This window comes from Arachis ipaensis, chromosome B4, assembly GCF_059453495.1.
Source record: "Arachis ipaensis isolate K30076 ecotype BB chromosome B4, ASM5945349v1, whole genome shotgun sequence".
NCBI lineage: Eukaryota > Viridiplantae > Streptophyta > Magnoliopsida > Fabales > Fabaceae > Arachis > Arachis ipaensis.
The window spans coordinates 73472981-73545069 of record NC_142439.1 but is presented as its reverse complement, the minus strand read 5'-3'; the positions used below and the strand labels follow the sequence as shown (position 1 = coordinate 73545069).

Sequence of the window (72089 nt, the reverse complement as noted above, 5' to 3'; positions counted from 1 at the left end):
AAGGAAGACATTCACGGCAAGGATTGAGATCATAGGCTTTCCATCCTAGTCACTAATAACAATAATTAACAAGAATTTATCTCATTACGTCATCCCCGACGATGGAAGAAGGTAACATATCATCTTCACACTCGAAGAAAGGCTAACAAGACTAGCTAGTCTGAATCTAAATGTCCTAATCAACTAACCAAGTGAAATAGCAAGAGATTAGAGTTAATGAAAACAATACTAGTTGACAACTCTAGATCACCAACATAAGTTGGGTATTCATGACTCAAGATTACCTAATTACTCTTTCCAAGCCAAGAATGCTCAAAATCTACTCTAAAGTCCAGCCAAGCATTTTGTCAAACACTTGGAAGGCATAAAAGGAAAGCAGAGTAAAAGTGCAAGAAACATAAATCTACCAACTACCAATTGCAAGCAAAGTAAGATCACAACTCAAATCAACAATAAAAGAATATCAACATCAAATTTCATTAAGAGAGATCCAAATCCAACATGAGTGCATGAACATAAAAGAGGCATAAAGTAAAATTAACAAGAACCAAGAAGAATTGAAGTACTAGAACAAGGAATTGTAGAGGAAACAAGATGAAATCAAGTAATCAAATCTAGATCTAAGAGAAATTAACCTAATCCTAACCTAATTCTAGAGAGAAGTGGGAGCTTCTCTCTCTAGAAAACTAACTAAAGGCTCATCATGACTAACTAAGTGCTCCCCCTTTGCTCAATCTTCAATTCTGCATTAAATACCCTCAGAAACGAGTTGGATTTGGGCCTGGGCAGCTCAGAAATTGCCCCCAGTGTTTTGCCTTTAAGTGAGTCACGTGCGAGCATCGACGCGTACGTGTGGGTTACGCGTGCACGTCGCTTGGAAATTTCCTATCCATGCGTACGCGTCATGTACGCGTACGCGTTGCCATGCAACTTCACTTCTACACGTGTGCGTCTGCTGCGCGTGTGTGTCCATTGATGCACTCCAAATCCTTGTTTTCTCATGCATTCTCCACTTTGTATGCTTTTCTCTTCATTTCTTCCATCCAATACTTGTCTTATGAACCTGAAATCACTCAACAAACACATCAAGGCATCGAATGGAATTAACGTGAATTAAAATCACCAATTTAGGTTCCTAAAAAGCATGTTTTTACACTTAAGCGCAAATTAAGGGAGAATTACAAAACCATGCTATTTTATTGAATAAATGTAAGAAAAGGTGATAAAATCTCCTAAAATAAGCACAAGATAAACCACAAAATTGGGGTTATCAAAGACCACAAAGGAGGCGGAGGAGAGAAGAACCACAGGAGGAAGAAGAACAAGAAGAAGAGCAACAATTCCAACCACAAACCAACATGGATATAGGCCGGATACAAGAAGCAATTTAAAGGCTATCCAAACAGTACATGAGAGTTCAAGAGAAGGAAGAAGAATTCCATTCACAATACATGAGAGCTCAAGAGAGACGAGAGGAGCTTCAGTTAAGAATGATGAGCCAACAGAGAGATTTTCAGTCAATATCTCTAGTTATGCAAAGAGAACAAGCTTCACAATTTCAAGGACCTTTCAACCAACTGGCCTAACTTTAAGTGGATAATATGAGAGCTTTCAAGGAATTCACGACTCTTCAGGATGTAAGATATGAAGTTCAAGCTGATTACAACATAAATTCTCATATCAAGCTCAACTACATTGCAGAACATCTACATAATCTGAACCCAGCATTTCCAATTTATGATCAATACTTCAAGAAAAAAAGTGACATAGAAGTAGACAAAGCAATATGCCTTGAAGATAAAGTGGAAGAGACAATGAAGAAAGCTGGATTCTTGACAAAGCTAAAGGGAAAAGGCAAGGGAGAAACTAGTAAGCAAGCAAGCGAGAAGAAGAAGAAAGGCAACCAGGATAAAAAATGAAACGTGGACTTGCTCCTTGGTTATTCTATTCAATAAAGAAAGAACATGTCTGTTTTAGTTGATAGTAACTTTTAGTTTAAGTCATCATGAACCCTGTTGTGTTTAATCTTTGCAATAAGTGTGCTAGCCTAGGTATGTGTGTTTTCACTTTCACTAGTTTAAATGCTTGTCTTGTCCCTTGAGTCTTTTCAATTTGAATAAAAGAAATGTTTGAACAAGAAGTGGAATAGTTTCTTTTTGGCAAGAAGTGAAATAACAGTAAGTGGTGGTATATATGTTTGATTGTCTTGTCCCCTGTATCTTTCAAATTCATTTTCTATTTTGAGAGCTATGAATAACTAAACCCCTTTTATTGGGTTAGGGAGCTCTATAGTAATTCAATGGATCAGTAGTAGTTTTCATCTTCTTCTTTCTTTTCTCTTGATTTTTGTTAGAAAGCTTTCGGTCTTAATTTAATTGGATAGTTGTCTTGAGAGAGAAGCTATCCATAATTAGAATTCTTCGGATCTTTGAGAGAGGAATGAAGAATTCATGCTAGAATTGATTTCTCACATTGGATTAGATTGGGTGTTGGATGGATTTAGTGATATGGAATCCTACCAATACTTTGATCTATGAATTTGTGTGGTATAGTCAGTAACCGAACTTCAGCTCTTCCTATGAGCAATTAAATCAAGACATTGGGCAATTGTTCATGCTTAGAGAGATTGGTGAGCCAAGACATTGGGATCCAATCATCTAAGATTGCCAAGCAATGTCAATGAATGAATTGATTGAGGAAGAGATGAAAACAATTTGATCCGGAGAGTTCAATATCTCTCAAAATCCAATGAATCCCCTACTCTGATCTACCCATTCTCTTTACATTCAGCTTCTTTAATTTCATGCTTAACCCTATTCCCATATAATCTCTTGCAATTTAAGCTTCTGTCATTTAATTTCCCGCAATTTAATTTCTGTCATTTAATTTCTTGCAATTTAAGTTTTCCGTCAATTTTACTTTCTGCAATCTCAATTCAATTCTGATTTCGCTCAACTAGAACAATTCTCCAATTAACATTGATCAACCAACCAATCCCTGTGGGATTCGACCTCACTCTACAGTGAGTTTTTACTTAATGACAATCCGGTACACTTGATGGTAGAAAATTGTTGAGAGACAGTTTTCGAGTGAATCACGTGCCACACCTTCGATACCAAGTGGCATGCCCAATGTGTCCCATTCTGAATCAGTGAGCTGGCGTGCCACGCCTGTAACAACCCTGATTTTCGAGTACGGGAGATCTTTTCTAAAGGCACGGATTTCTCCAGAAGATCAGTAAAGAGAACACCTCTTCTATTTCAACAAGTATCTCGATACTCATTATCATTATGTCATCCTTAAGCTAGAACCTTTTCTGAGGCAAGCTCGATAACGCGGTCACGAAGAACCTAGTTTTTGAACTGTATCGGTTGGCAGTTTTGATTTTGATTTTCGTAAATAGTCTCTGTTTGATGAACCAAACTTGATTCATGAGAGGAGAGAGATAATAGTATAATATTATCAATATATTAGTATTATAAAATGCTTGAATGATATTATAAGGTTACCTGGTCTGTTTTAGTTAAAAACAGGAAAATCGGTTTAATCGGGTTTACGGTTTACTAGTGCAGCTTAGCACCAGCACTCTCTGATGACTTTAGCAATGCTAAGGCTTCATCATACATGTTTTATTCTCATAATAAATATGTTACTAGTGTCATTTATGCTAGTAGCTCAGAAAATAATTTTTAGAGATGTTTTTACAAGTGTTCCGATACATCTAGTTTTAGTAGTTATACACCTGAGATATTTTAATATTATTTCAACCCACCTCCAAGCCAACCAATCACAACTCACCCTACACCCCCAAGACCTCCAAGGCTGTCTCATTTCATCATTTTGGCCGAAAATAACAAGAGAGAAAAGAGAGAAACTTTCATGAACACTTAATCTTCAAAGCTTGATTTCTTCAGAACTAAAACTCAAATCAAAACTCTGATTTCACCAAAATGATCCTCTCTTCTTCCTCTACATAACCATGTGACTTATCAAGGCTGGAAATAAGGTTAGATGGCTTTCTCCCTCCCTCTTCAATTCGGTTTTCAAGGAAAACCATGCAAAACATGTGTTTTCTTGATGTTCTTCCTTAGGAATCATGCTTAACTTGACTTGAGGGCCAAGAAACGTTAATTTCCAGCAAGTCTAAGGTGAGATATCTTCCTAACATGCTGGGGGAGATTTGGTCAGTTGAGAGTTTGAGGATTTAAAGTTGTTCTTGATGTGTTTTAGGAGGAAAAAGTGCTAAAGGACCACCTGAAAGTCTAACTGAATTAGGAGCAGCAAAACCAGGTAGGGTGTAATGAAATTAATCTTGATTATTTGTGTTTGAGTTGTGTGAATGTTGTATGATTTGGCTGTGCTAAAAATTGGTTGCATATATGATTGATTCTTAGTGAAAATTTGGTGAAATTTTGATAAACTTTGATGAGATTCAAGCTTTAAAGTTCATGTTCTTGGGTAGGTGGAAAAACAAAACCCTAAGCTTAAATTGAGGTTAAATTTGTGTTGAAATCATGTAGAAAATATGGGGTTTTAGTGGCTGCTAATTTATTATGAATTATAGTAAAAATCGGTTGCTGAAAAGACTGAAAAACGAGTAAAAACAGAGAAAGAATCTGAAGAATTTATGAAGAATATGAAGAACACCTTTTAGATTTTGAAAAGGGCAAGGAAGTAAATATTTTGGTGTTTGAGGGGTTATTTTGTAATTTCTGAAAGTTAGGGTGGTTAAAGTAGAAATATTAAAAGTTACGGGTGGTAAAAAGTGAATTTTAAAGGTTAAAAGTTAAAGTGGGGTAATTTTCGAAAATTAATGATAAAATAATAAATAATAATAAAATATTAAATAATAATATTTAATTAAAAATAATATTTTCATAAAAATAATAAAATAATGCGAAAAAGGCAGTTTTCTGTAAAAGCTTTAGAAAGACAACTTTAAGTGCAGAATCTCATAATTACCTTCATAAAACACTTAGGGAGTGGTAATAACATATTAGTGAGGCAAAGATAAAGGAAATATAAGAAGTTAAAGAAGAGATAAAAATCAAAGAAAAGTCTGTAAAGTTTTAATGACAAAAAAATAGACAGAGATTAGTAAACGAACTAGGAGTAACATAGTTAGTTCTTGAGTTGCACCCAGGGTTAGGTATAATATGAAAAGTTAAACTATTTCAGTATAGACTTAATGAACCTATACTTGGGACAGGCTAACTATTCATATCGAAATTTATATAAGCTTTAAATACATATGTTATGAAGAAAAATCAGAGCAGAGTAGAGAAACACAGAGAATAGGGCAACCAGAGTAAAGTAAAGAGATAAAGAGAAAAAGAGTAATATAGATACAGAGAAAAGAGTAATCAGAAAAAAGTAAAGAGATACAGAGAACAGAGTAATCAGAGCAGAGTAAAAAGACAAAGTGAAAAGATTAATATGATAAAGAGAATAGAGAACAAGCAGAGGGCCTATTGAAAGGTCATTTGTTGCGTTAAGGCAACTCCAGAGATATTTGTATATTCATCTGCTGCTTTTCTGTTGGCCCTAGATGTCCTGTAGGCCCAAGTTCACCTACAGTGAGTTGTTATTCCTGTAGACCAAAGTTCACCTACAGTGAATATCAATTGTGTATCTCAGGGTGTTGCTCCTGTAGGTCGAAGTTCACCTACAGAGAGTTGTGATTCCTGTAAGCCAAAGTTCACTTACAGAGGTGTCATTTCTGTAGGCCAAAGTTCACCTACAGAAAGTTGTTGTGCTATAATTAGACTTTTTCTGTAAGCCGAAGTTCACATACAGAGGTGCCATTTCTATAGGCCGAAGTTCACCTATAGAAAGTTGTTATGTTCTGATTGAACTATTCCTGTAAGCCGAAGTTCACTTATGGGAGTGCTATTTCTGTAGGCCGAAGTTCGCCTACAGAGAATAAGCCATATCTAGGACTAGTTCCTGGGTAATGTCGGGTTGCAGGGTGTAAACCGACACGTGAGCTCATGGCCTGCATAGGACAGACATGCATCATACTTGGTTGTGCATTTCCTCTGTTATAATTGTTGAATGAATGTATGCTTTCTTTGTTTGTATTCTATTCACTGTGTCTGTGTTTTGTTTTCTTGTATTCTTTTGTTTGTGTTTTGCTTTCTGTTTTCTCTATTTTCTTTATTTATCTGTATCTTCTGTTCACTACATCTCGGTATTCTGCTATATATCTGCTAAGCGACATAAATTAATGAACTTAACTAATAACTCCGGTCCTACTAAGAACTCCCCAGTTCTTACCCCTTCTCTCTCCCTTCCCCCTTCAGATGGAAGCAGGAATACCCTTCCGTAATCTACTGATGACCGTTTCGCAAAGAGGATTCCGCTCTAGGTAGTCTTCTGAGTCTAGGGTGAATCTCTTTATCTATTTATATGTATATACTATGAGACCAGCCAATGTCTGCACCCCGTTCGTATGCGCACTTTAGCCTAAATCCGGTGTACGAGACTCCTGTTGTGTGGCTACCTGATAAGGCACCAGAGAGATGTCATATGGCAACGTCTGATTGTGCAGAGGAATAGTAGATGATGTTCCATCTTTTGGTGACGTTCCACCTGACTTGAGTTTTGAAGACCTAGAACGCACTTTCCCTTGCTTTAGTAGTTTAGAGGGACTAGGCGAGTATAGAGTCTAGGCTAGCCTAGGTGCCAGCTTAGGGACCTCTTGAACAGGTCATGACCTGGGATGTTGTATGTCTGTATATGTATATAGTTATGATCTAGCTATATCTAGGGGTGTTCTAACTAAAATTCTATACTCTAATAAAGGCTGGATCACTGAATGTTGTTAGCTGTTTGTGATGTATTTATGTGTGATTGTTTATAACTGTTTTATCTGTTTTTATTTGTGAATTAATTATAAATGATTATATTTATTAAGCCAAATGTTTTCAGAAAAAAAAAGTACCTCACTAACTAACTACGCTTTTAACAACGAATCAGGCTCATATAATAAATAATAGATAATAATTAGGATGACAAATTGGTAGCACTCGGTTTCTGGTATGTCCTAGGCGTACTGAAAATTGGATCGTTACAATTTGGTATCAGAGCAGTTCATTCCCAGTAGAGCCTGGGGAGTGGACTGACTATGCTTCATTGCATACTCTACTTGTGTGTCTCATGCTGTTAGGGTATCTTCAAGATACATTTGGCATGAATGTCTATGAGTGCTCATTTTGGGAATGTTCGTGCCTAACTTGAGATATTAAGACTGATCACCTTAATGTTGATTGTTTGGTGCGAATGAGACCTCAATGACTGTGAATAGGCATGGTTTAATCGAGATCTGAACGACAAATCGATGTAAGACCAGCTATCTTAATAGCTGTTATGATATACATGGCAATGACTATGTTAGATTTGGATACTGTAAGGAACGGACCTACCTCTTCGTCAGGATGGCTTGAAGAAAGTAGATAACTTGAAGATGGATTCTTCACGTGGCAGAAATTTTGAGGGCAAAATTTTCTTTTAGGAGGGTAGAATGTAACAACCCTGATTTTCGAGTACGCGAGATCTTTTCTAAAGGCACGGATTTCTCTGGAAGATCAGTAAAGAGAACACCTCTTCTATATCAACAAGTATCTCGATACTCATTGTCATTATGTCATCCTTAAGGTAGAACCTTTTCTGGGGCAAGCTCGATAACGCGGTCACGAAGAACCTTGTTTTTGAACTGTATCGGTTGGCAGTTTTGATTCTAATTTTTGTAAATAGTCTCTGTTTGACAAACCGGACTTGATTCATGAGAGGAGAGAGATAATAGTATAATATTATCATTATATTAGTATTATAAAATGCTTGAATGATATTATAAGGTTACCTGGTCTGTTTTAGTTAAAAACAGGAAAATCGGTTTAACCGGGTTTACGGTTTACTGGTGCAGCTTAGCACCAGCACTCTCTGATGACTTTAGCAATGCTAAGGCCTCATCATACATGTTTTATTCTCATAATAAATATGTTACTAGTGTCATTTATGCTAGTAGCTCAAAAAATAATTTTTAGAGATGTTTTTACAAGTGTTCCGATACATCTAGTTTTAGTAGTTATAAACCTGAGATATTTTAATATTATTTTAACCCACCTCCAAGCCAACCAATCACAACTCACCCTACACCCCCAAGACCTCCAAGGCTGTCTCATTTCATCATTTTGGCCGAAAATAACAAGAGAGAAAAGAGAGAAACTTTCATGAACACTTAATCTTCAAAGCTTGATTTCTTCAGAACTAAAACTCAAATCAAAACTCTGATTTCACCAAAATGATCCTCTCTTCTTCCTCTACATAACCATGTGACTTATCAAGGCTGGAAATAAGGTTATATGGCTTTCTCCCCCCCTCTTCAATTCGGTTTTCAAGGAAAACCATGCAAAACATGTGTTTTCTTGATGTTCTTCCTTAGGAATCATGCTTAACTTGACTTGAGGGCCAAGAAACGTTAATTTCCAGCAATTCTAAGGTGAGATATCTCTTCCTAACATGCTGAGGGAGATTTGGTCAGTTGAGAGTTTGTGGATTTAAAGTTGTTCTTGATGTGTTTTAGGAGGAAAAAATGCTAAAGGACCACCTGAAAGTCTAACTGAATTAGGAGCAGAAAAACCAGGTACGGTGTAACGAAATTAATCTTGATTATTTGTGTTTGAGTTGTGCGAATGTTGTATGATTTGGCTGTGCTAAAAAATGGTTGCATATATGATTGATTCTTAGTGAAAATTTGGTGAAATTTTGATGAAATTTGATGAAATTCAAGCTTTAAAGTTCATGTTCTTGGGCAGGTGGAAAAACGAAACCCTAAGCTTAAATTGAGATTCAATTTGTGTTGAAATCATGTAGAAAAGATGGGGTTTTAGTGGCTGCTAATTTATTATGAATTATAGTAAAAATTGGTTGCTGAAAAGACTGAAAAACGGGTAAAAACAGAGAAAGAATCTGAAAAATTTATGAAGAACATGAAGAACACCTTTTGGATCTTGAAAAGGACAAGGAAGTAAATAATTTGGTGTTTGAGGGGTTATTTTGTAATTTCTGAAAGTTAGGGTGGTTAAAGTAGAAATATTAAAAGTTACGGGTGGAAAAAAGTGAATTTTAAAGGTTAAAAGTTAAAGTGGGGTAATTTTTAAAAATTAATGATAAAATAATAAATAATAATAAAATATTAAATGATAATATTTAATTAAAAATAATATTTTAATAAAAATAATAAAATAATGCAGAAAAGGCAGTTTTCTGTAAAAGCTTTAGAAAGACAACTTTAAGTGCAGAATCTCATAATTACCTTCATAAAACACTTAGGGAGTGGTAATAACATATTAGTGAGACAAAGATAAAGGAAAGATAAGAAGTTAAAGAAGAGATAAAAATCAAAGAAAAGTCTGTAAAGTTTTAATGACAGAAAAACAGACAGAGATTAGTAAATGAACTAGGAGCAACATAGTTAGTTCTTGAGTTGCACCCAGGGTTAGGTATAATATGAAAAGTTAAACTATTTCAGTATAGACTTAATGAACCTATACTTGGGACAGCCTAACTATTCATATCGAAATTTACATAAGCTTTAAATACATATGTTATGAAGAGAAATCAGAGCAGAGTAGAGAAACACAGAGAACAGGGCAACCAGAGTAAAGTAAAGAGATAAAGAGAAAAAGAGTAATATAGATACAGAGGAAAGAGTAATCAGAAAAAAGTAAAGAGATACAGAGAATAGAGTAATTAGAGTAGAGTAAAAAGACAAAGTGAAAAGAGTAATATGATAAAGAGAATAGAGAACAAGCAGAGGGCCTGTTGAAAGGTCATTTGTTGCATTAAGAAAACTCCAGAGATATTTGTATATTCATCTGCTGCTTTTCTGTTGGCCCTAGAGGTCCTGTAGGCCCAAGTTCACCTACAGTGAGTTGTTATTCCTGTAGGCCGAAGTTCACCTACAGTGAATATCAATTGTGTATCTCAGGGTGTTGCTCCTGTAGGCCGAAGTTCACCTACAGAGAGTTGTGATTCCTGTAAGCCGATGTTCACTTACAGAGGTGTCATTTCTGTAGGCCAAAGTTCACCTACAGAAAGTTGTTGTGCTGTAATTAGACTTTTTCTGTAAGCCGAAGTTCACTTACAGAGGTGCCATTTCTATAGGCCAAAGTTCACCTATAGAAAGTTATTATGTTGTGATTGAACTATTCCTATAAGCCGAAGTTCACTTATGGGAGTGCTATTTCTGTAGGCCGAAGTTCACCTACAGAGAATAAGCCATATCTAGGACTAGTTCTTGGGTAATGTCGGGTTGCAGGGTGTAAACCGACACCTGAGCTCATGGCCTGCATAGGACAGACATGCATCATACTTGGTTGTGCATTTCCTCTGTTATGATTGTTGAATGAATGTATGCTTTCTTTGTTTGTATTCTATTCACTGTGTCTGTGTTTTGTTTTCTTGTATTCTTTTGTTTGTGTTTTACTTTCTGTTTTCTCTATTTTCTTTATTTATCTGTATCTTCTGTTCACTACTTCTTAGTATTCTGCTATATATCTGCTAAGCGACACAAATTAATGAACTTAACTAATAACCCCGGCCTTACTAAGAACTCCCCAGTTCTTACACCTTCTCTCTCCCTTCCCCCTTCAGATGGAAGCAGGAGTACCCTTCCGTAATCTACTGATGACTGTTTCGCAAAGAGAATTCCGCTCTAGGTAGTCTTCTGAGTCTAGGGTGAATCTCTATATTTGTTTATATGTATATACTATGAGACCAGCCAATGTCTGCACCCTGTTCGTATGCGCACTTTAGCCTAAATCCTGTGTACGAGACTCCTGTTGTGTGGCTACCTGATAAGGTACCAGAGAGACGTCATATGGCAACGTCTGATCGTGCAGAGGAATAGTAGATGATGTTCCATCTTTTGGTGACGTTCCACCTGACTTGAGTTTTGAAGACTTAGAATGCACTTTCCCTCGCTTTAGTAGTTTAGAGGGACTAGGCGAGTATAGAGTCTAGGCTAGCCTAGGTGCCAGCTTAGGGACCTCTTGAACAGGTCAGGACCTGGGATGTTGTATGTATGTATATGTATATAGTTATTATCTAGCTATATCTACGGGTGTTATAACTAAAAGTCTATACTCTAATAAAGGCTGGATCACTGAATGTTGTTAGCTGCTTGTGATGTATTTATGTGTGATTGTTTATAACTGTTTTATCTGTTTTTATTTGTGAATTGATTATAAATGATTATATTTATTAATCCAAATGTTTTCAGAAAAAAAAATTACCTCACTAACTAACTACGCTTTTAACAACGAATCAGGCTCATATAATAAAAAATAGATAATAATTAGGATGACAAATTGGTAGCACTCGGTTTCTGGTATGTCTTAGGCGTACTGAAAATTGGCTCGTTACAACGCCTACAAGTCTAAGTGGCACGCCCATAGCATATGATGGGGGTTGGCATGCCACGCCCAGCCTGGCGTGCCACGCCTCCTGTGTGGCCTTTAATCTTGCTCTCTGGAAAATATAACTGGCGTGCCACACCCTTGTTAAAGCTTCAAGGACTCTTCTCTGAAAAATGTAACTAGCATGCCACGCTCATACTGTTTGGTGGCGTTTGTTCCAGGTGGCACGCCCAGCTTCCCACGCCCAACTCTTTTTATTGTTTCCTTCCCATTTTTGTTGCTCTTTTCACCTAAAATTTAACACAAACCCATTTCAAAGCAATGTAACATAATATTTATCATTTGGTTCATGAAATTGCATTGATTCAATGAGATTATGCTCTTTTTATGGTCCTTTTAGATGAGAAAAAGAGGTAGATGATGCAAGTCATCAGGCACTCACAAACAAGCATGCTATGTAATATCAAACAGATAACCTAATAGCATCAAAGAAAAAGACACGCAAAGTGTGCAATGAAGCACAATCGATCCATCCCTCAGCTCACGAGGACGAACCACTCTGATACCACTAAATGTAACACCCTAATTATCCTAAGCCTTACCTCGCAGTATAAAGCAAAGGTTAATCAGAGATTACGACAGTTCCAAAGCTCATACATATAATATATAGAAGAAATAATATAATCTAGAAGCCCGATGAAGGATATAGCTCAAAAATAGAATTTGAAAAGCGCAAAAACATACAAATGGAGCAACTAACCTAATGCACAAGATATAGATATATTATAGCAAAAGATAGTAGTATAATATCATAAGGATCTAGCCACGGCTCACGGAGTTTAAGCCGACTAGCCATATATACAGATAAAATAGAACCAGATAGTAAAATCAGCTTATACAAGTTTTTCTCTCTCAATACAAACCTCTAGGCAAAACAAAAAACAAAGGTGAGAGATGTATAACAAAATAATTGAAAAAGACTCCAAGAGTATAAGATCCTTCGCTTCTGTCACCATCGAAGCAACTCACTGAGGTGGGTTGCGACCTGTATCTGAAAAACACAACAGAAATATGGTATGAGAACCAGAGGTTCTTAGTATGGTAGCAGTGCCCAGGGATGTAGGATATAGGACCTTGGAATGCTAAAGGCAATCCTAGACTTCATATCCATCACAAGATTCATCTTATGCATACTAAACAATAAAGCATAATTATATAAATCTTAACATAGAAAAACAGGGTACTCTATCTTAAGGGATTTCTATTCTAACCAAACACTGCTGTCCCACAGCCTTCACCAACCTATCCTCCATGCGATCCCATCGCCACCGCCTTTCGAACCTCCTCAATCGTAGTAAAAATGACAATTAATTACAATGCAAGTAAAACACAAGTAGAAGAATATAAGGCAAGTAATTCAAGTAAGCAAATAGGCATGTTATTTAATTAAGCATACAATTATAAGTCGGCAAAGCAAACAAACAGATAGAAGATGGACATGATGAATGCCTGCCCTATTGGCTGTGATATCACATTGTCGGTTCACCTGCCAACCCAACACATCTCAATGGAGATGTTGCCCTTCGGAATCATCATCGGGAACCCCCGAGATATAGTGCTCGGATCATTGTCCAGGGTTTTGTGCCTGTACACTCTATTGATCCGAAGGGATGCGAGTGGAATACTCTTACCTCAGACCTCACATCTCAATGTAAGCGGGATTAACCACCGTCCTTACGCCGCCGCCACTACCTCGACAGATAGGATTAACCACCGTTCGTGCCAGGCGCATAGCGTCTCATCATCTCAGTATAAAATAGTAGTCTAGTGGTTTTTCAAAAACATTTTCAGTATAACTTGGATCCATCATCTCATCCAGAGTCTTCGACTCATCTCAACCACTGTCAATTCACATTTCAGTTCCAAACTCAATAGCTCATCAATTCTCATTTCACATACCAGGCTACCTTCACACGCCATCAAACCATCCTCAGTACGCCCGAAACCTAAGCCTCCATTTTCTAATTTTTCCAAAATAACATCAACTAAAACTCGAAAGCTCTTTCCCATGTTCTCATACCCAAAATTATGTCCAAAAGCCTTAAAATGGTGAGCTAGAAGTTTACAATCTTGTTGGGAAGGTGAAATAGTTGAAAACAAACTTAAATTCGAGAAACAGGACATGTGCGTACGCGCAGGGGTGTGCGTGCACACGCCCAGGAGATTTTTAAAAGTGTGCGTAAGCATAAGGGTGTGCGTACGCACAGGTACCAAATTTTACAAGGTCTGTTCGCTCGCACAAGGTGTGCTAGCGCTCTCAACAGACTCCCCTTCCCAACTTGTGCGTGCGCACAGAGCTGTGCTAGCGCTACAAACAGAAAGCCTTTCTTACACACAGGTCTGTGTATGCGCACAGGTTTAAAATTTTGCAGGGTTGTGCGTGCGCACATACCAGAAATCATAAAATTCTGCAACTTTGCAGAATTTCAAATTTCGAAACCAATCTTTGAATGATCATAACTTCCTCTACAAAAATCCAAATTTTGCAAACTTTATATCGATTTGAAGAATTTTCAATAAGCTTTCATTTCAAACAAATTTCAACTAATTTTGAAAACTGAGACATAAGTTATGATCTGACAAATTTCACCAAAAACCAGTTTTTACCAAAGGTTCACAAATTATCAATCTCCCAATTTTCACAACTCCAACCAACCAAAGCAACACCAAACTCCCATCTACAACACAATATACCCTGTTGGGGTCACTTTTCACAAATTATACCAATTTTCCATCACACTTCATCATTCTCATTCTCAATATCAAATATATATAACACTCCAAGTACATATCCACCAATCATCATTTTATCACTATCAATTTTCATCATCAACTCAATCATGATTCATATTAATAAACAACAATATTCATTCATCCAATCCATCATATCTCAACTTCATTATTTAACCACATTAACAACATCAATTCATTATACATCATCAACCAAACAATCATCAACAACATATAAATTTCCAAACCTATCCTATGGGTCACTAGCCTAAGTCTCCATGAATATTATGTACTACATAGAGGAAACTGAAACCATACCTTGGCCGATTCTTAATATGTCCTTAACTCAAATTTGAGCACAAGCTAGGTGTCCAACAACAATCAAACCACTAATGTAACTCCAACAAGCACCACAAGCTCCAAACTCACAATAATCAAGCTATATATACATAAATCATCACAAATCAACCTAGGGCTCATCATAAATAAAATTTCACAAGAGTTCAATGCCTCTTACCTTGTCCAACAGTTTTGGTAGCTAAAATTCAAGGCTAAGTAAGAGTTAGAATGAACCTAAACACCCAAAATCACAAAATCTCACTTAACCAAAAATCCTAGGATTCAAATTTTTGGAGAGAAGAACTAACGAGGTTTCGTGGTTACCTCCCTACTTTCTTGGATGGGTTTTGTAGAGCTCTCTACGAGGAACGTGTAGCCACAAACAGTGCGGCGATCAGAGCTCTATAGCTTAAGATATGAGCTTGAGAAGAAGATGGTGAATAGTGTCAATGGAGTCTCTTCTCCCTTCTCTTCTCAGCTGTGTGGTGTTATGTTTGATGGTGAATGAGCTAAATAAAGCTCATTAAAGAGGGTTTTATATGATGGGCTTGGGCCCAACTTGGGCCCGGTCCAACCCGTTAGCGTTTTTAGCCCATTTGACCCAACTTCGGGCCAAACCTTTAAAATTAATGCCCGGTTTTCTATTTCTAATATTTTTCTAAGGTTTTTGACTGTTTTCACTTTTTCTCGCGTAGTACTGGGCAAACTTCAACCGGTTCAACTGTCGGTTCACAGTTTTTCGCAGAAAACACATTTTTTAACTCAGAAAAATCTACTGAGTCTAAAAATCACATTTAAATCCTCAAATTCTCGCTCTAAACTTTCGGATTCTATTTTGGGACAATTAATTATCTAATTAGGCGGTAAATTAAGTTCGGTTCTTACAAGAAATATAATATATACAAAAGACATCAATGAATATGGTTTCTATAGTATTACATTAGCATGTACCACAAATTTCCAAAATTTTTCAAGCAAGAATAAAACACATATTCATCAACCAAAGTTTCCACATTTTTCCCACACTTAAACATCACACACTCTCACTAACTTAAGCTATTCAAATATTTAAATAAGGGGCATTCATTATTTTTTGCTTAAAGCTAGTGATGTGGTAGTATAAAGAATAAAAGGGGATTAAAAGGCTCAAAATGACAAACAAAGGTAACTAAAATGGTAGGATATTTGGGTTAAGTGAGCTATAATAAAGTGATAGCCTCATACATTAAACATGGATATATAGAATTAAACAAACCAAAGATTGTATCATAGAGAAGAAAACACACAAGAATGAGATAAGTGATTAAATGATGTAACCACACAATATAAGGCTCAAAAACTCACAAGTTGTATGTTCTTTAACTCAAAAACTATATTCCACAATGTATGAATCATGCAAGTTTCAATGAAAATTTTGAACTCAATTCAATTTGAATTTCAATGACCTATATAAAAAGCAAGTTTCTTGGAAATTTTATTAAATTGACTAGAATTTATTCTATATATGTATATATAATGTGATTGGATGAAAAACTAAAACGCATATGTAACAGCCAAATCACATCATCCCAAATCACATCATAGCTAAAAATTAAAACGCATATGTAACAGCCAAAATTAAAAGAAAATATAAAAATATGCATCACTGCAATATAATACTAGGTTCTGTACAAACAAAATTAAAATGTGCAATAACTAAGAAAGTGCAATAAACTAGGCAAAATTAAGCATAAAAGCATGTTTTTACTTTCAAACTAAGTAAAAAGGTTTTCAAAAAGATAAAATATATACACAACAACTAAAAAGCATAAAAAGAAACTAAACTAAAAGTGTTCGGAAATGAAATTTTTCACCCGAAATGTGCTACTGAAGTCAGACAATCTCCCCACACTTAAGATGTAGCACCGTCCTTGGTGCTCAAGATCATGCGGAGTGGAAAGAGTCGTCACTGTGTCACCTTCAGTGTCAGCTGGTGGGTCTCGTGCTTCCTCCAACTCATGATGCTGGGCCTCCTCCTCCTCATAATGCTCGGATGGAGTGCTCGACTCAGGGGTAATGTCAGTTTCGCCGAAGAGGATGATCCTCATCAAGTGAACAGAAGCAGAAAACTGAATCATAAAACAACATATATATGAAGTGAATAACTAATATAAATTTGAATGGAAGCATGCATGAGATTCAAGTTAAAAGTAAACAGAAGCAACTTCTAATCAATTAATGATAGCTAACTTGCTTGTTTATCAAAGGTAAAGAGAAGAAATGAGCATTGTTGCTATGCACGAAGAAAAAGAAAATTGTTAAAAAGTTAAAAGGAAAATTAGTTGAAAAGGAAAAAGAAAGTTAAAAGTTAAGTGAAGAGAAAGAAAAAATTAGTTGAAAAAGAAAAGGAAAGTAAAAAGTTATGTGAGTAAAAGGAGAAAAAAATAGTTGAAAAATTAATGTTAGATGAAAAGGAAAAAGGAAAGTCAAAGTTATGTGAGAAAAAAGAAAATAGTTAGTTGAAAAAGAAAAGAAAAGTTAAAAGTTAGGTGAGGAAAAAGAAAATAGTTAGTTGAAAAAGAAAACAAAGGTCAAAAGTTATGTGAAGAAAAAGAAAAGGTTAGTTGAAAAAGAAAACAAAGATTAAAGGTTACGTGCATAGTAAGATCGTCCCTTAATTCTGAAAATTCCAAGAACTTTAAAAACAAACAAGTTCATGTTCAACTTCGCAAAATAAAATATGCCTTATGATTAAGTGAGTAATGCAATTAGACGTGTAGAGCACGTAATCAAAGAATAGTGGGCACATTCACTTAGCACAAGGTAGGACATTTTGGTGTTAACAAAAGTGAAACCTTAACTCAAATACCAAATTATAATGAGGCATAAAAGTCACAAGTTGAAAGAAGAATTGAAAATCGCATGATCTATGTGACTTAATGAAGGTTAAGCAAAAAGATAAAATGAATCAATTTGGCCACATAGATTAAAAACTTTCAATCTTGTGAATTTATGCAAAAGAGGCTCAAATTTTCAAAAGAATTTCAACTTTATGGTCAATTTGAAAATTCACTTGAACTATTCAATGCATAGAAGTAAATTAGCATTACAAACAAGCAAAGAATGTTATAAGCATGACCAAACTTGTAAAGGAGTTCTTGAGGAATTTTTCCAAAACCTTTTTAGCAAACAAGATTCTATTGACACAGAAATTCGTCAAATAGAATCTTGTTGATAAAACAATGTCATTTAATGAAACAAGGTTAGGGAAAATCCGGCAGCATTTCAGCAGTAAATTGGCCTATTTTCCAAATTCAAACAATCAGTTCAAATTTCCTATGAATGCAAAATAGAATTTCACAAAAAAAAACTTGATGGATGAGATTTATTATTGATCTAGAATTTCACAAAATAGAATATCTTCGTTGCAAGTATAGTCCAAATCAATAACAAACTCCCACAAACAAAGTTTAATTTTCAAATACAAATAACTGGGAGTAGTTAAACCTCTAGTCGTTCTCCCTAGGAACTAGTGACAACAAGTGCATAAAATTGGTTGTGAAAAGCAAGGAATTTTCAATAATGAAGTAAGCAATTAAGAAATAAAAGAACAATCAAAATTTCAATTAATAAACTAATAAAGGAATAAAAGAACTATGTATGTAATATGAACAAGTAAAGCTTAAAAAGATGGAAATGTGGTTCAAAACATAAATTGAACCTTGACTTTGGATGAGTTATGGAATTTCTTCCTTGTCATAACCACAACTATGATAATTATGATTGATTAATCTCACCTAGTCAACCCTTAACATCGAAAAGTAAGTCAAGTGAGAATAATTGTTATTAATCTACAAATCCTAGTTAAGTTACTGATTACCTTAGTAAAAAGCTAGCGTTAGTGGAAACAATAATAACTAATACCTAAGAATTATCACTAAATGTCAGACATTATGACTCTAGTATTCCATATACTCATTCCCCCAAGTCAAGGAATGAAAATCTACCTCATAATCAAAATTGGCATTTCATCAACCACATGGTGGGCATAATCATAAAACATGGCGAAATTGGAAAACTACTTGAAACTATGAACAATCAAAGAACAAAATCAACAATGGCAACTCAACAAACATATAAAAAACCACTAAACATCAAATTCATCAATTAAAACTCAAAATTGCAAAATCATATATGTATTGACAAAGTGACTTAAAATATAAGAAAGTGTAGAACAATTAGTGCAATAAAAAAGAAAATTAAGGAATACTTACAATGGAAATAGCTAGAATCCAAGATGAAAATTGGAAATTGAAAGCTTGAAATATAAACCCTAATTAAACCTAAGGAAAATTGAGAGAAAAAACTAACCTAAAACTACCCTAAAAACTATCTAAGTGTATTATATGAAGTATTGTCTGAATGGGTGTGTTGTTAGCCTCCTTATATGCTCCAAAGAAATCAGAAATGGGCCAAAAATTCTCCCAAATCGCGAGCCACGTGACTTTTTTATGAAGTCACGTGCAGGGACTTGTGCGTATGCACAGGTAGTTGTGCGTACGCATACATGGCTGTGTGCTTCTCCTTTGTTTTCTTCATGTTTTCTCCCAATTGCATGCTTCTCTTCCACTCTTATCAAGCCATTCCAACCTATTACACCTGAAATCACTCATCAAAAGTATCAAGGCATCGAATGGAATGAAAGGGGAATAAAATTGATTAAAATAAGCACAAAATAGCATGTTTTTATAATTAGACATAATTTAGAAAGAAGACACAAAAGCATGCCATTTAGGTGAATAAATGTGGGATTATATGATGAAATCCACTCAATTCATTCCAAAATTTATCGTCAAATGTGGACTCATCAATTCCCCCACACTTAAACAATAGCATGTCCTCATGCTAATCACAATCAAAGGAGAAGGGTAAAAAGGGCAAGCAACTTATTCAATGCAACTACCTATGTGCATGCAACTATGCAAAATGTTATCTATCTATATCTATACTATGGTTCCTATTGAGTTTGGCAAAAACAAACAATAGAATTCCAATTAATCCAAAGTAGGCCTTAGGGCCAAGGCAAAGAATCAATGCAATGTGAACAATGTCCAAAGATTCGATTTGAAATTTTCAAAAGCTAAATGGAAACTTGCAAGAAGATACAAGATGAGAAAAGGAATCATAGAATTAAGCAACCGAATCTCTCACCGGAAGTGTTTACGCTCTAATCGCTCAGTGTGTAGGGCTTAATCACTCAATGCTCCTTTAATCATGTTTTTCTGGGATTTGCTAGTCATCTAACAATCAACAAATACTTGATGCATGAATACAAATATCATGAGGTCTTTGGAAGGTTGTAATGGGGCTAGGGTAAGGGTAGGATTAATATGGTTAAGTGGACTAGTAGATTGGATCTTTGATTAGCTCAAGTATCCCGCCTAATCCTATATCAACCTATTTACATAAAAGAGAACAACCTAACTTCCCATTCATTTCTTTTCTCACATTCACTCATGCATCTTCTTTCAAATTCACACACATATGCATTCTTTATTTAGCATTATTATTATTATCATTCATTCCCTTTTTTTTCTTTTTCTTTTCCTTTTACTTCTTTTTTTTTTCAAAAGTATATATACCAAAATTTCTCTTTTCTTTTATCATCAAAAGGGAATGCATATGTTTTAAATAATGCATGCATGAGTGTTTGCCCATTTTTCCAAGTTTTCTCAATGAATACCCAATGTAAACTTGCTACTAATGTTTCTCCACAAATTTTCCCCACACTTGATTAACACACACTCCTCAACCCAAGCTAATCAAAGATACAATTCATGGATATTAATGGTTTTTCACTTAGGGCAAAAGATGTGCTTAAAATTAGAAGAAAAGGAGAATTAAGAGGCTCAAAAGTGGGTTACAAAGGTAAATGTAAGGGTTAGCCATATGGGTTAGTGAGTTCAATTTCAAAAATAGCCTCAATCATAATAGATGTATTTAGAACATCAAATTTAGGACATAAAGATTCAAGCAAATCTAAGATCACAATCATAAAAAAGTATAACACACAAGAACAAAATTTGTGGTTGAAAATGTGAAACCACACAATTAAAGCTCAAATCTCACTTGGTGTTTTGTTCTAAATCTTTTCTATGTTCCATAAAAGATATGCTTCAAGCAAGTTAAAAAACAAGTTTTCAAATCCAACCAATGGAGTGCCCAAAAAGAGATTTGTTGCAAATTCCTTGTTATTTTTACCAAACTTATTTCCTATACTAGGCAACATGCAAATATTTACTACCATAAAACTATAGCAAGCTAAGATATATATGTATATATGTAAGCAAACTAAAGCAAAATGCAATGTAATGGAATTCTAACAAATATTCACAAGAAACAAAATTACCAAAACTAGAAAGTATTTGCAAAGTGTTTAGAAAGAGAAATTTACTCCCCAAAGTTGTGGATCCTCCCCCACACTTAAACGTTGCACGGTCCTCTGTGCACGCACATAATCCATGGCAGAACTGGTCAGTCAATCTGGTTGACGGTGAAGCTCACGCAATTCAATCTCTGATGATCCTACTCAAAATGCTACAAACAAGGTCGAATCTTCCAAATTGGAGAATGATGCTCAGTATTCGAGCCTTAATGCCATAGGGACCTCAATTACCCATGACTAACAAGATTTCATGTCACATGTCCCAATTAGCCCAAATAACTTGTTGGAACCTGTGATGTACTCTCAAGCTGTAGTTCAATATTATCTGGGTCAGGACTCGTAAGGAACTCATGTAGAATAAGGGGTCATACTTTCGTTCCACCTCAAATTCATAAAGATGAAGAATGACAATACATCATAGAATGGAATCAAACATGTATTAAAGTAGAAAAGTAATAACATTAATCCATGGGAATGAGCAGCACTCTTATCCTTAACCTAGGAGGTTTAGTTGCTCATACTTTACAGAGAAAACAGAAGTAGTGTGTCTGTGCTTCTCCCCTCCTAGGAGGCATAATCCTCAAGAGAAAGGAAGTCCCTTATTTATAGTAAATACTAGACCTAAAAGATGTTAATTTAAATTTAAAAGTTACAAAAATATGACTACGTAAGCTAAGGGGTGCTAAAATCCACTTTGGGGCCCACTAGGAGTGACTTGGGCTGAAGACTGGCATTTAACTTGGATTCTGGTACTGAACTTTGCTAGTCCTACTCCCTGGCTAGTGTTGAATGCCAGTTTGGGCGTTCAACTTGGGAGGTTGGTCCTGTTTGGGTGTTGAATGCCCGAAAGGGAGTAAGTTGGGCATTCAATGCCCATTTTAGGCAGTCCTTTCCAAAGAAAAGTATAGACTATTGTACTGGAAAACTCTGGAAGTTAGCTTTCCAACGCCATTAGGAGCGCGTCAGTTGGACATGTATAGCTCCAGATATGCTCGTTGGAATGCACAGAGGTCAGGATTTGACAGTATCTGCTATCCTTTCTTTGCCTCTGAATCAAACTTTGCCAGAACTTGTCAAATTCACCCAAAAATCACCTAAAATCATAACAAAAACACAAAAACTCAAAGTAGCATCCAAAATGTGATTTTTGCACTAAAATATACTAAAACATAATAAAACTTGATAAAATGTGCTAAAAAACACTATGGAAATGGTACTAAAAAGGGTATAAAATATCCGCTCATCATAACACCAAACTTAAAGTATTGCTTGTACTCAAGCAACCAAACACAAGATATGACAAATGGAAGAGAAAAATACAATTGGCCTCAGAGTTGTCAATGAAGCTCAGTTTCAAATACTGAATGAGACTATTAGCTCTTTACCTCTGAACAGTTTTGGCATCTCACTTTCCTTTGAAGCTCAGAAATATTGACACCCCTTCGGATGATATTATTGATTCTCTTCTTTTAGCTTTTCTTGATTCTTGAACATAGCTTTTTTCTTTTGGTGCTTTGCACCTTTCTGAGCCTAGCTGTGACTCTAAGCATTTTGTTTTCAAGTATTTCCACCGGATACACAAATGTCACATGCACTTAACTGAGGGAACCCTTTGGATTCGAATTTAGCTTTGCTTAAATTCCCAGATAGTGGTGCCAAGAGTTCTTAAGCGTACTCTTTAGCCTTGGGATCACGACTTTAACTGCTCAGTCTCAAGCATTTTACTTGACACCTTCATACCACAAGCATATAGTTAGGGATAGCAACTCATTTGACCTTTTTAGGCCAATTATTGACCCTCCCTAACCATTCATGCTCAAAGCCTTGGATCCTTGCTATTGTCTTTTTTCTCTTTTGATCTTTCTTTTTCTTTTCGTTTTATTTTTTTCTTTTTCTTTTTGGTGCTTTTTCTTGCTTCAAGAATTAATATTTTTTATTTTTCAGATAACCAATAATACTTCTATAAATTCACTGTTCTTCAAAAGTCAATATGCTCAACTTCAATATCAATTATGCACAGTTAATTCATACATTCAGAAGATAAATACAAGGCTACCACATCTCAAAATAATTGGAATGACTCATGATATACTTGAGACTTATGTATCTCACTATTTGTTTTTCAAATAAATTTTTCTTTTTCAGCTTGGTAGGGGATATATAGGATATCTTAAACCCAAAAAAAAATTGAAAATTTGAATTTTTTTTCTTTTTTTAAACTAAAAAGCAAAGGAAATCCTAGTGGCGATCATGCAAAAGATAGAATAGAAAACATAAAACAAAATGAAATACTAAAAAATAGAAAGAAAGGGGGGATGAAACTCAACCACCTTAGTACTGATGGTTGCTTAGACTGTGCTCTTCTGTGAAGATGATTCACCTCCCTTTGGTGCCATTGATGATAATATACTGCTATAGCTCGCTCTACAACACCAAACTTAAAAGGTTTGCTTGTTCTCAAGGAAAGAAAACTTGGCCCTCTATAGGCGTTAAACGCCAGGACTGCTCCCCTTATAGGCATTGAACGCCCATGCTCTCTTCCCCCTTCTGCCATTGAACGCCAGTAAGGGGCACCCTCCAGGGTGTTCTGTTTCTCCCCAATGTGTTCCTGTTTTTGTTCTAAGTGCTACACATGATCATAAATGTTAGAAAAAGAGGAAAACTATGAAAAATAATAGAAAATAAGATAATATGAAATCAAACTAAAATAACAGAAAGAAAATAGAAAAGAAGAAAATGCTATAGGATACTTATAGTTAGGTTGCCTCCCAACAAGCGCTTCTTTACTGTCATTAGCTTGACACTTGATTATTGACTTTCTTCCTCTTCTTCCAGTTTATTAAAAGAAATGACTCCATGGGAAAAGAGGAGAAGATTAGTGCCCTTAGATTTGAATTCCTCCTAACAAGCTTTCTGTTATTGTTATTAGCTTGCTTCTCCTTGCTTGTTAGGGTAGGGGTTGTATTATTTCTTGCAGACCTTTTCTTCTTCATGGATATCATCTTTAGTTCCTTGGTCATAATCTCCTTTGCAGGGATTTCCTTGATTGTCTTCACCACCATGAATTCAGGACTTGGTTATTGTGTGATAGGTGGAGTGTACCTATCATCAAGAACTTCTTGAATTGTTAGTTCAAAAAACTCACCTTCTATGTTTTTTTATGCTTTTTTTTCAGTGGGCAAGCTCTTCACAAATGCAGCAGAGAGAGGTTTTTGCTCTGAAACCTCAGCAAAAGGAATATTGATTTGTAACTTCTTAGAGTCTTCCAAGGATTGTGAGTAGTGCTCGTCCTTAGTCTCCTTTTGAGGCTTCTGAGGGTGTGGTGCTTCAGGCTTTCTTCCCATAAGAGGGGCATGTAACAGTGTGCTTCCAGCCTCTTTTTGAGCCTCTTCTTCATTTAGTTCCTCAACAGTGTGTACGACTTTAGGCTCAGCCTCCTTGGTCCTGATGAGGGCCTTACACTCTTCTTCTGGATTCAACTCCATGTCACTAGAAAGAGTGTTAGGAGGTCTCTGAAGTTTCTGATGGTATGGCAGTTTGGCTCTGTACTTTGAGGCCTTGTGTAATGCAGGATGAGTGTCCACAGTAACTGGAAAGGGGTTGTCAAGGCGCCTAAGGGGAACGTCTTTTGAATTGATGTCCATTGCCCCCCTCTCTGAGCGTTCAACATCTACTCTACTCCCCATTGGACATTCAAGTTCCATCCTGCTTGAGTGATTCCTCCACCCTTGAGCTTCCTTCCTAACTAGAGTCCTCTCGAATGAGTATAAGTACTAGTTATTGGCAACCATCTCAATGAGCTTGTCTGCCTCTTCATGTGTTTCTATCAAATACAGAGAATCACCTGTAGAGTGATCTACTGACCTCCTGGCCATCTCAGAGATGGTTTCATAAAAGAGGACTATCTTGCCCCAACTTGAAAACATATGGGGGTGGCAGTCCCTGAACATCAACTTGTACCTCTCCCAAGCATCATAGAGGGACTTGCTCTCCTTCTGCCTGAAAGTTTGAACGTCTATTATTAGCTTAGTCAATCTCTGCGAGGGAGAGAACCTATTCAGAAATTTGTTAACTATCTTATCCCAGGTGTTCACACTTCCTCTGGGTTCAAAAAGCCATTATAGCTTTTCTTGATCAGTCAGAGCAAATGGGAAGAGTATTTGCCTGAAGACTTCAGGCTCCATTGCATTGGTCTGTACAGTGTCACAAAACTGTAGGAAGTTAGAGATAAATTTATTGGGATTTTCCTGTGGGCATCCATGAAACTGGAAATGTTGCTGTATCAGCATGATTAGGTTTCTGTTGACCTTAAAGTCATCTGGATCAATATAAGGTACACTAATACTCCTTCCATAGAAACCAGGAGTGCGAGTTGTATAAGACCCCAAATTTCTTTTGGGTTGTGCATTCCCAATTGGGTCTATAGTGAATTCTTTCTATTCCTGCACACACAGATAAGAAACAAAGAAAAATAGGAGTCTCTATGACATAGTATAGGGAGCTCCCAATGAGATATCCTAAAAGAAACAAGAATTAGAAATTTTGTTTTTGAATTAAAAATTTGTAAATAATTAAATAAAATAAAATAAAAAATAGAAAACTAATTTGAGAATAAATAAAATAAAAAATAATTTAAAAATTTTGAAAAATTTAAAAGAATTAGAAAGAAAGAGGTTTAAAATTTTTTTAAATTCAATAAGAAAGAGAAAACACTAAAGGAACACCAAATTTTAAAATTTGAATTTTAAATGAAAATAAGATAAGATAACAAATTTTGAAAATCAAAAAAGAAAACAATAAATAAATAAGATCAAGATCAAGATAAGATATGAAAATTAAGATATTTTAAAAAATTTTGAAAATTAAAAATAGAAAGTCAATCAGAAATTCTGAAATTCAAATTTTGAAAGAAAGAAACACCAAACTTAAAATTAAAACAAGATAAAATAAACAAGTAACTAACTAGATTTGAAATTAAAGATAAAAGATTTGAAAAAATTTTTGAACTTAAAAGAAAAAGTCAAACAAAGATTTTGAATTTTAAATTTGAAAGAAAGAGAAACTAACAAAATACTAAACTTTTAAATTTTGAATTTTAAAATAAAGATAAGATAACAAATTTTGAAAATTAAAGAAAAAGATAAGAAGTTAAATTAAATGAAAAGATTACCAATGGGACACCAAACTTAAAATTTTTGAAATTGAAGACACTAATTTCGAAAAATTGAAAAGGAAAAATACTAAAAGACACCAAACTTAAAAATTTTGAAATCAAACAAAGAAAAATACCAAGAAAAGTACGAACACCAAGAAAGAAAAGCAAGAACAATTTTCGAAAATTCAAGAAAAGAAATGAAAACCAAAGGGACATTGACAATGGCCGATTTGCATAGGTTAGGAATTTGATTATCAAAATGGAATTAGCGTTGTAAGTATAGTCCTAACTCAACAAATTGACCATCAATCAAATGTTATCACAAATTAAACCAAATATAAACTGAGAGTATTTAACTCTCAGGTCGTCTTTCCTAGGAGTTGCAATGAAATGTCATATTATTGGCTTTGAGAGAAATGGGGATTGTGAATGCAAGAGAGAGCAAGGAATGTAAATAGCAAGAAAGTAACTTGACATGCAAGAAACTAAATGGAAGCAAGTAAAAGCAATGAAAATGGAAATTAAATGCTAAAAAGGACTCTTGGCAATAAGTGGGTAATCTAGGTTTCTTATCCTAGTTGTGGACCACAAACATGGCAATTGTGTGGAATTCATCCCAATTAGTCAAGCCTACTTGAGGATTAGTCAAAAGGGCATAATTGAATCCAATCCCTAAGTCCTAAGTCAACACTAGTGGGTCACTTAGAGTCAAGAAAAACCAAACCAATTAACAATCCTCACACAATGCGGAATAGACATCCACAACTCAATTCCACCCAAACATCCAATTTCTCAACCAAGAGTATGAAAACTAAACATGCAAGAAATTAAACATCAAAGAAATTAAATGATCATGTAAGAAATTAAAGTCAAAGCAATAAAACTCCAAATTGCAAGAAACCTCTTGGTAAGTAATTGAGAGCTAAGGTTACTAATGCACCACTATTTCGTGGTACATCTTGTGCTTAATTGAGTGGATTTTATCCACTATTCTCACATTTATTCATGTAATTGCATGTTTTACATTTTCCTTCCTGATTTTGTGCTATGATTGAAAACATGTTTCTTCGGTCTTAATTTAGCTAATTTTAATCATCTCTTATTACCATTCGATGCCATGATATGTGTGTTAAGTGTTTTCAGAGATTACAGGGCAGGAATGGCTTAGAGGATGGAAAGGAAGCATGCAAAAGTGGAAGGAATACAAGAAGCTAAAGGAACTGCAAAGTTGTCAGCCCTGACCTCTTCGCACTCAATTGATCATAACTTGGCTATAGAGGTCCAAATGAGGCGGTTCCAGTTGCGTTGGAAAGCTAACATCCAGGGCTTCACAACGATATATAATTTGCCATATCTGCCTTGCTGTTAGGCGATGCGCCCGCGTGAAGCACGCGTACGCGTGGATTGTGCCGCAGACAAGTGACGCGTATGCGTGGGCGACGCGTACGCGTGACAGAGCCGCGTGCTGGACGTATCAAAAATTGCTGGGGGGCGATTTCTGGGCTGTTTTTGACCTAGTTTTTGGCCCAGAAAACACATATTAGAGGCTACAGAGTGGGTGAATTTATTGATTCATTCACACACATTCCATTATTGATAATTTCTAGGTTTTAGGATTAGGATTTCTTCTTCTTCTCAATTTTGGGTTCAATGTTCCTTTAAATTATTAGTGCAAGAGTACTTTTTCATTTAATTTTATTCTTTATTTAATTGCTTCCAATTTTATTTTAATTATCATGTCTCTTTTCTATTCCTTTTTCATAACAACGAAGATGGTATTCATGTTAATAGAGTAGACTCCCAACTTGACTTGGGAGTTGATTAATAGGAGACCCTTGAGTTGGAAGACTCAAGAGTTAATTTGTGATTGGCTCTCTTGCCACTAACGCTAATCCTTCCTAAGGGAGAGGATTAGGACTTGTGAATAGAAGTTGGCTCCCAACTTAACTTTATTTTATTTAGTAAAGGATAACTAAGTAGAGACAACAGCCTATTACTATTAATCTTGGAAAATTCAACAAGGATAGAACTTCCGATTAATCTTCTCCTAGCCAAGCTTTTTAATTTAATTACATAAAACCTCTCATTTATTTTCATTGCTTTAATTTACAATTATTTACTTTTTTGTTCTTCAATCCTTAAAATTTCTCGAAAAACTCATAACCAATAATAAATACACCTCCCTGCAATTCCTTGAGAGACGACCCGGGGTTTAAATACTTCGGTTTATTTTTATTGGGTTTGCTTATGTGACAACCAAAACTTTTGTACGAAAGGATCCTTTGTTGGTTTAGAAACTATACTAGCAACGAGAATTTAATTGTGAAATTCATTACTCGCAAAAATCTGTTCGTCAGTTACCTATCCTAGCCATTGACCACAAACACATGATGATTATGAAAAGTTAATCCTACTTTGTCAACCCTACATCGAGGATAAGCCAAATAGGCATAGTTGATTTCAATCCCTAAGTCCTATGTCAACACTAATGGGTCACATAGAGTCAAGGGAGACTAAATCAACTAACTACTCTAATGTATCAAACAAGAATGGACATTAATGACTCAAGGATCACCAAAGTCATCAATTTCAAGCCAAGAGTGAGGAAAAACTATGTAAAAACTAAGCCAAATATTTTATCAAATACTTAGTATGCATGAAAATAAAATAATATTAAATTGCAATAAAATAAATTCTAAAGCTACCAAAGCAAGAAAATGACAATAACAACTAAAGGAAGCAATAAATGAACATAAAACATAAATTGCATTAATTGAAATTAAAAGGTAACAAAAATATCCATAAACATAAAAATGACAAAATAAAGCAAATAACAAGGGAGATTAAGAAGAACAAGATGAAAGAACATGAAAACATAAATGAAACTACACAAGAACAAGAACTAAAAGCCGAAATTAAAGAGAAATTAACTAAACCTAACTTAATTCTAGAGAGAGGGGGGAGCTTCTCTCTCTAGAAACTAAGAGAAAAGCATGTAAAAGCTAAACCTAATTGTCCCCCCCCTTGATTCCACTTGAATTGGGGTTGAAATAGCTTCAAAAATGAGTTGGATTGGGTTTTGGGGGCTCAAAAATTGCTGCCAGCGAGTTGCAATTAATGAGGTCATGTGCCAGGACCTGTGCATACGCAAAAGTTGTGTGAGTACGCACACCTCAACTTATTTCCACTATAAAAAATTATATATCATTTTGAAGCTCCGGACGTTAGCTTTCCAATGCCGCTAGAACCGCCTCATTTGGACCTCTATAGCTCAAGTTATGACCAATTTAGTACAGAGAGGTCAGGATTGGCAACTTTCCAAATCCTTCATTTCTTGAATTCTCCTATTTTGCATGCTTTCCTTCCACTTCTTCAACCCAAACTTGCCTTGGAAACCTGAAATCACTTAACAAACACATCAAGGAATCAAATGGGATTAAAGTGAATAAAATTTAGCAATTAAAAGGCCTAAAAAGCATGTTTTCACTTTCAAGCACAATTAAGAAGAAATCACAAAACTAAGCTATTTCAATGGATAAGTGCAAGAAAAGTTGATGAAATCTACCCAAATAGAGCAAATAAATACCATGAAATGTGGATTCATCAGACGTCAAACTTAAGATTTGGCACAAGACTCAAACAAAAGAAAAAGATTACTAAAAAGAAATTTTTGAGAAATATTTTTAAAGAGTTTTCAAAAGTTAACAAGAAAAGCAATTAAAGGAAAAACTAATAAAAAGTACCTGATCTAAGGAGCAAGACAACCGGTATTTTGTCAATCATTGAACTAGAAAGTGCATCGGGTCGTCCAAGTAATACCTCCGGGGAGTGAGGGTCGAATCCCATGAGGATTGTTGGATTGAGCGAGTTGTGGTTATCCTGCAGATCTTAGTTAGGCAAATAGAAAGTTGATTATTGTTGTTGTAGGCGCATAAACAAAACAATAACGAAAGCAATAAAGAATTGACGTAGGAACAATAGTGAAAAATCAGTTAAGGCCTCAGAGATGCTTATTCTTCCAGAGTAATACTTCTTACTAACTACTTTAATAATGAGTGATTCATTTAATAGCAAGGCTGTAAGTAATTAAGCCAGGGATAGTGGTTATTAATCTCCTCTGATCCAAACTAAACGCCAGAATAGGTCAGTCAATCTGCACGAGGATGAGCAATTGAATCTCCGATAATCCTACTCAAAATGCCACAGACATGGTGTAAGGTCCCACATCGGTTGGGGAGGGAAACGAAGCATGCTTTATAAGGGTGTGGACACCTCTCCCTAGCATGACGTGTTTTGATGAGTGAGTGTGGGGGGCTTCGGCTATCATCCCTATCATCAAAGGCAAAATCGTGAGGCCTTGTGTGCCAAAGTAGACAATATCGTGCAAGTGGGTGGTCTGGGCTGTTACACAAGGTCGGATCTTTCGGATTGAAGAATGATGCTCAGTATTCGAGCCTTAGTGCCACAGGGACCTCAATTACCCATGACTAATAAGATTTCATGTCACATATCCCAATTAGCCCAAATAACTTCTTAGAACCTGTGATGTACTCTCAAGCTGTAGTTCAATACTATCCGGATCAGGACTCGTAAAGAACTCATGTAGAATAAGGGGTCATACTTTCGTTCTACCCTAGATTCTTAAAGATGAAGAACGACAATACATCAGGGAATGGAATCAAACATGTATTAAAGTAGAAAAGTAATAACATTAATCCATGGGAATGAGCAGAGCTCCTATCTTCAACCTAGGAGGTTTAGTTGTTCGTACTTTACAGAAAAATAGAAGTAGTGTGTATGTGCTTCTCCTCTCCTGGGAGGCATAATCCTCAAGAGGAAGGAAGTCCCTTATTTATAGTAAATACTAGACCTAAAAGATGTTAATTTAAATTTAAAAGTTACAAAAATATGACTAGGTAAGCTAAGGGGTGCTAAAATCCACTTTGCGGCCCACTTGAAGTGATTTGGGCTGAAGACTGGCGTTTAACTTGGATTCTAGTGCTGAACTTCGCTGGTCCTGCTCCCTGCCTGGTGTTGAACGCCAGTTGACACTATAAGGACGAATCAATGGGGATGGCAATGCGTAACGCTCACTGGAGACCGAAAGTAAGGTTCTCCCATGAGGACGGTGATGCGTAACTAATGAACGGATTTCTGCTAGTAAAGAATTTCACAAATAAATTCTCGTTGTAAGTATAGTTTCTAAACCAACAAAGAATCCTTTCGTACAAAAGTTTTGGTTGTCACTAAAGCAAACCCAATAAAATTGATAACCGAAGTATTTAAACCTCGGGCCATTGATGAGCGGATAATTTATACGCTTTTTAGCATTGTTTTTAGGTAGTTTTTAATATGTTTTAGTCACTTTTTAGTATATTTTTATTAGTTTCTAAGAAAAATTCATATTTCTGGACTTTACTATGAGTTTGTCTGTTTTTCTGTAATTTCAGGTATTTTCTGGCTAAAATTGAGGGAGCTGAGCAAAAATCTGATTCAGGCAGAAAAAGGACTGCTGATGTTGTTGGATTCTGACCTCTCTGCACTCGGAATGAATTTTTTGGAGCTACAGGAGTCCAATTGGTGCGCTCTCAATTGCGTTGGAAAGTAGACATCCAGGGCTTTCCAGCAATATGTAGTAGTTCATACTTTGCTCAAGGATAGACGACGTAAACTGGCGTTCAACGCCAGTTCCATGTTGCATTCTGGCGTTAAACGCCAGAAACAGGTTACAAGTTGGAGTTAAACGCCAGAAACAGGTTACAACCTGGCGTTTAACTCCAGAAATAGCCTAGGCACATGTAAAGCTCAAGTCTCAGCCCCAGCATACACCAAGTGGGCCCCGGAAGTGGATTTCTGCACTATCTATCATAGTTTACTCAATTTCTGTAAACCTAGGTTACTTGTTTAGTATTTAAACAACTTTTAGAGATTTATTTTGTACCTCATGATATTTTTAGATCTGAACTTTGTACACTTTGATGGCATGAGTCTCTAAACTCCATTGTTGGGGGGTGAGGAGCTCTGCTGTGTCTCGATGAATTAATGCAATTATTTCTGTTTTCTATTCAAACACGCTTGTTTCTATCTAAGATGTTCATTCGCACTTCAATATGATGAATGTGATGATCCGTGACACTCATCACCAATCTCAATCTATGAACGCGTGCCTGACAACCACTCCCATTCTACCTTCGATTGAATGAGTATCTCTTGGATTCCTTAATCAGAATCTTCGTGGTATAAGCTAGAATCTATTGGCAGCATTCTTGAGAATCCGGAAAGTCTAAACCTTGTCTGTGGTATTCCGAGTAGGATTCAGGGATTGAATGACTGTGACGAGCTTCAAACTCACAAGGGTTGGGCGTAGTGACAGACGCAAAAGGATCAATGGATCCTATTCCAGCATGAGTGAGAATCGACAGATGATTAGCCGTGCGGTGACAGCGCACCTGGACCATTTTCACTGAGAGGACGGATGGTAGCCATTGACAACGGTGACCCACCAACACACAGCTTTCCATAGGAGGAACCTTGCGTGCGTGAAGAAGAAGACAGGGGGAAAGCAGAGATTCAGAAGACAAAGCATCTCCAAAACTCCAACATATTCTCAATTACTGCATAACAAGTATTTATTTCATGCTCTTTTATTTTTCGCAATTCAAACTGATAATCATAATTAATCTCCTGACTAAGATTTACAAGATAACCATAGATTGCTTCAAGCCAACAATCTCCGTGGGATCGACCCTTACTCACGTAAGGTATTACTTGGACGACCTAGTGCACTTGCTGGTTAGTTATGCAAAGTTGTGAAAAGTGTGAATCACAATTTTGTGCACCAAGTTTTGGTGCCGTTGCCGGAGATTGTTCGAGTTTGGACAACTGACGGTTTATTTTATTGCTTAGATTAGGAAAAATTTATCTTTTTAGTTTAGAGTCACTAAAATTGCGTCTTCTATTATTGTTTTTGGTTGAAATTTTCTTTTTAATCCTTATTTTCTCTTGTTAAAATTTTCGAAAATTTTTATAAACTAATAATTGAGTTTTTCTGTTTGAGTTTAGTTTCTTATTTTAAGTTTGGTGTCAATTGCATGTTTTTATTTTCTTTTAAATTTTCGAATTTGTGTTTATTGTTATTTCTTAATCTTCAAGTTGTTCTTGCTATTTTTCCTGTTTGATCTTTAGTTTTTCCTGTTCTGTGTATTTTCTTGTTTTTCTTGTGCTTTTTTCAAAATATCAGTTTTCAAAAATTTTTATTTATTAAATACCTTGTTAAAACACGTTAAATTTATAGCTCAGTTGGCTAGAGCGTTGTGCTTATGTTCTTGGTAATTGGCTATCTCCCTTTTAAAATCTCTTTTTCAAAAATAATTTTTCTTTGATTAAATCATGTGCCAAACTTTAAGTTTGATGTTTTCTTGTTAAGTTTTCTTTGGTTTTCGAAAATTTTATTTTGGTTTTCTAAAAATTTTAAGTTTGGTGTTCTTTCTTCATGTTCTTGTTGTTCTTGTGAGTCTTCAAAGTGTTCTTGAGTCTTCCTTGTGTTTTGATCTTAAAATTTTTAAGTTTGGTGTTCCTTGGTGTTTTTCCTCCAAAATTTTCAAAAACAAGGAGCATTAGATCTAAAAACTTTAAGTTGTGTGCCTTTTGTGTGTTTTTCTTTTTCATCATAAAATTCAAAAATTAAAAAAATATCTTCTCTAACTATTTTTGAGCAAATATGTCGAAATTTTTTCAAAAAAATTCAGATTTTTATTTTAAAGTTTCTATTTTATCTTATCTTAGTTTTAAAAATTTCAAAATTCAAATTTTTTCAAAAAAATCATATCTTTTTCAAAATTTTATCTTTTCTTATTTCAATTTTCAAATTTTAAAATTCAAAATCTAATTTTCAAATTTAAAAATCAAATCTTTTCAAAATTTAAATCTTTTTCAAATCCTTATCTTATATTGTTGACTTTTTCGAAAATTTAAAATTCAATTTTCAAATTTCAACTTTCAAATTTCAATTTTCAAATTTCAATTTTCAAAATTTCAAATTTCAAATTTCAAATTTCAAATTTCAAATTTCAAAATTTAATTTTCAAATTTAAAATTTAAATTTCAAAACTTTTTAATTTAAATTCCTTATCTTCTCTTACCTAGCTTATCTTATCTTTTCTAATCTCAAATCTTAAGATAAAATCTTTTTCATATCTTTTCTTTTTTTTTATTTATCTTATTTTATTTTCTTACAAGTATCTTTAATTTTAAGACATATCTTTTTCGAAACTTCCTAACCAATTTCTCTCTCTTCATTTTTTTTAGAAAATCATCACCCACATCTTTTTCAAATCTTTTTAATTAATTTAGTTTTCAATTTTTTTTATTTCTTTTTCTTCTAATTTTCGAAAATATAGTCAATTTTTCATTTATTTTATTTTATTTTAATTTCGGTTTTCAAAAAAAATTTATTTGTAATCCGCATCATCTCCCTTTCCCCATCATGGACCTAAGTGGAAATGAACAGTCTAGAAGGACTCTGGGGTCATATGCTAACTCCACTACAGCTGTATATGGGAGTAGCATCTGTATACTTCCCATCAAAGCAAGCAGTTTTGAGCTAAATCCTCAGCTCATTGTCATAGTGCAGCAAAACTGCCAGTATTCCAGTCTTCCACAGGAAGAACCTACTGAGTTTCTGGCACAATTCTTGCAAATTGCAGACACAGTACATGACAAGGAGGTAGATCAGAATGTATACAGACTGTTACTGTTTCTGTTTGCTGTAAAATATCAAGCTAAAAGGTGGTTAAATAACCAACCCACAGCAAGAATAAGAACATGGAAACAGTTATCAGACAAATTCCTGAATCAATATTTCCCTCCAAAAAGGATGACACTGCTAAGGCTGGACATCCAAGGCTTTAAACAAGAGTATGATGAATCTCTTTATAATGCCTGGGAGAGGTACAGAAGGATGCTAAGGAAATGCCCCTCTGAAATGTTTTCAGAGTGGGTGCAATTAGACATCTTCTACTATGGGCTTACAGGAAGAGCTCAGGTATCTCTAGACCACTCAGCAGGTGGATCTATACACATGAGAAAAACTATTGAAGAGGCTCAAGAGCTTATTGATATAGTTGCTAGAAATCAGCATCTGTACATAAGTAGTGGGTCCTCCACAAAAGAAGACGCCAAAGCAGTATCTACTGAGCTTGGTCCTCCAGAATAAGTTGCTGAACTCAGTCAACAAGTGTGTTTTCTAACAAAACAGCTAGCAAAATTCAAGGAGATGCTACAAGACACTAAAAATGCTAATAAAAATATGGAGGCACAATTAAATCAGACAAAACAGCAGTTATCAAAGCAGATAACAGAAGAGTGCCAGGCAATTCAATTAAGAAGTGGGAAAATATTAAATACCTCACTTCAGAGCAGCAGAAAGCCAAGAAAAGAACAACTGACAGAGGATGAGCAAAATATTATCCAAAATCCCTCTGAGGACAGTAAGGGCCCAGAGAGGAACAACTCTGGCGTTCAAATGCCAGGAACAGGCAAAGAGCTAGCGTCAAACGCCCAATAGAAGCTCATTTCTGGCGTTCAAACGCCAGTGAGGGATCAGACACACGTAAGTGCTGATAACAACCCCTCTAAAAAGGCTTCTCCAACCACTTCTGTAGGAAGTAAACCAGCAGCAACCAAGGTTGAGGAATACAAAGCCAAGATGCCTTATCCTCAAAAACTCCGCCAAGAGGTGCAGGATAAGCAATTTGCCCACTTTGCAGACTATCTCAGGACTCTTGAAATAAAGATTCCGTTTGCAGAGGCACTTGAGCAAATACCCTCTTATGCCAAGTTCATGAAAGATATCTTGAGTCATAAGAAGGATTGGAGAGAAACTGAAAGAGTTCTCCTCACTGAAGAATGCAGTGCAGTCATTCTGAAAAGCTTCCCAAAAAAGCTTAAAGATCCCAGGAGCTTTATGATACCATGCATATTAGAGGGTAATTGCACCAAGACAGCTTTATGTGATCTTGGGGCAAGCATCAACCTAATCCCTGCATCCACTATCAGAAAGCTTGGCTTGACTGAAGAGGTCAAACCAACCCGAATCTGTCTTCAACTTGCTGATGGCTCCATTAAATACCCATCAGGCATAATTAAGGACATGATTGTCAAGGTTGGGCCATTTGCCTTCCCTACTGACCTTGTAGTGCTGGAAATGGAGGAGCACAAGAGTGCAACTCTCATTCTAGGAAGACCATTCCTAGCAACTGGACGAATCCTCATTGACGTCCAAAAAGGGGAGATAACCCTGAGAGTCAATGAGGATGAGTTTAAGTTGAATGTTGTCAAAGCTATGCAACATCCAGACACATCAGACGACTGCCTGAGCGTTGATATTATTGACTCCCTGGTGGAAGAGGTCAATATGACTGAGAGTCTTGAATCAGAGCTAGAGGACATTTTTAAAGATGTTCAGCCTGATCTGGAGGATTCAGAGGAATTGAAAGAGCATCTGAAACTTCCTCAGGAAGAGGAAAAACCTCCTAAACCCGAGCTCAAACCATTACACCACCCCTGAAATATGCATTTCTGGGAGAATGTGACACTTTTCCGGTGATCATAAGCTCTGCTTTAAATCCCCTGGAAGAGGAAACGCTACTTCAAGTGCTAAGGACACACAAGACAGCTCTTGGGTGGTCCATAAGTGACCTTAAGGGCATCAGCCTAGCAAGATGCATGCACAAGATCCTATTGGAGGATGATGCTAAGCCAATGGTTCAACCACAGGGGCGGCTAAATCCAGCCATGAAGGAAGTGGTGCAGAAAGAGGTCACCAAGTTACTGGAGGCTGGGATTATTTATCCTATTTCTGATAGCCCCTGGGTGAGCCCTGTCCAAGTTGTCCCCAAAAAGGGAGGCATGACAGTGGTTCATAATGAAAAAAATGAACTGGTTCCTACAAGAATAGTTACAGGGTGGCGCATGTGTATTGACTATAGAAGGCTCAATACAGCCACCAGAAAGGATCATTTTCCTTTACCATTCATAGACCAGATGCTAGAAAGACTAGCAGGTTATGATTATTATTGCTTTTTAGATGGCTATTCAAGCTACAACCAAATTGCAGTAGATCCCCAAGATCAAGAGAAAACAGCATTCACATGTCCTTCTGGAGTATTTGCCTACAGAAGGATGCCATTTGGGCTGTGTAATGCACCTGCAACCTTTCAGAGATGCATGCTCTCTATTTTCTCTGATATGGTGGAAAAATTTTTGGAAGTCTTCATGGATGACTTCTCAGTATATAGAGACTCATTCAGCTCCTGTCTTGATCACCTGACACTGGTTCTGAAAAGATGCCAAGAGACTAACCTGGTTTTAAACTGGAAAAAATGTCACTTTATGGTGACTGAAAGGATTGTCCTTGGGCACAAGATTTCGAACAAGGGAATAGAGGTGGATCAAGCTAAGGTAGAGGTAATTGAAAAATTACCACCATCTGCCAATGTTAAGGCAATCAGAAGCTTTCTGGGGTATGCAGGATTCTATAGGAGGTTTATAAAGGATTTTTCAAAAATCGCAAAACCTCTGAGCAATCTGCTAGCTACTGACACACCATTTGTGTTTGACACAGAGTGTCTGCAGGCATTTGAAACCCTGAAAGCTAAGCTGATCACAGCACCAGTTATTTCTGCACCAGACTGGACATTACCTTTAGAACTAATGTGTGATGCCAGTGACCATGCCATTGGTGCAGTATTGGGGCAGAGGCATAACAAGCTTCTGCATGTCATTTATTATTCTAGCCGTGTTTTAAATAATGCCCAAAAAAATTACACAACCATAGAAAAAGAGCTGCATACAGTGGTTTATGCCATTGACAAGTTTAGATCATACTTAGTAGGATCAAAAGTGATTGTGTACACTGACCATGCTGCTATTAAATATCTACTCACAAAGCAAGATTCAAAGCCCAGGCTCATAAGATGAGTGTTGCTTCTGCAAGACTTTGATATAGAAATAAGAGACAGAAAAGGGACAGAGAATCAAGTAGCTGATCACCTATCCCGGATAGAACCAGTAGCAGGAGCATCCCTCCCTCCTACTGAGATCTCTGAAACCTTTTCGGATGAGCAATTGTTTGCTATTCAGGAAGCTCTATGGTTTGCAGACATTGCAAACTATAAGACACAAGGTTCTCCTTCTGTAACCATGGAGAGGAAGCATGAAAAACTTCTCTCAATACAGAGTCAAACAAAACCCACACATTTAAACTCTAAGTTTAGTGTTGGGAGGCCACAACCAAACTCTAAGTTTGGTGTTGAGAGGCCCCAACCCTGCTCTAATTATCTGTGAGGCTCCATGAGAGCTCACTGTCAAGCTATTGACAATAAAGAAGCGCTTATTGGGAGGCAACCCAATTTTTACTTATCTATGTTAATTTTTTATTTTCCAATTTTATTTATGTTTTCTTTAGGATGATGATCATGTGGAGTCAAAGAAATCAAAGCAAAGTCAAAAATAGCATTAAAACAGCTCACCCTAGAGGAAGAGCTTACTGGCATTTAAACGCCAGTAAGAAGCATTAGACTGGCGTTTAACGCCAGAAAGAAGCATCAAGCTGGCATTAAACGCCAGAAACAAGCACCAAGTTGGCATTCAACGCCAAGAAAGGGGAAAAGCTGGCGTTTAACGCCAGAAACAAGCAGCAGTCTGGCGTTAAACGCCAGAATTGCACACTAAGGGCATTTTGCATGCCTCAATGGAGCAGGGATGCTAGGTCCTTGACCCCTCAGGATCTGTGGACCCCACAGGATCCCCACCTACCTCACCATTCCAATTCAAACCATTCCCCTTCCATACCCACCCATTCACACACCTCCTTCTCCTCCACTTCTCCTTCTACTCCCTTCTATCTTCTTTTGCTCGAGGACGAGCAAACCTTTTAAGTTTGGTGTGGAAAAAGCGTTGCTTTTTGTTTTTCCATAAACCTCGGGCCACTAATGAGCGGATAATTTATACGCTTTTTGGCATTGTTTTTAGGTAGTTTTTAATATGTTCTAGTCACTTTTTAGTATATTTTAATTAGTTTCAAGAAAAATTCATATTTCTGGACTTTACTATGAGTTTGTGTATTTTTCTGTAATTTCAGGTATTTTCTAGCTGAAATTGAGGGAGCTGAGCAAAAATCTGATTTAGGCTGAAAAAGGACTACTGATGTTGTTGGATTCTGACCTCCCTGCACTCGGAATGGATTGTTTGGAGCTACAGGAGTCTAATTGGCGCGCTTTCAATTTCATTGAAAAATAGACATCCAGGGCTTTCCAGCAATATATAATAGTTCATACTTTCCTCAAGGATAGACGATGTAAACTGGCATTCAACGCCATTTCCATGTTGCATTCTGGCGTTAAACGCCAGAAACAGGTTACAAGTTGGAGTTAAACGCCAGAAATAGGTTACAACCTGGTGTTTAACTCCAGAAACAGCCTAGGCACGTGTAAAGCTCAAGTCTCAGCCCCAGCACACACCAAGTGGGCCCCGAAAGTGGATTTCTGCACTATCTATCATAGTTTACTCAATTTCTGTAAACCTAGGTTACTTGTTTAGTATTTAAACAACTTTTAGAGATTTATTTTGTACCTCATGATATTTTTAGATCTGAACTTTGTACTCTTTGACGGAATGAGTCTCTAAACTCCATTGTTGGGGGTGAGGAGCTCTGCTGTGTCTCGATGAATTAATGCAATTATTTCTGTTTTCTATTCAAACACGCTTGTTTCTATCTAAGATGTTCATTCGCACTTCAATATGATGAATGTGATGATCCGTGACACTCATCACCATTCTCAATCTATGAACGCGTGCCTGACAACCACTCCCATTCTACCTTCGATTGAATGAGTATCTCTTGGATTCCTTAATCAGAATCTTCGTGGTATAAGCTAGAATCCATTGGCAGCATTCTTGAGAATCCAGAAAGTCTAAACCTTGTCTGTGGTATTCCGAGTAGGATTCAGGGATTGAATGACTGTGATGAGCTTCAAACTCACGAGGGTTAGGCGTAGTGACAGACGTAAAAGGATCAATGGATGCTATTCTAGCATGAGTGAGAACCGACAGATGATTAGCCGTGTGGTGACAGCGCACCTGGACCATTTTCACTGAGAGGACAGATGGTAGCCATTGACAACGGTGACCCAGCAACACACAGCTTGCCATAGGAGGAACCTTGCGTGCGTGAAGAAGAAGACAGGGGAAAAGCAGAGATTCAGAAGACAAAGCATCTCCAAAACTCCAACATATTCTCCATTACTGCATAACAAGTATTTATTTCATGCTCTTTTATTTTTCGTAATTCAAACTTATAATCATAATTAATCTCCTGACTAAGATTTACAAGGTAACCATAGATTGCTTCAAGCCAACAATCTCCGTGGGATCGACCCTTACTCACGTAAGGTATTACTTGGAGGACCCAGTGCACTTGCTGGTTAGTTGTGCGGAGTTGTGAAAAGTGTGAATCACAATTTCGTGCACCAGTCATCTCTCAAGGAATTGCAAGGAAGTATAATTTATTATTGGTTATGGAAGATTATCTTTTTGGGATTTTTGAATAAGGAACAAGAAAAATAAATTGCAAGAAACTAAATTAATAACTAGAAAAACTCTTGGCAAAGTATGAGAACTGGAAATCCTATCCTAGTTATCCTTATCAATTGTGACTAGAATGTTTATTGCTCCCACTTAGTTAACCCTTACTAAATAAAGGAAAGCCAAGTGGACTAATCAATGGGATTCCTTAAGTCCTAGTTAACTCCTAAGGAAAGATTAGCTTTAGAGGGATCCAAACTAATTAGCAAATTCCAATTCTCAATTGACAAGGGATTTTGATAACTCAAGTGTCACCAATTACTCAACCAAAGCTAAGAATGTAAAAAGCTAAATTAAAATCATAAATATGAAATACCTCAATTTGCATTAAATAAGAAAATCAATTCTAACATGGAGTTTATAAATCAAATTGGGTAAATAAACAAACTAAAGTCATAGAATAAATAAAAGTAGAAGAGAAACTAAATTAAAGGAACATTGAACCTGGAATTGAGAAGAAGAAGAAATCCTAATCCTAAAACCTAAGAGAGAGGAGAGAGTCTCTCTCTCTAGAAACTACATCTAAAACCTAAAATTTTGTGAATAATGAATGTTGTGTTTGATTCCCCCACTCTGTAGCCTCTATTTGTATTTTCTGGGCCGAAAACTGGGTCAAAAACAGCCCAGAAATTGCCCCCAGCGATTTCTAATACGTCCAGCACGCGGCAAAGTCACGCGTATGCGTCGTGGATTGAATTTTCTCCAGGTCACGCATGCGCGTGATCTACGCGTGCGCATCACCTAACAGCGTGGCAACCATGGCAAATTATATATCGTTTTGAAGCTCCAGATGTTAACTTTCCAACGCAACTAGAACCGCCTCATTTGGATCTCTGTAGCTCAAGTTATGGTCGATTTAGTACGAAGAGGTCAGGCTGGACAGCTTTAGCAATTCCTTCAATTTCTTGTATTCCTTCCACTTTTGCATGCTTTCTTTCCATCTTCTAAGCCATTCCTGCCCTATAAACCCTGAAATCACTTTACACACATATCAAGGCATCGAATGGTAATAAGAGAGGATTAAAATTAGCAATTTAAAGGCCTAGGAAACATGTTTTCAATCATAGCACAAGATTAGGAAGGAAAATGTAAAAGCATGCAATTATTATGAATAAGTGTGCAAAGACTTGATAAAAACCACTCAATTGAGCACAAGATAAACCATAAAATAGTGGTTTATCAGTAACGCTCATGGAGGGGACGTTGGCTGAGATAAGGACGGTGGTACGAAACGCTTATCTCAGGACCAGTGTTGAGAATCGGGCAAAAAATCGACACATGAGCTCATGACCTGTATAGTACTAAGCATGCATCATACTTGTTTACGCATATTTGTTTGTGAGTGTGTTTCCTATGATTGTGGGTGTTAAACTAAAGGTTGGGCTACATCTCTGCCAGTGTTGGGGATGAAGGAACTTATCGGTCAACTATAGACTACATCTTTGTTGTGTCCATAAACCTCACTGATTCTGGTGTTGAAAAGTTGATCATATTCTCTTCACTTGTATGGCCTATCAGATAGAAGAGAGTAAGAGCAAGTAGTGTATTTAGTGGGCCCTCAAGCATAAGATTTATTTCAATTTCAACTTTATTATTATTATTGTATTGGACTAAAATTTTTCAATCAATAGACAAGTGTGAAAACAATATTGACCAGTTGATGGGTAAATTAACTTGTTTGATCATTTAGATCAACTTATGCTTTCCAATTTCTACAAATTACTTTTCTTCAATATGGCTTAACTTTGATTTCACTTCCCAAATCTTTGAATCATTGGCTTTGTCTATCAATACCTAAAGTTATTACATCAAATTCCTCCACAAGAGTAGATATTTAGAGAACTTCAAAGCATCGGAAAAATGGATTTTAGATTTGCAGAAGAGCAACGGCAAGATGATTATGCTGTTGAACTCTTAGGTTTCTAATTTATTTGCTTGGAGTTGTTTTCTTAAGTCATTTGTTAATCAATAGGATATGGAGAAAATGCAACATATGATAGAGATTAAAAAAAAATTGTTGTCAGTTTGTGTTTATAGCAAAACTGAACATTTATTTGTTATGCTTTCAACCCAATTACAATATATTTTAAAATTTTAGATACTTCCTATACAGATTTGTTATATCTTTCTGGCTTATTTGAATTATTTTCTTATGCAGAAAACTTACTCTTTTATCCACCAGAGCATGTCATATATGGTGACCGTCTACCAGACATGGGATAAGCAATTGATAAAGCAACTTCTTGGTTTCTTCATTCCAGAAATCGTGAGAATAGAGGTTGTTTTGAAGTTGTTCCTTAAGTCGGAATGTGAGTTATCTTTTCACCTTTGGCTAGTTGGCACTTTTATTATTTCTTTCACTGTTAATCTGTTATGTTGAACCATTGGGAATTGATAACTAAACTCAATTATTAACAAAATATATCTGGAAGTTATATTTCCATCATAATGATTGAACAACTTGATGGTGCTACTTTTCAGATGCCCAATGTGAACCTTGGTTTGGTTCACGTTATGTTGAAGAAGACATTGCTCAAGATTTAATGGAGTTATGGAGAAATCCTCCAGAAAATTGAGGCCTCGCTACATCTTCCATAAAAAAATAAGTTCATTCCAAGTGATTTTTCTATATGTTTTTGTTCTGAGGGTTACCTGAAACTTGTAGGTTAATCTCGGACAAGATCTTCTGTACTGGTCGGAGCTGACGTGTCTGGCTGGCGGGTGGCGGCCGGAGTTGTTGTGTTCGACTTGTTGGACTGAGGGTGCTGCTGATCCTTCGTCACTGGAGGGTGGTGGTACCTGCAAGGGACTTCGATGCTTAAGTTAGCAAGGGTATTAAGCAGGTTTTTAGTAGAATTAGAGTATGAGTTATACCTGGGTGCTCCAGTATATTTATAGAGGTGTGGAGTAACCTTTCTGGAGATAAGATAAGTTAGTTATCTTATCTTATCTTATCTTATCTTTGAGTGAGGTCATCTTATCTTCAAGGAAACCGCCCTTATCTCTATAGGCCTGGGCTGCCTTTGGATTTGGGTTGTGTTCCTCTATTTGGGCCCTTTATTGGGCTTTCTTGGCGATTTGGCCGAGCACTTTGAGAAGAGATCGGATAGTCTGACCTGAAGAGGTCGGTCGCCTTGTCGCTAAACATCCCGGGTTAGACAGCTCGACCCAGGGTATGAACAGTGCCCCTGCTCGAGCTCGGTCTTTCTGGTCGAGTTTTAGTTTTAGGACTTCGATCCTTTTCTTGGTGAAGCCGAACTCGAGCATCTATTGACTTCTTCTTTGTAGAGTCTTCTTTTTTGAATGCGGAACGTTTTTTCCTTTTCGTTTCTTCCAAAAGTGCGCTCTTTTGCATTAACACTCTTAGCCTTGGGAATGTGCGAGGGTTTAATATCCTCATTAATTGGTTTTTAATTGCCCCGTTTCTCTAGCCTCTTTATTTTGAATTTCACACTCAGGAAAACGGTTTATCTTCTCTGTTTCTTTACCGTAACTTCCCTTTTCTTTCTCACTTTCTATTTTCACCTAAAGTTTGCAATTTTTGCATTTTTCCCTGCGACGTTGCTTGGTAATTATTAGTGCTTTTCTTGTTGAGAAAAGGGCGATTTCGGATTTCATCTTCCATCTTCAACTTCTTTGAAGCTTTCTGCTTTTTCCAGGTTGGTTCTACTTTCTTTTTTTTACTTTTTTCGTCGCTTTATCTTCGGTTCTTTGGTGAAGCTTTGATTTTTCATTTGCATGCTGGAAAGTTTGAACCTTTTTGCGCCATGATGCTCAATTGTTGCTGTGATGCGCGTTTCTGGCATTTCTCCCGGTGCTTGAGGGTTTTTGGGTTTTGCACGTTTTGTTGCCTTTTTGATGTTGTAGCTTTCTGTGGTAATAGCTTCGTTTGATTTTTTTTTTTTTGATAAAAGGTTGCGTCTTTGACGTCCTCTGCTTGGCACATTTTGCTGTTTACTTTCTGATTGAACTGCTATTTTGTTGCTCCTTTCATGGCTTTATTTTGACTTTTCTTTCTTCTCAGGTTGTTGCTTTTTGGAAAAGGGCTTTTCTTTGCTGAGAGTTTTGTTGGGATGTTAGTCTTGTAGGTTTTCCTAAGTCCTTGTTCCATGACTTCCTCCAAAGGATGCCCCTGGATCTTCGGTGTGGGTCCTGGGGTTTTCTTTTGTTGTTTGTGCTGCCCTGAATCATGCTGGCCGAGTTGTTTTGATTTCGCCTGAGATATTTTTTAGTATTCCATCTTCTTTTCTTGTTTGTAGGATTAGTTGGCCATGTCTTCTCGCAAAAATATTGTAGAGACGTCTTCTAAGGTTCCTGAGGGGATGTCCGATTGGTTGGACTCCCTTGTTTTAATGTGTGTTTCTGTGGTGAATGCTGAGTTTTGTGTAGAGCTTAGGAAACATCACTGCCTGTGTAAGAGTAGAGATCAGGAAAAGAATTATGAATTGGTAGCAGCTAATTTCGAGGAGAGGGTTTGCTTCCCTGCTCTGAGCCGGGGGGAGCGCCCTTTCTTTTATGCTTACGACTATTTTTTCAGCCAGTTGGACATCACTTTTTCTTTCACTTCTTTTGAGACCGATTTGCTGTGGTCGTGTAATGTAGCTCCATCCTAGCTCCATCCGAACTCCTGGGGTTTTATCAAGATTTTTTAGCTTCTTTGCCAAGAGTTGGACGTTACTCCTTCTCAAACTCTTTTCCTTTATCTGTTTGTTTTAACTAAGCCCGGGATTTCTTCAAAAAAGAAAGCCTCATGGGTTTCTTTTAGATCTGCACAAGGGCATAAGGTTTTTGCCATGTATGATGAGTCCTTTAGGGACTTCAAGAATTACTTTTTCAAGGTCCGAGCAGTTGAGGGAGCTCGGCCCTTTTTTCTGGAAGCGAATGATGAGCCAACCTTCCCCTTGTGTTGGCAGCAGAATGTAGTGGTGTCTCGATATACGTGGGAGATGCTCGACAAAGTTGAGCAGGCCTTGTAACTATTTTGGAGGACATTTGGGGGGAACCTCCTCATCTGGACACTAAGAAATCTTTGGGGGACCCATCCCTTGTCTGAACTGCGTTGGGTATTACTTGATATATTTTGTTTCTCATTTTTTCTTTGCTTTCTTCCTCTTTTCTGGTTTGTAAACTGTTGATTTTCACTTTTCAGAGATGGCCAAGAATAACGGCTCGATGAAGGCTTTCAAGAAGGCGAGAAAGGCTACTACAGCTCAGAACATCTCGACCAGGGCGGATTGGGAAGGGTCCTCTCAGGTTCCATCGAAGCCATCTGTGCCGAGCTCTCTTGGACCGAGGAGAATGATCCCTGCTCCTCGAGTCCATTTATTTGATCCTCCACAGTCTTCTGCTGCTGTTTCTTCTCCTCCGGCCGTTCCTCCTTCCAAAAGACCTCGAACTGTTGAACCTTTCATTCTGGATGCGCCTGATTTCGACGCTATTGGGTTTGTCGACCAGCAGATCGGTCCTTATGGTGCCCTCTCTATGGATAATGTTTCTTTCCTTCGTCATTTAGATTTCATAACTCGGAGTAGTATCAAGATGGCGCATATGGGGCCGCCCTGTACCGAACTGCCCAAGATCTTTCCCTTCATGCTACCAAAGCCTTTATGAAGGAGGCTAAGTGGGAGTTCCACCGGATGAAGGGTTTGAAGGAGGGGCTCGAAGTGAAAGTGACCAAGCTGGAGAAGGAGTTGGAGGGCGAAAAGGCTAGTTCTATTGCCTTGGCGGCTTCTGTGAGGTTGGCTAAAGACACGGTATTGAGGCACAAGGAGAGCTATGTCACGACCTACAAGGAAGTGATGCGTCTCAGGGATGATTTAGAGTCTGCCCGAGCTGATTATGCCGAGCTCCAGGGTCACCTTGTAGGCAGCGTAAATGCTGCTTATGAGAACCTGAAGGAGCAGGTTCGAGTTCTTGCCCCTGAGCTTGACCTTACTCTCTTCAGCCTGGACAACATTGTAAAGGATGACAAGATTGTCCCTGACGACCCTGATGACGATGATGTTGAACCTCCTTCTGTGCCTGCCGCCAAAGCTTCTGTTGTGGTGACTTCTTCGGTTCCTTCATCTGAGGTTGGTCGTCCCGAATCAGAACCTGATTGCCAAATCTTGAATCGGGATGACGGGACAATGGATGCAGTGCCTCTTCAGACTCGCCCTCCTTCCCCCCGTGTTGATGCTGCCGAGAGGCCTTCGGATCTTTAATGATTTTTCTAAATGTTTGTGTAGATAGCCCAGCTTGTGGGCTTTTGAACTCTTTATGGTGGTTGCTGACTTTTGATACTTTCTTAGTTACTTTGTTTAGCAACTTAATTTTGAAAAACAAAATGGTTTCCAGGCTCTTGGGGCTGATTTTGGTAGCCTCTTGAGCTTGTTATTATTATAACTTTATGTTTTTCATAACATGTATGTTTTTCGTCTGTCTTGGTACCTTTTTAGGTTTTTTGGAGGTGTGGGAGCCTTGTTGCTCGACCTCTTTAGATTGCCTTTGTATTTCATGCTTGTGTCTTGATTCCTTTGAGGTTGTGGATGTTTGGATCCAACTTGTATGTCGGCTTCCTCACTTTGGCCTGAAGTTATTTCTAGTAATCCGTTTTGTTTGGACCTTTATTAGGTATCTATTAGGAATTACTTTTTATAACGTTAAGGTTTTTGGGAGGCCGACTTCGTCATATTAGTCTTTTCTAAGTTACTTCTGGTAATCCTCTCTTTTGGACCTTTGTTAGGTCTCCTTTAGGGATTACTTTTGTAACTTGTTTGTGGGAGGCCGACTTCATCATGTTGGTCTTTTCTAAGTTATTTCTAGTAGTCCTCTTTCTTGGACCTTCGTCAGGTCTCTTTCAGGGATTACTTTTTATAACTTGTTTGTGGGAGGCCGACTTCATCATGTCGGTCTCTTCTAAGTTATTTCTAGTAATCTTCTTTCTTGGACCTTCGTCAGGTCTTTTTCAGGGATTATTTTTTTATAACTTGTTTGTGGGAGGCCGACTTCATCATGTCGGTCTCTTCTAAGTTATTTCTAGCAATCCTCTTTCTTGGACCTTCGTCAGATCTCTTTCAGATATTACTTTTTTATAACTTGTTTATTTTGGGAACGACTTCTTTGCGTCGGTCCCTTCTAAGTTATTTTTAGTAATCCTCTTTTTTAGGGCTGGCCAGGCCTCTTTCCAAGGATTAACTTTTTATAACTTGGGTTATTGTGGTCGACTGGTCCGACTTCCTTACGTTGGCCTGTCTTTTACGTTATTTTTAGCAACCCATTTTATTAAGACCTCGTCAGGTCCTTTATATAGATCACTTTCGATAACTTCTTGCATTATTCTCTTTTGTCGCTTTTTCATCTTTGTCAATTTTATCGAAGTTAGGTTTGATCCTTGTTTGGTTGACCTTTTGATGAATTTGGTTTTCACCTTCTTTGGTCTTTATTGTGGTCGGATAGTGAATTTGATCTTCACTTTCTACCGATCCTATAGCTTTATAATCAGGCGATGAATTTTTTAGTGTTTCAGACTAATGCGTCTTGAGGATTTGTAGAAAATCTAAATAACTTTATTCAAAGGAAAATGTAGATATATACATATGGGAGTTTATCCCTTTAAGTCGAGCAATATGTAGATCTTGGCTTGGCACCTCATTAAAAAACCTTTTCAGGAAAAAGAGTGCACCTTATCCTAAGATCTTTTATTACCTTTAACTGTAGTACCTTCTTAGGTTGCAGGCGTGCCATGACCTAGGAAGCTCTCTCCCTTCGAGTTCGAACAGTCTGTAGTAGCCCTTTCCAAGTACTTCTATGACTCGGTAGGGTCCTTTCCAATTTGCTGCCAGCTTTCCTTCTCCAGGTTGAGTTGTTCCGATATCATTTTGGATTAGGATGAGGTCGTTTTTGGCAAAACCTTGTGGCACTACCTTTTGATTGTATCTTGAAGCCATTCGACGTTTCAATGCCTCTTCCCTGATCCGAGCTCTTTCTCGAATTTCCGGAAGTAGGTCAAGTTTTTCCCTTTGAAGTTAGGAGTTGGCTTTTTCACTATAGTGAATCACTCTGGGCGACCCTTCTTCGACCTCCACTGGGATCATTGCCTCCGTTCCATAGGCTAGTCGGAAAGGTGATTCCTTTGTGGTAGAATGTGGGGTTGTTCGATATGCCCATAGGACTTGTAGGAGCTCATCGGCCCAAGCTCCCTTTGCCTTCTATAACCTCCGTTTTAGCCCAGCCAATATGACTTTGTTGGCAGCTTCGGCTTGTCCATTGGCTTGGGGATGTTCTACAGAAGTGAATTGGTGTTTTATGTTCAGATCAACCACCAACTTTCTGAACCCTGCATCTGTGAATTGGGTGCCATTGTCTGTGGTGATGGAGTATGGAACCCCAAATCTTGTGACAATATTTCTATATAGGAATTTTTAACTTCTTTGAGCCGTGGTGTTAGCTAAGGGTTCTGCCTCGATCTATTTTGTGAAATAGTCTACCCCTACTATGAGGAATTTGACTTATCCCGATCCCTGAGGGAAAGGTCCGAGAAGGTCGAGTCCCCACTTTGCGAATGGCCAAGGTGAGGTTACGCTGATGAGTTCCTCTGGTGGGGCGATGTGAAAGTTGGCATGTTTTTGACATGGTGGACATGTCTTTACGAACTCTATGGCTTCCTTTTGTAGAGTTGGCCAATAAAATCTTGCCTGGAGTACCTTTTTGGTAAGTGCCTGTGCTTCGAGATGATTGCCGCAGATGCCGCTGTGTACTTCTTCTAAAACTTCGTTTGTGTTGGAAGTCGGTACACATTTTAATAATGGTATTAAAATCCCTCTTTTGTATAGAGTATTGTTTATGATGGTGTAGTATTGTGCCTCCCTTTTTAACCTCTTTGCCTCCTTTTCATCTATGGGGAGTGTTTCTGTTTTGAGGTAGTTAATTATGGGAGTCATCCATCCTTGATCCTGACCTGTTATGGCTAGGATTTTTTCTTTTTCTGAGATTAACGGGTTCTGCAGCATTTCTTGGATGAGGCTTCTATTGTTGCCCCCTAGTTTGGTGCTGGCTAGTTTTGAGAGTGCATCAGATTGGGCATTTTGTTCTCGGGGTATGTGACGGACCTCATATTCTCTGAGTTGTCTGAGCTGTTCCCTGGTTTTGTCCAAGTAATTTTTCATGGTGGTATCTTTTGCTTGGTAGCTCCATGCTATTTGCAAAGTGACTACTTGTGAGACGTTGAAGATGATAAGCTTTTGAGCTCCAACCTCCCTAGCCAGCTTTAAACCAGCTAGTAGTGCCTCATATTTAGCTTGGTTATTTGAAGCAGGGAACCCGAATTTGAGGGAGAGTTTGATTTGGGTTCCTTGGTCGCTTTCAATTATCACACCCGCACCGCTTTTAGTTTTATTTGAGGAATCGTCTATGTAGAGATTCTATTCTGTGGGGATTTTTGGGGTGTCTGTAAATTCTGTAATAAAGTCGGCCAGATATTGCGATTTGATGGCTGTCCAAGCATCGTATTGAAGGTCAAATTCGGACAACTTGACTGCCCATTGCAAGATTCTGCCTGCTAGGTCTGTTTTCTGCAAAATCCCTTTTATGGACTGGTTGGTCCGAACCCTAATGGTGTGTGCTTGGAAGTATGGACGAAGTTGTCGAGATGTTAATATGAGAGCATAGGCGAATTTCTCTATTTTTTGGTAGTTCAGCTCTGATCCTTGTAATGCTTTGCTGATGAAGTATACAGGTTGTTGCCCACTGTCGTCTTCTCGGACTAGTGCTAAGGCTACTGCCCGATTTCCTGCTGCAAGGTATAATATGAGTGGTTCTCCTTCCCGTGGCCAAGTTAGAATAGGTGGCTGTCCCAGGAATCTTTTGAAATCTTGGAAAGCCTGCTCGCACTCTGTTGTCTATTCAAACCTCTTTCCCTTCCTTAAAGTGGAGTAGAAAGGGAGAGATCTTATTGCCGATCTAGGTAGGAATCTGGACAAGGCTACCAACCTTCCATTGAGTTGTTGTACTTCTTTGACACAAGTCTGGCTTTTCATATCGAGTATGGCCCGGCATTTATCCGGATTTGCCTCGATTCCTCTTTGTGTGAGCATAAAACCCAAGAATTTGCCAGCTTTTACTGCGAAGGTGCATTTTGCAGGATTAAGTCGCATGCCATGCCTTCTTATAGTGTTGAATACTTGGGTAAGGTCGGACAGTAATATCTTTTCACTTTGCGTCTTTATTAACATGTCGTCTACGTAGACTTTCATGATTTTTCCGATGTGATCCGCAAAGACTTTATTCATTAATATTTGATAAGTAGCTCCCGCATTTTTAAGTCCAAAAGGCATGATGATGTAGTAGTAGTTTGCTTTTGGGGTTAAGAATGAAGTTTTTTCTTGGTCGGGTGGATACATTGGGATTTGATTGTATCCTGAGTATGCATCCATAAATAAGAGGTATTTATATCCGGAGGAGGCATCCACTAGAGCGTCGATACTTGGGAGTGGATAAGGATCTTTTGGGCAGGCTTTGTTGAGATCGGTGTAGTCGGTGCACATCCGCCACTTCCCATTTGATTTTTTCACCAAGACGACGTTGGCTAGCCATAGGGGGTACTTGACTTCTCTTATGAATCCTGCCTCCAGTAGAGCTTGTACCTGCTCTTCAACAGCTTGGGATCGTTCTGGCCCGAGCTTTCTATGTCTCTGTTGTACTGGCCGAGATCCTGGGTAGACTGCTAGCTTGTGGCACATTAACTTGGGGTCTATGCCTGGCATGTCTGCAGCCTTCCATGCGAAGAGGTCGACGTTATCTCGTAAGAACTGTACAATTGAATCTTTTATATCTCTTTCTAGGATTGTACGATATTGGTTGTTTTGTCTGGGATGTATCCGATCTGGACTTTCTCTAGTTCACCTTCGGGTTGTGGGCGGAGTTCTTCCCATCTCTGAACTCCACCGAGTTCGATGGTGTGGAATTCTTCTCCTCTGCCTCTGAGGTTTAGACTTTCATTGTAACAGCGGCGTGCCGTCTTCTGGTCTGCTTTTATTGTAGCTATCCTTTCTACAGTTGGAAACTTCATGCATAGATATGGAGTCAAGACTACTGCGCCAAGCTGATTCAATGTTGTCCGACCTATTAAGGCATTGTAGGCTGAACTCACGTCGACCACAATGTAGTCTATCTTAAGTGTTCTTGACTGGTTTTCTTTTCCAAAGGTCGTGTGTAGTGAGATGTATCCAATTGGTTGGACTGGGGTATCTCCTAGTCTGAACAGGCTGTTTGGATATGCGCTGAGTTCTTTTTCTTCCAGGCCGAGTTTGTTGAAGGCCGTTTTGAACAAGATGTCGGTGGAGCTTCCTTGGTCTATCAGTGTGCGGTGGAGATTTGCGTTTGCCAATATGATAGTGATGACCATAGGATCGCCATGTCCCGAGATAATGCCAGATGCGTCCTCTTTGGTAAAAGTAATTGTAAGGATGTCAGGTGTTTCCTCTCTTCCCTCAACATGATATACTTCTTTAAGATATCTTTTTAGAGATGATTTGGAGATCCCTCCTCCTGCAAATCCTCCGTGTATCATGTGGACGTGTCCTTCGGGCGTACGAGGTGGTCTTTTAGTCTGTCCAACATCTTCATCCCTTCTTCTTTTTCTGGGATCGCCTGCTCGGCTCGCCAAACACCGATCCAACTTTCCTTCTCTTACCAGTTTTTCTTTGATATTTTTTAGGTCAAAACATTCGTTGGTGGAATGTCCATAGATCCGATGATACTCACAATATTCAGCTCGGTTTCCTCCTCCTTTTTTGCTTTTGAGTGATCAAGCTGGAGGTATCTTTTCAGTATGACATACTTCTCTGTAGACATCCACAAGGGATACCCGAAGAGGTGTATAATTGTGGTATTTTTTTATCTTTTCCCCATGTTGGTCCTTTTTCTTGGATTCTTTGTCCTTATCTCGGGAGGAGTAGGAGAACCCGGATTTTGAGGTCTCTCCTAGTCGAGAGCTTTCCTCCATGTTGATATACTTCTCTGCTCGTTCTTGCACCTCATTTAGAGATGTGGGATGCTCTTTCAATATGGAGTGGCTAAAAGGCCCTTCTTGCAAGCCATTGATGAGGCCCATGATGGCCGCTTCTGGGGGCAGACTTTGTATGTCTAGACATGCCTTGTTGAATCTTTCCATGTAGCTGCGAAGACTTTTCCGATCTCCTTGTTTGATTCTTAATAGACTTGGGGCATGCTTGGTTTTGTCTTTCTGGATAGAAAATCTGGCTAGAAACTTTTTGGCTAGGTCGTCAAAGCTTGAGATGGACCTGGGGGTAGATTCTCGAACCACTTAATCGCCGTTTTTGTTAAGGTAGTCGGGAAGGCTTTGCAGCGGACCGCATCTGAGGCGTCAGTGAGGTACATTCGACTCCTAAAGTTGTTGAGGTGATGGCTGAGATCTGCCGTGCCATCGTATAAAGTCATATCCGGGAGTTTAAAGTCCTTAGGGATTTTGGTCTTCATGATCTCCCTAGTAAATGGATCTTAATCCTTGTGAGAGCTGTCCGCATGAGTGGATCGAGTAGCTTTGGCTTTGAGATCGGCTTCGAGTTTTAGAAGTTTGTCCTCCAATTTCTGGCGTCGCCTTATATCCCTTTGTAAGTCTTGCCCGGCTTTTCGCTGATGTTGGGCTTCTTTCTCAAGTTGCTTTAAACGATCTTGAAGCGTCTCAAGAGCTCCCGGGTTTGATGAATCTTTGTCTCCGTTAGGCTACGGGATATCCTTTGGTGTAGTGTCCGCGTTTTTGTGTGGCATTCTATCTTCTAGATCCGAGTCATGGTCGTTGTCGTGGTCGTCCGCCATGGTGGTGGGATGACTTCCAGATTCCCTGACAACGGCACCAATGTTTCGAGGCTTACCTGAAACTTGTAGGTCGATCTCGGACGAGATCTTCTGTACTGGTCGGTGCTGACGTGTCCGGCTGGTGGGTGACGGCCGGAGCTGTTGCGTCCGACTTGTTGGACTGAGGGTGCTGCTGATCCTTCATCACTAGAGGGTGGTGGTACCTGCAAAGGACTCTGATGCTTAAGTTAGCAATGGTATTAAGCAGGTTTTTAGTAGAATTAGAGTATGAGTTATACCTGGGTGCTCCAGTGTATTTATAGAGGTGTGGAGTGACCTTTCTGGAGATAAGATAAGTTAGTTATCTTATCTTATCTTATCTTATCTTTGAGTGAGGTCATCTTATCTTCAAGGGAACCGCCCTTATCTCTACAGGCCTGGGCTGCATTTGGATTTGGGTCGTGTTCCTCTATTTGGGCCCTTTATTGGGCTTTCCTGACAATTTGGCCGAGCTCTTTGAGAAGAGATCGGATAGTCTGACCTGAAGAGGTCGGTCGCATTGTCGCTAAACATCCCGGGTCGGACAGCTCGACCCAGGGTATGAACAGTTTTGTTGACACATGTGGGATGATTTTGCAAATTCAACTTCTCCTATATGTATGGTTGATAAAGCATTGATCAAATTCTGGTACAAGTTGGATAGTACTTTTAAAGTTCCTCGTGCCAATACATATTTTCGGATTAACTTGAAGGGTGTATATGCTAATGCCCAGAGTTGTGTATTGTCTGAATTGTTCATTCTCCTCCTTAAAAATGAGTTGAATGAAATCATATATCAGGTTAATCGTCTATCTTGCTTGACACTAAAAGTATAGCCATTTGTCTATATTATATATCCTCCATTAAAAGATGTTGCTCAGTTAGAAATTTTTTGTTGTTTCTATTATTTGTTTACTTCTCACTTGTTTGGAGGATTTCTTGTCCTTCATAAGTTTTGTTTCTGCACAGATTCACTAGGTAATTCTATTTACTACATAGCTTCATACCTTAAGCTTGTAAACTGATTAATTGAGAAAGGTATCTTTAAGATAGAGGGGCTTCCACTCTTAACTGACTATTCAAACTCCCAAATAACTACTTTTTTTTTCATTCCATCTTTCCAAAATATCATCTGCTAGTTTATATGTACAAATTTTTGTATCATAAGATTTGGCTTAAGTTAAAATAAAATTATCTTAGGCAATCTAAGAAACTGTTGGTGAATGTAGTTGCTTAAATCTTATTTTTAAAGGACTTCATACAACATGTGTCTATGTGTGCAGGCTAGTACGTATTGCAAAGTTAGAAACTTCTATCTCCTATGTTGGCGACAAACTGGAACTGAAAGTCTATGGTTTCAATGATAAGCTTCCCATTCTCTTAACTAAAGTTTTATCGGTAGCTAGATTCTTTATTCCTGCTGGCGATCGATTTGAGGTACATCACATATTTCCTTTTATCTCCTATAAAAATGTCTATGTTATCCTTTTTGCCCAGTTTCATAGTCCTGTTTGCTTTGTTAACTGTAATGAACCCGTCATTATTGTTCAGGTTATAAAAGAAGACATGAAGAGAACTTTGAAGAATACCAACATGAAGCCTTTAAGTCATTTGTCATATTTGAGATTGCAAGTTTTGTGCCGAGCTTTTATGACACTGACGAGAAGTTGCATCATATAAATGATTTGTTTCTTGATGATTTGATTGCATTCATCCCCGAACTTCGCTCCAAGGTAGGCATGAAATATTTAATCTTATATGTTATTGTTTGGACTATTTTGCAGTCTTTTATTGTCAAGTTTTATTTTATTTTATTTTTTATTTTTATTTTTTATAAAAAAAATAATGTTTTCAAAAAATACATGCATGGGAAGTGTTATATCCTTAAATCCTAAACCCTAAACTTAATATAACTACTTTGTTTGATCCACTTGTTCTGTTTGTGTGTACGAGAATCTCCTGTCTTAGCTTGATAATGCTTACATTTACATCTTGTCTTAGCTTGATAATGCTTACACTTACAAGAAAGTGGCTACTTCTTGGTAGATTGTTCTTTGTTTTTTTAGTTTTTAATTACTTGGTTTTTAAACATAAGTTCAATGATATATTATAGTTCTCTAGTTTATATCAATAAATTGTTTGAAATTTATTCCTTTACATCAACCTTGGACAACTATACATTGAGGGTCTATGCCAAGGAAATATTTCAGAAGAAGAAGCAATTAACATATCAAATATATTTAAGACAAACTTTATATTAAATCCACTTCCCATTGAGTTGAGGCACGTTGAGCACGTTATTTGCCTTCCGTCCAGTGCCAATCTAGTTAGAGATGTTAGTATAAAGAACAAGTTAGAAAAGAATTTTGTGGCTGAGGTAATTTCAGTTGGATTATTTTTGTTTGTCATTTTTCATGGATAATTGTGTTTTGAAATTTCTAACAAACTTCTCCTGTTTCTTAATTTGGTATTCATGTAGCTATATTTTGAGCAAGATCTTGGGTTAGGATCAATCAAATTGAAAGCTTTAATTGATCTTTTTGAGGAAGTTGACGAGGTGCTTTTCAATAAGCTGAGGTGACTATTGAATGCTATTTTAGTTTCTTGCATTTGATCGTCTAACATTTGTTAATGAAAATATGTTTTCACTTTCCATGGTTTTTTATGGGTTATATTAATTTTTATTTCTTTATTTATTTTTATTTGTTTATTTATTTGTGTGTATTTGGATACAGGACAAAAGAGCAGCTTGGATACGTTGTCGAATGTAGCCTACGGTTAACGTACCGTATTTTTGGGTTTTGTTTCTACGTTCAATCATCTGAGTACGACCCAATTTACGTGCAAGATACAATCGACAACTTCATAGATGGTGTTGAAGAAATGTTGGTTAGTATTTCTGATTCCTTTTATCTCATTGTTCTGAGATTAATGGCTCCCTCATAAATTGCATTAAATTTGACATGATTTGGGTGCTCAAGAAATTATAGGCACACCCCACTCTTTCTAAATTAAAATACTTGTGTTCTAAGGAATTATATATTGACTGTAGGATGGGCTTGAGGAGATTCCTTTGAGAATTACAAAAGTGGGTTAATGGCAGAACTGCTCAAGAAAGATCATTCGCTTAACTATGAAAGCAATCGGTTGTGGAGTCAGATTGTTGATAAAGGGTGATTTTACATTTAGTTATGTAATAAGTTTGTGGATGATGAGTAAGGAAGACCAACCTTGAAGAAAATGATAACAAAGGATATGGATTTTCAAGTATATCTTTGATATATCAAAGAAGGAAGCAAAAGAATTGAAGAACACAAGCAAGCAAGATGTTGTTGAGTGGTACTGGACATATTTCAGACAGCCTTCTCCGAAATGCCAGCGACTTCTCATTCCGTTATGGGGCTACAACACAAAGTTTGAAGATGATGTTGCACTGCCTGAAACTGTGCAAGCTATAAAAGATCCGGGTTCATTTAAAATGTCATGTGAGTTTTATCCTAATCCTTGTTAAAACCTGAAGATATGCATTTTTGAACTCATGAAATACCATTCATATTTGAGTTTGTTTTTAAAGTGTAAATTACATTTATGTGTGAATTATTATTGATTAATAATGTAAAAACCGGGGTTTTTCACGCAAAACCATTGATGAATGGATTTTTGACGGTTTAGAATTTCAGAATAAATTCTCGTTGCAAGTATAGTTCCTAAACCAATCAATAATCCTCTCATACAAAAACTTGGTTGTCACATGTAACAACCATTATAAAAATAACCAAAGTATTCAAACCTCGGGTCATCTATCAAAGGAATTGTAGGGAAGTGTTCTTGTTATTGGTTATGAGATGTATATTTTTGGGTTTTGAATAAGGAACAATAAAAGTAAATTGCAAGAAAGTAAACTAATAGCTAAGAAAGCTCTTGGCAAGGCATCAATTGTCCATTGCTCCCACTTAGTTAACATCTAACTATGAAGGAAAGTCAAGTGGATAAATCAATTTGATTCCTCAAGTCCTAGTCAACTCCTAAGGAAATACTAGAGTTAGTGGAATTCAAATCAACTAAAAACTTTTAATTATCAATCAACAAAAGAGTTTGATAACTCAAGAGTCTCTAATTACTCTACCAAAGCCAAGAGGAGAGAAATCTATCCTATAATCCAACCAAGCATTTTATCAAACACTTGGAAGGAACAAAAGGAAAGTAAAATCAAATTGCAAGAAAATATAGATCTACAACTACTAATTGCAAAAAGAAAGAAACAACAACAATTCAAATCAATAATAAAGGAACATCAAACATAAAATTGCATTAAAGGAAAATGAGAGAAACAAGAGTGCATCAACATAAAAGTAAAGAATTACAAGAATTAAATGCTAAACTAGAGAGAGCAGATGTAGAGGAACAAGGATTTGTAAAGGAAAAGTAAATCAAAGCAAGAATTAAACCTAGATCTAAGAAATCCTAATATAATCTAATCCTAATTCTAGAGATAAGAGAGAGCTTCTCTCTCTAGAAACTAACTAGAGCATTCCCTCCAAAATTCAATTATGACTTTCCCCACTTTTGACTCCTCTTGATTTCTGCATATAATAGGCTTTGGAAACAGTTAGATTTGGGCTTGGGAAGCCCAGAATTTGCCCCCAGCATTTTCACTTTAATGTAGTCACATGCGAGCATCGACACGTACGCGTGGGTCACGCGTACGCATCGCTTGGCAATTTGCATTCCATGTGTACGCGTCATGTACACGTACACGCCACCTAGCGACTTCCATCTTCCACGCGTGCGCATCTGCTACGCATGCGCGTGGGTGAATTTCTCAAATCCTTGATTTTCCATGATTTCTCCACTTTGCATGCTTTTCTCTCCATTCCTTTGATCCATTCCTAGCCTTTTCAACCTGAAATTACTAACACACACATCAAGGCATCTAGTGAAATCAAAGGTGAATTAAAATTAACCAATTAAGAGCCTAAAAAGCATGTTTTCACTCTTAAGCGTAAATTAGGGAGAGTATATAACACCATGCTATTTGGGTGAATAAATGTGGGAAAATGGTGATAAAATCCCCTAAATTAAGCATAGAATGCACCACCAAATAGTGGTGCATCAAATCTTCCCACACTTAAACCAAGCATGTCCTCATGCTTAAACCAAGAGAAAGACAAAGAGTATCAACATTTATTCAAATGTAAACTAACTAAATGCAATCTACCTATATGCAACTATCCAAATGAATGCAATTGCTTGGTCAAAATAAATCAACTCCAAGAAAATCAATATAAGCATAAGGGCTAAAGTTATTAACAACCAAGCCAAACCACAATTGAATTGAGTTATTAGAGATTATACAAACTTGCAAGAAAGGTGATGATTCTAGGTGAAAACATGTAATTGAGCAATCGAACCCTTACCGGATGTGTATACGCTCTATTTGCTCAAGTTTATAGGGTCGATCCACTCAATTCCCCTCTAATCATGCTTTCTAAGATTTGTTTTTCATCTAATAATCAACAGTTATTTCATGCATGCATACAAATATCATGAGGTCTTTTCCATAGGTTGTAATGGGGCTAGGGTCAAGGTAGAATGCATATGGTCAACTGGACTTGAGATTTGAATCTTTGGTTAGCTTAAACTTCCCACCTAACCTATAACAACCTATACAATTTCAAAGCTAAACCTAACTACCTATTCTTCACTTTTTCACACACTCATGCATTTTTTCTTGATCACAACTCATATGCATTGATTATCATTAAGCTTCACTTTGGGCATTTTGTCCCCTTTTATTTCTTTTCTTTTTCTTTTCTTTCTTTTTTTCTATTTTTTTTCTTTTCATATATATCTTTTCCTGTTTTATTTTCTCATCATTTTTTTCTTTTTTTTTTTATATTTTGTATATATTTTTTTTTCGTAATAAAGTATATACCAAAGTGTGAGTGCATATGGTTTTACATTTAATTAACACATGAGCATGTACCCAATTCCCAAGGTCTTCAATAAAGATACAAAACTATCCTTTTTCTCAACCAATGTCCTAAGTTTTCCCACACTTGAATGATACACACTCACTAGCCTAAGCTAATCAAAGATCCAAATAAAGGACATTTATTATTTTTCGCTTTAAGGCTTGTAATGTGCTAAAATTAAGAGCAAAGTGGGTTAATCGTAGGCTCAAAGTTGGCTAACAATGGAAGATAAAAGGTAGGCTATTTGGGTAAGTGAGCTAAATGAAATGATGGCCTCAATCATATAAATGCATGAATACACCAAATAATGGATATAAAGAATCAAACAAATCAAAGATCACAATCATAGAAAGAGAATAATGCACACAAAAAGAAAAATAAGTGGTTATAAGATGTAACCACACCATTAGGCTCAAATCTCACAAGCTCGTGTTCTTAGCTAAAAAATCATGTTCCACAAGATATATAATTCAAGCAAGTTTGATGAAAGATTTTTACTCAAATCGATTTGGTGTGTTAATGCCCTATAGATAGAAATCTTGAAAATTTTCATTATTTTGACTAAGCTTAATATACATATATGCAAAATAAGAGAATGCAACTAAAAGTCCTAAAAGACCTAAAAATGAAATGCAAAAGTGTTGGGATTAGAAACTTGTCACCCAAAAATGCCGACTGGTTGGACGACCTCCCCACACTTAAAAGTTTGCACCGTCCTTGGTGTATCCAAAGATGAGCAAGGGGGTACGGCGACTCTCCGGATTGCTACCTTCAGCTGGTAGGTCAACCGGTTACTGCATGTTCTTTCTTCCACTTCTATTTTTGCTTGTAGTGACTCATCCTGAAAAGAGAAGGTAGGATGGTACGAAAAGTAAAAGCAAAAGCAAGGGAGCATACATTGTTGGAATGAGGTAAATCACTAGAATGAAGTGAGTGACCCAATGTGTGACATGGATTAACCGGGTGTGTGGGTTCTAAGATGCATGTGGTCTAAAACACACACTAGCATAAATGGTTATGTCACAATTACGCAAAAGAATTATGCACTCCACTCATCCTAGTGTGCTTGAAATGCTCTAAACTTGTAAGTTGAGACAAGCAATAAAGAAGCACAAAAGCATTCAAGCCACAAAACATATGGATGTAAATGATCAAGAAACACCATGCATTAAGATAAATGCACAACATCCATCATTAAGAAATTGCCTAATCAAAGAAAAGGATTCAAATCACATGGTGGCCAAATCATGCAATGCAAAAGACTTAAAAACTTGAAGGCAATGTATAGCTTGGGGTTCACAAAAGTTAAGCATGAAAAATTCAAAACCAAGTAGTGAATTGTAACCTCAACAAGAGAATCCAACAAAGACACTTAACAATAATCATATTAAACTAACATCTCATCCATAATCGGCAGCAATATATAGTACCCAAGATTAACAATCCAACACTTATAATGAAAAAGAGAAAATAAAATGAAGATTGAACTAACTGAACAATTAACTAATCAACTATAAGAATTGGTTATAAATGGTGTTTGGAAGTGTTGGATAAGGGGTAGGAGAAGGGAAGAAGAAAGAAGAAAGAAAGAGATGGAAAGGAGAGAAGAAAAGAAGTGTGTGAAAGAAGGGCATGCACGCGTACGCGTGCGCGTGGGGATGGTGAAATGGAAGCGATGCATACGCGTGTATCACGCGTACGCGTGGATGGCTTATTCAGAGAGCGACGCGTACACGTGAGGCACGCGTACGCGTGTCTTGGTTTGTGCCTCAGGCGCAATGTTCGCACAGTGCAGGCGCAACTCTCGGGTTTTTGGCTGGGAGGTGAAAATTTGCAATCCACGCGTGTGCGTGGATGGTCGAAAATGCTTGGGGCACGCGTACGCGTGGGTTGGTGCTCTGTTTTTCAAAATTTTTCCAAGTTCTTGCACCAAACTAACCATTCCAAACCTCCAAACAGCTACCAAAACACCATAAAACCTTATTTAACATAGTAAATTGCCAAATAAACTCAACAAATCAATCTGAACATGAAATTAAACTACTTTACTAATATTTACAAAAGAGGAAAATAAAAGGATTTTACCATGGTGGGTGTCTCCCACCTAGCACTTTTGTTTATTGTCCTTAAGTTGGGCTTGTGGAGAGCTCCTCATCAAGGTGGTTTGTGCTTAAATTCATCTTGGAATATCCACCAGTGCTTGAATCTCCAATAAGCTCCAATCTTCAAAAGTAATGCCTCCAAGCCTTGATGGAGTTCTTCACAAACCATGAGCTCCCAAATTTGATTTTCCTTGTGCGATCTGGGATCCCATAGTTTGTTTTGACACCCATCTTCTAATTGATCATCATGATTCCAATTGGGTGGTTTAGCCTTGGAATTCTCAAAGAAGCCTCCAAACAACTTCCTAGACCCATGCACTTTGGTTCTACACCAACCATTGCTACTCAACTTTGAGCATGCAACCATCATGAACTTAAAGTGATGTTTCCAACCACTACACATCCCTCTCCTACTCTTAACTCCACAAAAAGCTCTAAGTTGACCATCATTTTTATTCAAACCATATTCAAGTGCGAAAGTAAATCTTAGAGATAAGAATTTTACCCACTTGAATATTGTGTAGGATGATGACTTAGGAAGGGGTGGTCCCAATGATCTTGCAATTGCCACTTCCTTGTGCTCTTCTTTGACTACCTCCACCTCTTGGTAAGCTTCTTCAATGTCAATTCCTCATTCACCAACTTCTTATATACACCCCTCAATGCCCAAGTCATGTGTTGGAGAACTAGTCTCTTCGACATCAACTTCACAACACAATGAGGAAGGTTCAACAATCTCACATAGCACATTAATTGGTGTGGAATCAACTTCAACAATAGGACTTGTTGCTTGCTCAACATCTTCCGATTTCTTATCTCCTATAATATGTGTAGGAGGTTGCATATTACCCTCCTTAATATCAATTTCAAGCTCAACAGTTTCAACAACATCCACAAAATCATCAACGACATTGCTTGGTGTGGAAGTGTTCTCAAGCTTGAAATCCACCTCTTGTTCTATTTCACCCATGTCTTTAACCACTTTTTCCTCTTCTCTAACAATCATAGCTTCCTCCAATTGTTCCAACATAAAGCAATATTCCTCATTTTCCACCGGAGTTTCCAATCTCTCTCTTATGCTATGCTCTTCAATTGATTCTCCACATGTGGCCATGGGAGTGCTTTGAGTGTTCAAGCATTGGGAGGCTAATCGGTTCACCATCTCATCCATGGCAGCAATGAATTCTAGTACCTCCTTTTGCATTTCTCTTTGTCCATAAAGTATCAAAGTGAGAGAATCATCTATTGGGGCCTGGTGTGGATAGAAGGGTTCATTGTTTTGGAGAAAGGGTTCATGATAGGAAGATGGTTCTTGTTGGTAGGGGTGTGGCGGTTCAAAACTCTCCACTTTTTCTGCTTGTTGCACAACACGCTCCATGGTTGCTTGAAGTTAATCCATTGCTTCCTTGAGATGATCCCTTGACTTTTGTTCCATTTGGATAACATGATTAGGATCATATGGCTCTTGGATCGATGGACATGAATATTCTCCCATAGAGGGTTGTGGTGAAAAATGGAATTCATCTTGTTGGTGAAAATTTTCATACATTAGAGGTGGTTCATCTTGGTAATAGTATGGAGGGGATGGTTCTTTTAGGTGTTGGGGTTGGAATGGTGGTGGTTCTATGTATGGTTCATATGGCTCATACGGTTGTTGGTATGGCGGGTAAGGATTGGGGTCATATGATGGTGTTTGGTAAGGAAGGGCTTGTGAGTATGGTTGAGGGTTAAGTTGGGGATAAGGCTCATAAGCATATGGTGTGACTTGTTGGTAACTACAAGGAGGTCCATCATAGCTATTGGATTGATATGCATTAGGAGTGGAATTATAACTATAAGAAACCGGAGGAGGTTGTTGCCAAGAAGGTTGTCCATAAGCTTGAGGCTCCTTCCACCTTTGATTGTTCCATCCTTGATGCATATTCTCATTGTAATCTCCATTTCCTACAACATACTTGTAACCAAACTCATAGCCAAAGTGAGAATTCATGATTGCAAAAGACAAAAACAAAAAGCACAAAAACAAGGAGATAAAATCTAGCTACTAAATCAAACAAGCAAACTATTCACAATATTCACATATGTACAATAACCAATAACAAGCGCACATTTGCAATTCCCCAGCAACGGCGCCATTTTGATGAATGGATTTTTGACGATTTAGAATTTCAGAATAAATTCTCATTGCAAGTATAGTTCCTAAACCAACTAATAATCCTCTCATACAAAAACTTGGTTGTCACAAGTAACAACCCCTATAAAATAACCGAAGTATTCAAACCTCGGGTCGTCTCTCAAAGAAATTGTAGGGAAGTGTTCTTGTTATTGGTTATGAGATGTATATTTTGGGATTTTGAATAAGGAACAATAAAAGTAAATTGCAAGAAAGTAAACTAATAGCTAAGAAAGCTCTTTGCAAGGTATGAGAACTAGAAGTCCTATCCTCATTATCTTCCTCAATTGTGACATCAATTGTCCATTGCTCCCACTTAGTTAACCTCAAACTATGAAGAAAAGTCAAGTGGATAAATCAATTTGATTCATCAAGTCCTAATCAACTCCTAAGGAAAGACTAGAGTTAGTGGAATTCAAATCAACTAGCAAATTTCAATTATCAATCAACAAAAGAGTTTGATAACTCAAAAGTCTCCAATTATTCTACCAAAACCAAGAGGAGAGAAATCTACTCTATAATCCAACCAAGCATTTTATCAAACACTTGGAAGGCACAAAAGGATACTAAAATCAAATTGCAAGAAAATATAGATCTACAACTACTAATTGCAAAAATAAAGAAACAACAACAATTCAAATCAACAATAAAGGAACATCAAACATAAAATTGCATTAATGGAAAATGAGGAAACAAGAGTGCATCAACATAAAAGTAAAGAATTACAAGAATTAAATGCTAAATGATAAACCGCTATTTTATGGTTTATCTTGTGCTCAATTGAGTGGATTTTATTAACTCTTTACCCACTTATTCATAATATTTGCATGGTTTTATATTTCCTTCCTGATTTTGTGCTATGATTGAAAACATGCTTCTTTGATCTTATATTTGCTTATTATTAATCCGCTCTTATTACCATTAGATGCCTTGATATGTGTGTTAAGTGATTTCAGAGATTACAGGGCAGGAATGGCTCAGAGGATGGAAAGGAAGCATGCAAAAGTGGAAGGAATACTAGAAGCTGGAGAAATTGCTAAGGTGTCCAGCCTGACCTCTTCACACTCAAACGGCTATAACTTTAGCTACAGAAGTCCAAATGATGCGGTTTTAGTTGCGTTGGAAAGCTAACGTCCGGGGCTTCGATTTGATATATAATATACCATAGTTGCCCTGATACTAGGTGACGCGACCGCATGACCCATGCGGCCGCGTCGCAGTGACAGAAATTCAGCATGTTTGAATTCGCAACCAGCGAATTCTGGGCTGTTTCTGACCTAGTTTGTGGCCCAGAAAACACAGATTAGAGACTATAAAGTGGAGGAATGTATCCATTCATAAACAGGCTTTCACATTCACAATTTTAGGAGTACATGTAGTTTTTAGAGAGAGAGGTTCTCTCCTCTGTCTTAGGATTAGGATTTAGGACTTCTCTTAGTTTTAGGAGTGACTCTCAATCCCAGGTTCAATGTTCTTTTTATTTATTTCTCCAATTTAATTTGTATGTCAGATTTAAGTTCTTTTGTGAATGCAATTCGAGGTATTTTCAGACTTAATTTTGCTTTGCTTTATTTATATGAATGCTTTTAATTTAGATATCTTCCCTTTTGGTCTTGGTTAAGAAATCAGTAACTCGGGAATTATCCAACTCAATAGCATAATTGATAATTGTTATCCTTGCTAATTGAATTGATCTTCAATAATCCCAATCTTTTCTTAGGAATTAACTAGGATTCAAAGATCTGACTAATTAGTCCCTTGACTTTCCTTTGCTTTAGTGAATGTTAACTAAGTGGAATTAAGATTCAAATTTCATTATTATTGATAAGGATAACTAAGTCTGGACTTCTAATTTCTCAAACCTTGCCAAAAGTTTATTTTTCAGTTATTTATTTATTTTTATTGCTTTGAAAATATACCTGTGCCCTTTGCCCAAACTCCAAATTTCCCCAATTTACAAACTCATAACCAATAATAAGAACATACCTCCCTGCAATTCCTTGAGAAGACGACCCGAGGTTTGAAGACGACCCGAGGTTTGAATACTCAGTTAACAATTTTTAAAGGGTTTGTTACTTGTGACAACCAAAACGTTTGTACGAAGGGATTTCTTTCGGTTTAGAGACTATATCTACAACGCGACTGTTTTTATGAAATTCTTTACTGGCAAAAATCCTAACGTCAAAATGGCGTCGTTGCCGGAGAATTGCAAACGTGTGCCTTATTATTGGTTATTGTAAATATTTTTTTTTATTTTTGCTTGTTTATTTGTTTTTATTTTTGTTTTTATTTTTGCTTTTCCATAAATTAAGAGGTTATTTGTTTTGATTTAGTTATTAAAAAAATTTTCAAAAATTTGTTCTTAGTGTTCATCTTGATCTTCAAATTGTTCTGCACGTTCATCTTGACCTTCAAGCTGTTCTTAGTTGTTTTCTTCGTTTTGATCTAAAAATTTGAAATTTGGTGTCATTTTATTGTTTTTCTCTTTCCTCATTAAATTCAAAAATATTTTTAATTAATTTTTTCGAAAAAAATTTCAGATTTTTATTTTTAAAATTTTTATCTTATCTTATCTTATCTTATTTCAAAAATCAAATTTCAAAATTTAATTTTCAAATTCAAAATTTAAATAACATTTTAATTTAAATTTGTTTTTATTTTTGTTTTTAATTTTTATTTGCTACTATAAACTCTCACCCCTTTGGCTGAGTCTGGTTACAATTATGTTGCAGGAAGAAGAAATTACAATGAGAACAGGCATCAAGGTTAGAACAATCAAAGATGGGAGGAGCCACAAGGATTTGATAAACCCTCATGGCAACAACCACCTCCAATGGACTATCAACAACCACCATCATATGCCTATGAACCTCCTCAACACAACTTTGAACCACCACACTCACAAGCCAATTACCCCCAAACACCACCATATGACCCTAATCCTTATCCACCATACCAACCATCTTATGAACCGAATGAGCCATACATAGATCCACCCCAACCTCCATTGGATAACAATACACTCATCTCTAACATCATTGGTCTCACCTCTACACTCCAAAATCATATATCCCACATGAACCAACCCTCTACCTCCAATATTCAACCCTCAAGCTCTAGTGCACTTCCTTTTCAACCACATAATGATCTTTTCATCCCATCACCACCCTCCATGGAAGAGCACCCACATCCATCAATCCAAGAGCAAGATGATCCCAATTATGCTATTGATATGGAACAGGAAAGAAGGAATCATCTTCGCGAATCCATACTTCATAAAGAGCTAGAGGATGCCCTATGGGTAAAGGTAGGAGAGACCCTTGAAGATGAAAGAGCAGTTGAAAGGAGTTGTCATGGAAAGAAAGTCATCGAGGATGAGTACGATTTTATACTTAAACAACTGGACAAAGCAGCAATTATTAAAAAGGAAGTGGTTGCAGACTTAAGAGATGATGGACCTCCATTGGAAAGTCCATTCACAGAGCCTCCTTCCATGCCCTTGGTGAGCAATGAAAAAGAGATTGAATTGGAAGAAAGCTACCAAGAGGAAGAGGTCAATATTGAAGAAACTTGCAAGGAGGTGAAAGTTGTCAGAGAAGAGCACCAGGGAGTGGAGCTTACAATTTCATTAAAAATACCTCCCCCTAAGTTACCATCATCCTTCACAACATTCAAGTGGGTAAAATTCATATCCCTTAGCTTTCTAATCCCACATGAATATGGGCTACTGGAGACGGATGGTCAACTTAGAGCTCTTTGTGGCATTAAGAGTAAGAGGAAGATGGCCAGTGGTAAGAATTGTCAAGCAAGGTTCAACATGGTTGTGTGCTCAAAGTTTAAATGCAAAGGTTGGTGTAAAGCTCAACTGAATGGGTCTAGGAAGTTGTTTGGCCGCTTACGTGAGAATTCAGACTGCTTGCCACCCGGATGGAACAATATTGCTCAACCAAAAGATGGGTGCAAAGGCAAGGTCTGGGACCCCGGAATCCATTCTGGCAATCAACACTCTTAGGGCCTTCTCACTTGCTTTAACTTACTTGAAGGCTTTCTGCGCCAAGTTTGGGACCCCGGAGGTTACTGGAAGTACAAACATTGGTGGAGATTCCTGGATGAATACAAGCATAAGCCACCATAACAGGGAGCTCACCAAATGTCCAACTTAAGGACTTTAACTAAAAGTGCTAGGTGGGAGACAACCCACCGTGGTATGATGGTTCCTATTTCATTTTTTAGTTTTATTTGTTTACGAGTTTTATTTTATTTTATTATATTGAACCTGGAGTTTTGCATCACATTCATATTAACACTACATTCTGCATTTTTTCAGATAAAAAAAAAAGGATTTTCGCACGCGACGCGACTGCGTCGCCGACGCGTCTGCGTCGTATGTGCGTTTGGAATAAAATGAGGTTGAACAGAGAGTCACGCGAAAGCGTGGCTGGAGGCGCGCCATTAGCACAAATTGACTCCACGCGACTGTGTCACCCATGCAGCCGCGTGACCTGAAATCGGCGTAAAAAGGGTGTATGGCAGAAAGTTGAGCTGGAGTTGGGTTGGACTCATGCTGGAAGCCCAAGCCCTACCACGTGAACGCGTGCCCCACGCGTCCGCGTCATTTTTAAAAGAAAGGCCAATCACGCGATCCCGTCGACCACGCGATCGCGTCACCCAGAATTTTGGCAAAAAAAGTTTCGAACAGAGAGTTGCGCGACCGCGAGGCTGCACTCACGCCAATCGCACAAAACAGGCCACGCGATCGCGTGACCCACGCGTCCGCGTCATCTGACCTTATCACGCACCACGCAACCGCGTCACTCACGCGTCCGCGTCACAAGCGGCGCACAGAATATCTAGATCAGCCAATTTTCTTATCTTTTCTTCTCTAATTCTTATTTTTCTTATCTTTTCTTATTTCTTTCTTCATCCTTTCTTATTTTCTTTCACCTCCATTTTATTTTACTTAATTTATTTACATATATTCATTCATTGGATTTTAAATTTGTGCATATTTTTATTTTCTTTTCTGAAATTTTTATTTTTCTATTGGTGTTAAAAATTTTTATTCAACTGTTGCATCTTTTCTTGAATTTATTTTGGTAACTTGTTTTACACTGTGGAATGATATTAATTATCTGCCAATGCCAATCTTTTATGATACTTGCACACCATTTGCATTGACATGAGCTTGTATTGATACTTTCATTACCCACACTCATCCCCTATACAAATTTTATACCACTGGTATGCCATGGCTTCTATTGTTTTCTCACTTACATGTTGTAGCTACCATGTAAATAAGACCCTTTTCATTTGGCATTAACCCAAACATACTTCATTTATTTTCTTATCTCTATTATTGGGTTACTTTTCTTCCCTTTTTTCTTTCAGGATGGCCACCAGGAAGAGAACCGGAAGACGTTTACATGGGGAGACAGACAAGTCCATCTGCACAATCCTTAGAGAAAAGCAACAGTTGAAACAACCCGTCCACCTGCACATCTCAGCATGCACCGATGACGGTGCAATCTTTAAGTGTGGGGAGGTCGATACCGATCTCCGTGGGTTAGTACATTACTGTCTCAACACCAATATTTTAATTTTCTTTGTTAAATTAGTTGTTGTATTTGCATATTTATTTGATTTTATGCATTTAGTTACTGCTTGGTTAAAGTAATAAAATTCTTTTAAGACCTTATCTTTGAAAAATTTCACTAATTTAAATTTAAAAAAAAAATTTTGTTAAAACTTGTTTGAAGTTGTATTTGGAACATGGTTTTTGAGCCAAAGAACACACAGCCTGTGAGATTTTGAGCTTATTTATATGGTTACACTATTTAACCATAAATATTTTATTCCTGTGTGTTTCCTTCTCTATGATTGTAATCCATATTTTGTTCCAATCTATATGTCCATTATTTAGTGTATTTATATGCTTGCATATGATTGAGGCCATTATTTAATTTTAGCTCACTTATCCCAGATAAGCCTACCCTTTAAATCACCCTTGTCAGCCACTTTGAGCCTTGTAAACTCCCATTTGTTCTATATTTTACCACATCACTAGCCTTAAGCGGAAAACAAATTAATTATCCCAATTGAATCTTTGGTTAGCTTAAGATAGAGATTGTGCATCAACTAAGTGTGGGAAAACTGTGGGAACATGGGTTAATAAGGGAATGTATTATATTCTTAATTTGATAAAATATTTGGAATTTGGGTACCTACTCATGTGAGACTAGAAAAATTAAAAATCCATGTGCATTGATAAGTTATGTTTATTTTTCTATAAAAAAAAGAGAAAAAGAAAATATATATATATATATAAATAAATAAGGGGACAAAATTACCCCAATGTTAAGTTAATGAAAAATCAATGCACATGTGATAAATTAAAAAGAAAAAAAAAAGTTGATACATGAGTATGTGATGTAAAAGTGGGAATTTTGGGTAGCTAGGCATGATTTTAGAGTTATATAGAGTATATGTATGTTAGGTGAAAGCTTAGGTTAATTAAAGATTCAATTTATAAAACTCACTTAGCCATATACATATACCCTTACCCTTGCCTTAGCCCCATTACAACCTTGAAAAGACCTCATGATGTTTGCATTGATATACTAAATATTGTTGATTGGTTAGGTGAAAAACAAATTTTAGAAAGCATGACTAGAGAAGAATAGAGTGATTGACCCTATACACTTGAGAGATTAGAGTGATATACACTACTAGTAAGGGTTCAAGGCTTAATTCTATGTTCCCTGCTTTCATGAGCTATCTTCTTACAAGTTTACTTGCTTTTTATTGTATGATTTAAATTAGTGGAATTTGAATTACTTTTGTCTTAAAGAACTTATTTACTCTTAAACAAGTAAGTAAAATCATTTAGCATGTAGTTGCATTCATAGGTTGCATTTCATGCATTCCACCATTCCTCTTCATCTTTATAGCTTCTCTTGAGCTTAGCATGAGGACATGCTAATGTTTAAGTGTGGGGAGATTGATAAATTGCTATTTTATGGTTTATCTTGTGCTCAATTGAGTGGATTTTATCAACTCTTTACCCACTTATTCATAATATTTGCATGGTTTTATATTTCCTTCCTGATTTTGTGCTATGATTGAAAACATGCTTCTTTGATCTTATATTTGCTTATTATTAATCCTCTCTTATTACCATTAGATGCCTTGATATGTGTGTTAAGTGATTTCAGAGATTACAGGGCAAGAATGGCTCAGAGGATGGAAAGGAAGCATGCAAAAGTGGAAGGAATACAAGAAGCTGGAGAAATTGCTAAGCTGTCCAGCCTGACCTCTTTTCACTCAAACAGCTATAACTTTAGCTATAGAGATCAAAACGACGCGGTTTCAGTTGCGTTGGAAAGCTAACGTCGGGGCTTTGATTTGATATATAATATGCCATAGTTGCCCTGACGCTAGGTGACGCGACCGCATGACCCATGCGGCCGTGTCGTAGTGACGGAAATTCAGCATGTTTGAATTCGCAACCAGCGAATTCTGGGCTGTCTCTGACCTAGTTTGCGGCCCAGAAAACACAGATTAGAGGCTATAAAGTGGAGAAATGCATCCATTCATAAACAGGCTTTCACATTCACAATTTTAGGAGTACATGTAGTTTTTAGAGAGAGAGGTTTTCTCCTCTCTCTTAGGATTAGGATTTAGGACTTATCTTAGTTTTAGGAGTGACTCTCAATCCCAGGTTCAATGTTCGTTTTATTTATTTCTCCAATTTAATTTGTATGTCAGATTTAAGTTCTTTTGTGAATGCAATTTGAGGTATTTTCAGACTTAATTTTGCTTTGCTTTATTTATATGAATGCTTTTAATTTAGATATCTTCCCTTTTGGTCTTGGTTAAGAAATCAGTAACTCAGGAATTATCCAACTCAATAGCATAATTGATAATTGTTATCCTTGCTAATTGAATTGATCTTCAATAATCCCAATCTTTTCTTAGGAATTAATTAGGATTCAAAGATCTGACTAATTAGTCCCTTGACTTTCCTTTGCTTTAGTGAAGGTTAACTAAGTGGAATTAAGATTCAAATTTTATTATTATTGATAAGGATAACTAAGTCTGGACTTCCAATTTCTCATACCTTGCCAAAAGTTTATTTTTCAGTTATTTATTTATTTTTATTGCTTTGAAAATATACCTGTGCCCATTGCCCAAACTCCAAATTTCCCCAATTTACAAACTCATAACCAATAATAAGA

The 72089-nt window shown here is 37.1% G+C and overlaps 1 pseudogene; it reads left to right on the top strand.

Annotated features, from left to right (window-relative positions):
• Positions 1-31195: 31195 nt before the first annotated feature.
• On the top strand, positions 31196-57116 carry LOC110271080 (nardilysin-like; annotated as a pseudogene).
• Positions 57117-72089: the final 14973 nt, after the last annotated feature.